This window comes from Takifugu flavidus, chromosome 5 (assembly GCF_003711565.1).
Source record: "Takifugu flavidus isolate HTHZ2018 chromosome 5, ASM371156v2, whole genome shotgun sequence".
NCBI classification, from domain to species: domain Eukaryota; kingdom Metazoa; phylum Chordata; class Actinopteri; order Tetraodontiformes; family Tetraodontidae; genus Takifugu; species Takifugu flavidus.
In genome coordinates, this window is record NC_079524.1 from 2,033,585 (window position 1) to 2,105,673 (window position 72,089).

Below are 72,089 nucleotides of genomic sequence, written 5' to 3' on the forward strand. Positions count from 1 at the left end.
GACCTGTCTGTTGCTGAAAAAGCAGTCATCCTCTCGAAACAAAAACACAGCTAACCTACAACATTTTACATACACGATACATTTGCATCTCGGCACTCTGCAGTGGTCTGAAGGGAGAAACCAATTTTGGGTCTCTGCAGCTTGAATGTTAAAAGATGCTTCAATAAACACGGGATGCATGCTGAGCCACTGAGATGCAGAACACAATATTCATTTCCAATTTTCCATCTGACTTGAGACAGCGAACGATAATGTCGTAATGTACTCTGTAGATCAGCATGCTGAGATAAAGTGTCTACAAAGAGAGAATGTTTGGGACAGATGTGGGATGTTTATTCCCATGGAGTACAGCACAGGTGGAATATTAAGAATACTTCTATGTTGGTGCTACACAAAGCCTTTTTCCACCACAACATAAAATCCAGGACAGACTTTAAAATAATTCCCCTGACCTACAGGTTCCTGAGAGGTCAAACTCCAACATATCAAGAGAGGCTGATAGCACCATACCATCCAAATAGAGCGCTCCGCTCCCAGAGTGCTGGTGTACTTGTGGTTCTAAGAATTTCTTTGAAAGCCGATTGGTTCAGTTGTACTACCACAGGGTTACTGTTTGGTCTGCAACTCAGATTTGGAAGATGAGACTGGATTGGAAGGTGTTTATTTCCAATAGGTCTCTAATTTCTTAGCAGCTAGAGGCCAATCTGCCAACCACACTAGATTATGGCAAAGTGGGAGTGGGGAGATGATATTAAATTTTGTTAGTGACCTGGGGAGTTTGGACCATGAAGCAGTATTTTGTGCTCTTCTGTGTACAGTTTATATGATAGGAGACAGTATTCAGAACTTTAGAAATTCAGCTCCCTTTAACAATTTAAATTTGAAAGGGTCCGATTTCACCAGCCCACATCATATTGGTGGACGGGCTCGGGCTGCAGCCCAAAACCTAAAGGGAGGAGAACAAATAAATAGCAGCCATAATACTGCAGACAACCACCACATGAAGATCCAGCCTCCAGGGACTGGGCTGCCGCCTTGGTCCTACCGCGCCTGTCAGTGCCAGACAGTGAAAAAGACGATTTGGGCCTCAAAACAAGACCAGTCTCCACCCACCCACGCACACACACACACACACACAACTGCACACACAATAAAAACAAAGATGGAAAATAAGCAAAGAAAATCAATTCTACTAAAAGTAAAACAAAATAATACAAAAGGCGTCCAATCATCAATCTGATACGCTCACGCCACAGAATGGGGCACCACGCCGTGACCTCCTCCAGCACTCCAGGCTACAGCCACGATGGAGAACCAGTGGAACCACAGGAGAGGAGAGAAAGGACGCCCGGCGTGACAGGACATATAGATAGAAGGTAAACAGCAATAAACGTGGCCACACACGTATGATATGCGTTAGCTTCTCCTCCCGCCAACAACAAGATGGTCCTCCCATCCTAGCATGGCACCCACCGTTGCTTGGCTGTTGCTTGGTTTCTGTGAAGAACAACCCTGACTAACAGAATATAAATGAACTGAAGTAGGTCAATGTCAGCAATATCTGCTAATTTTATTACAAGAGCCTGGAAAAGAAGACAAAAAATGTAATTCATTTCTGAGGATTTATTTTAGTCTGGTATTGTTTTATCTTGGTTTTGATCTCCAAAGACAATCCACCTGCTCCTGAGGATCTGGCTGTTTTAACTCTCTTTCTTTATTGTCTTTTCGCTTTGATGTGCTGATGTGCCCAAGTCAGGGTTCTTTTTGGTGTCCTATAGGCTCATGAGGGTTGGCCATACATTTACACGTAGTGTGCATGACAAAAAATAAAATTTCCTTTTTTCGTTCCTTCATCTCAGCTAAGTTGAAATGACAGAAGGCTACAGATAAAGTAACAGCATCTATAAGTTGGATACATAAAAGTTCTTTTTGGGCTTTGATTGCTTTAACCATGAGGAAAAAGTGAACCCAACTCGGTCCCAAATACATTTACTGCAGACAGAAAGGGAGGCTCAGTTTCTTTCATTTTATCATTTTATTATAAACATTATATCAGACCTTCATGTAGTGGGTGGCAGCTGCACAGCAGCACAGCACGGTTGATTCATGGCAAGAAGGGTCTTGGTGTAGGTTTGACCTGCATTGAAACTGTCCAGGACGTATTCCTGCCTCTGAACCGCCAAACTTTGGGACTTTGGGATCCAGCAAAATAAATCGAAATGAAGAAATAAGCCATCGGATGATAGATGGGGTTGGGCACTGGGGCAACAGGCAAGGGGGTGAGACATTTTCTTTTATCTTGTAGAACCTTTCCTAAATGTAATGCTTTCGAGACCCCTTTTATATTCTCTGACCTCTTATTCACTGTTCCGTGTGTAGTGGGGGTGAAAGCCAGTCAAAAACTGATGAAGCAAAAGGTGGCTTGGCTTAATGCGTCTTATGGGGTTAAGGTGAAGCATTTTCTTCAGCATATCCACAAAAACAATTCGCTCCATTCTTTCCTTTTCCTTAAATGAAGAGATCTGGAAACGACAACAAATTTGAAATGACAACAAGAACTGGGACTGTACTGTCGGTGTGTCAGCAAATGGTCAAATATGTCGTAAAATCAAATGAAAACACAAACATGGCAGATGTCATCTAGAGACTTCAGCACTAAGTTCATCCTCTTGGTGTCCATCCGGAGCTGCCCGGCCTCTTTGCTGTATTCTCCTGGAGTCTAACCAACAGCAGGAAGGAAATCAACATGAGCAAAAGACATCTCTGTCCTCTACATTCAGCAGAGACAACTTTAGACTAACAAATCAGCAGGGGCACCTTTAGTTTCCAGGAAGTACCGTGGCATTTCTTAAAGAAAAGGTGAGTTCTGAGTCCTGCTCTCAGCATTGTGGTGGGAGGCTGACCTTGTGTCATCACGATGGACTTCATCTGTGGGCAAAACAAAATATCAGGTCACGCCGCGGCTCCAGCTTTGGTTTTAACGATGTCCTTTCTCTGTTGCGTATTCTAAGGAACCTACAGTACAATGTAAGATCAGTAGCTCTTTACACGCAGACACAAAACAAAGCCACGCTGCGTAAAGAAATAGTGGAAAAGAAAGGAAAAGCAATACTTTCCATTTCATACTCATTTTTCCCATAGTAGAGCCGAACCCCGAGGTATAATCTTGCACACAAACAGCCCAGCGACCACATGTCAATGGCCTCTGTCAGAGGAAGACCCAAAAAGACCTCTGGAGACCTGCAACGAGTACAGCAGAACTGCCATTTTCAAGCCGGGACGATTTATTTTCCTTCTGTGTTCAGTTATTCAATCCTATGTAGATTTGTAAGACCTGAAATGTTGGTCAAACCTTACCTGCAACACAGGGGCTGAATGGTGACCCCCTTCACTACCGCTGACACGCTCCTTGCCAGGCCAAAGTCGATGAGCTTGACTTTGAATGGCTGCAATCTATGGTTGACCAACATCACATTATCCATCTTGATGTCAGTGTGCATGAGGCCGATGCTCCTCAACGTCTGAAGGGCTGTTGCAAGCTGAGACATCGTTGAAATGTTGGTAAATTCTCAACATCGGACCGCGTTTATGGCTTTAACTGCACGGAATAGCATCATAGCTACCTGCTGGACAATCAATCTGATTGACTTCAGAGGCAAAGGTTGATATGATCGAGCTATCATGAAGGCAGAAAGAGTTTGTTCCAGGTACTCAAAGACCAGGCAGTAAAATCCCTTGTGCACAAAGGAAGAGTAATTCTGGACGAGGCTGCATTTATCTAGATCCAAATCTTTGATCTTGAGCAGGGCATTGAGCTGAGGAGATGTAGATTTGTAACTGATCAAACCACAGACACAAACCTGATGCACACACACATACACACACACACACAAAGATGTCCACACTTACTTCCGACTTTGCTTGATCGTGGTACCGCCCTTCTTTCTTTAATACTTTGACTGCTACAGTTTTGTCGTCCTTTGATCTGACACACTTGACAACTTTGCCAAATGAACCCTCTCCTAGAAAGGACTGAACCTCGTAGGTGTGGCACTTTGTAACGATGATGTCGCCAGGCACCAAGTTATCTTCTGCTGTCCTTATTTGTGATGACATACTGAAAAACTTCTTGCTAACTTATAGATGTGGAGAAAACATCAAAGAAATGCAGTTATTCACAAAATGGGAATTAAAAGCTACAGATGTGGTCACATTTGTCTCGTCAATTTTTGTGTTCTAGTAGCCCTAGTTTGGGAGTCTTACAGGTAGAGCTTCTCACCTGGCATCCAAGTACTATGATTGGTCAATCATATGGAGTGGGCGGAGTTAAAGTGGAGAAGCAGAAACGTCTTTTCTGCTGGCACATAAGATTTAAGAGAACAATGTTTACTGGTGTTTATTACTCTACCTTTGACAAAGGTACACAAAACACAGATTTTAAAACACTGCATTATTCTCTCATTTGGTTTGTTTTATTTTTCAATGTTCTAAAGATCAGTGCAACAAGATTTGCACTTCATGGACTTTTTTTTTGCTTTTTTAATGGTCTGTCTTCTCCGTCGCTGAGTTGTTCCCCTCTAATTTTCTCTCCTCTCCCTGGGTTATTTAACGCCACCGTCTTTACCCTTTGAGGCCAGATCATCTCATTATAAAGCATCTGACATTTGTATTCCTTGTATTTATGAGCATTTTCTCAACCTGTCTAGACGGCTTATTAAATGAGTTTCTATTGGTTGGACTGACAACCCATGATTGATCTTCAGGCCTAACAAAGCTTACCTGGGGACTCAAGGTCTTCGGGGATTAAATGAAATATTAGTTATAGGTATAGGAAGAAAATAAAAACATAATAGTCTTTTTGTCTTTGCTGTCAGGCTTATAAATTAATCAAAGCTAATGTTTGATCTTTGATCTTTAAACCAATTCAACTGTCTGTATAACTGGTATGGAAAACATGTGACCAGCTATCTTGACATCTTTCTCAACAAGAGATAAACTATTGTCAAGTATTGTAAAAAAAAAATTACAAGAGGTATTTTCCCCACTGCTAAAGGTTGTAGCCAGATGAATGAGGTCACGTTACACCGATATTATTGGCATTAAACAGCAATGTTCAGTGACTCAATAACGCTTTAAATAAAAAGCTTGTAGAATATTTTCTGATAAACAACTACAGACAATGTTCCTTCGACTGAAAGACTTCTAAAACAGCTTGACCGTGCACACAGCTATAAAGAAATGAATGCCACAGAGGAAAGGCTGTGCAAAAACCTTTATGAAAGGCAAAGGACAGGATTACTTAAGGCTTTAAAGGCTGCGACTTTTGTTGTGCCGCACAGCATCAACTCGGTCCCGGTCCAGTGAGATGGGCTGGATCGATGTGAACCGTTCTCGTCGTGTGCTGGAAAACATCAACACAAATAATGGCCGCTGCAACACTCCCGCTATCAATGAATCTCCATATTGGTAAATGGAGCATAGAGAAAGTGTGTTAGAGAGGAGATTCACTTGTCCAACCACCCAGGCGCTGCTCAGATGCTCGTCTGTGGGATGTGGATCATCGGTCCCGTTTCTATTCAGCCAGAATGAGGCAGGTGCGAGCTGATTCGGTATTGTTGCAGTTACCACAACTGCCATCCTTTGATGGTTCAGAAAATGATGTCAACATGATGGGCTCTATCTTTTATATGTATATTCTAAACAGAGATCAGGGAAACTTGTGCGCGCAGGTGAGCGCTCTACACACAGTGGGGTGAGCGATAATTAGCACTTTAGCAACAGACAGCAAGATTTGTCCATCGTCTTTGGCATCACGGCTTCAAATACAAATGTCCAAAGCTGTCGCCTCATGTTGGATTTGTGAAAGTGTCACGTGTGTGAACACAGTCGTGACGTGTGGTGAAAGGCTGGCCAGCAGCAGCAGAGCCCCCCTGGTCCTGCTCAAGGTTTCGTCCTGTTAAAGGGGAGTTTTTTTCTCGCCACTTTTTCCTTTTTGCGATCAGGCCCTGGATTTTTAGGGACAATTTGGATCCAAACAGAAGCTAAACAAATAAAGATTAATTGAATTGAATTGAATTGAATTGAATTGAATTGAATTGAATTGAATTGAATTGAATTGAATTGAATTGAATTGAATTGAATTGAATTGAATTGAATTGAAAGGCCATCTGCTCACAGCTTGGCTGTCTTTTAAAGAAGTTCTTTTAAAGTTTTTTTAAGCCAATTGGCTTTAACAAACCTCGTTTGGGCATGTTGGGTCCATGGATATTCACTGTTGCTATGGAAATATATATTTTTGAAAAGTACATAAATGGTTTCTTGTTTCTAAGCAGCCTAACTTGGTCTGCCAGGCAGTAAGTTACATGAAACAATAAGTGTCCATGAAAGAATATAATAATGTAACATTTCTTTATAACTATTTTAAAAGTTATATATATATATATATATATATATATTATATATATATATATATATATATATATATATATACAGGTACAGGTTACCTTTACATCACCTTCAAGAAGAAAAATGGAGAAAACGTAAACGGAACAAAGTTAAATTGAACAAAAACTTGTTAAAAAACCTGAAAGCGGCTGCTTTGCTTTTCCCGCATCGAATGGAATGCAAATTGAGTCCTACTGAGCGCACCGATCTGAGCAGCTTTCATCATTGAATAAAGGGCCGTTGTCGATTTATCATGACAAAATGCGTCTTTCCAAACCCGCCATTATTGTAGGGGTACATTATGTTCACCAGTCTTCCCCACAATGACAAGATTGTGACATTGGGCCTCAATCACAACTCTCAAAGCTACACAATCCACATCGTCCATCAACCACTTGTGAATACAAGAATGATCATTTCATTTTCCACCTTCTATTGTGAACGTCCTTTTCCAGTTCATGTACACAGTGACTGTACTGGTTGTATTGCATGTGTTTGTATTGCAGATATTAATGTTAACCAATTATGTTTTGTATGATCATGAGTAAACATCTCAGCTGAACTGGCAGAGTGAACATTAGCCTCTCAGAGATGCATCTCCTGGTTTCAATAAATACAGAATGTCGTGTTTTTAACCTGGAACTGACATCAAAGGAAAAAGTAAAAGCATATAATTGATGAGAGCCATGTTTTTGTTTGTTTCTGAGGAGTTTCTGGTTTTGCCCAGAAATGAATTCCCCACCACTGCCATCAAGGTAACGATGATACAAAATGATAATAATTATCTGGCACTCAGAAACCTTCATAATACTTGATTAAAGGTTGTATCAGAAAGCAAAAACATAACATTCAAATGCATCTCGCACCTTCCATCGCCAGCTTGAACAGTGGAAAACTCCAATCCTGTCTTCTGATTGGTTGGAACATTTTGCTGTTCTTAGAGAGCAGTTTGTGAAAATGACCAGTGGGTGGAGCGTTCTTCTCTCCAGCACTCGTGCACTATGATAAAGGCCTGTACACCCTTAACCACACCTACAACTTTTACCTGTAGGAGGGCTGGTTAACCGCTATTTTTTACTTTTAAAAGGGTAGATACCTCACATTTTCTAGATGACACGAGTGCTTAAGCTAAGCTTCCCTTCAGGTAGCACATGAGCATGTATAATGTATTGTCATTAGACCCCAAAATACATTTTTGTTGTCAGAGATTTAATGAAAAGCCATAAACATAAACCCTGTGGATTCTTGTACCATGTGCAGACAAGCTAAAACTGCATTACATCTTTGCTCCTCATTCTGCTCTGCTGCTTTCTACGCTAATTAAAGGCTGCTTAGATTCACAAGTGGACAAAACAGAGAGCCCAAAACAGCACGAAAGGGAAAAGCCCCAAGTGTGCACAGCTAAAGCGACATTGAACTTTTTACACTGAATCCATGCTTCAAATGCCCATTTGATGTGAGAGAGCTTGTCTGTGATGCTCCTTTGATTGCCCTTCAATCTTTCTGTAAACTTCAGGCTGTGTTTGGAGCAAAAAAAACCCCAAAAGATTAAAGAAATGATAAAATAAAATGGGAAAAGTGCAGAATGTGAATGAAATTAATTAGAAATTTCTTTTGTGTAGTCAAACATTGTGTCAAGACCTGATTTATGTGCACCATTCAAATATTCTCTCACCCATTTTGTAAGTGCACCCATTGAGATCCATCCAGGTGTCCAGTCCACCTAATGTGCATGTTTTCAATCACAACCCCACCAGGTGACCCCAAAAGGACTGGGAAATGCAAGGAAATGGAAGAGGAATACTTATAAGCCCCATAATTTGTTCAGCATGAGGATGCAGAGAAACATATGTATCTGGACTATCTGTAATTATTTCAGTCACTTGTAGCTGAGAAATGATTATGATACACTATCTCACAACAGGTTTAGCTATTGTGTGCACTCCTCCTGGATGAGCATCGGGAGGGAAGCGAGAGGGCAAAGATAAGAGGTCCATTAATCATCCTTCCTCACGGCTGATTAGTTTATCTGCTCCTATAAAATAAAACAAACAGAGGTGACAACAGAGAAATGAACCTGCAACATGAAACAGCCGTGGTCGACCTTCAGCGCAGGCAAACATTTGTCAGTACCTTTGGTACCCACAATCCTCTAAAGTCATTTTTGATTTTGTCTGGCTTTATTGTCTTCCGGCGCTTTTCCGAAATCCTCGCCATACACGTCATTTCCGACACGGGACCTCACCACAGAAGCGTGGAGTTTAATGTCACCTAAACGGAAAACTGACATTAATTTAAACACAGACACAATATTGAAAAATACATAAATCAGGTAGCAATAAAATGTCCAACCAATGAACCAAATGGGATGTAGAAAAGGGGTCAACGGCACTGAGTTTGTGGATTCTCTCCATGTCTGCTCCAGGCTCCCTCCACAGTCCAAAGACACCCATTTGGCAGGGGAGGGTGTGTGTGTGTGTGTGTGAATTGGCTCCTCTAAATTGGCAACACTGTACTGGGCAGGAGAGTTTGAGTGAAAGCAATGTGGTTTTTTGAGGCCAAGAGCAGAAAGAGAGGCTTTAGCTGTATACAGGACAGATGCCGAACGCTGCAGCAGAGTGAGCGAATGAGTGTTTGACGAGGAAACAATGTTTTGAAGCGAAGGTGCAGCGTGAACTGTTCAAATCCTGCACGGGGACGACGAGCCAACCATGCAGCACGCTGCCAATAACCCTCCCTGAACACGTAGCAGGAGGACGCTTTAATCAGTCACCTGACAGTGGAGCAGAAATGTGTGCGAGAGAAGCCACGAGTCCGTGTTTCTGATGCAGGCCTTATTTTTCATTATTTTCCTCAGTGGGTGAAGCCGTTGGCCAGGGGTATATGGGGTATTTGCACTTGTCCTGAGTGCTACTGGTGTGGAAAGGAAGCGGCCCCATCAGCCACGCTTGCATCACTCTGGCGGCAAAAGCATGAAATAGACCCACCAAATCTGTGCGACACTTCAGCTTCACCAGTCGGTACTGACACAGAAAAGTTCCCCCCTGACCCTGCAGCTACTGTAAAGACTGTATGGACAGAGCAAGTTTTGCTCTGAACTCTGGTCGTTTCAGCGGATTTTCCAGTCTGGCGACAAAGGAGAAAAAAAACCCATTTGAAACTCTTGGTGCGCCTGATAGAGCCAACTTACTGCATTAGTGCTGTAATATTCACTGCTGTTGTAACCGATTCAGAAATACCCATGGAAGTTAGATGTTCTCATAAATTATGCAGAAAAGCACACGAGGACTCAAGTCAGAGTGGGTAGAACTTCAAACCATCATGGCAGGACAGAAAACCTGAGCAACGGCCACTTACAGCGGCGCCGGACCTTTGAGAAGGAGAGCCCAGCGTCAGACGCTGTAGAGGACCACAAATGGAAGCGTGGTAAAGCCTAAAAGGTCTCATGTTCTTTTCAAAGTAAACTTCACACCCTCCCAAAGTTCAGCTTTTACTGGGCAAGAAAGTCTTTGTGATATTTAAGCCCTTTTGTGAAATGACCTACATGGAGTGTTTGAACCTCTGAAACTGCTGCTGCGCCTTAGTCAAGGTAAGATAACCTCGTGGGAGTCTCTCTTAATGCGAGCTCTTCTTTTTCTCCAGTGAGGCTCCTGAATCACATGCCGTCCCCTGAGCCCCTCCCCCAGTGACTGGATTACCGGTCAGTAGGAGCTGCTCTGAAAGTTGGACGTCTCTGTGGGTCGGTTGGGGATTTCCAACATTTATTTTGGGTTTGTGCAGGTTTTAGTTACGCACAGGGAGACAGTGACGACAGTAGCTCACTCCCTCGTGTTCTCCCCGCGCGTCTGGAACAGAAGAAAGCCGCCGCGGCATTGACACCACCCACGTCACCGCGCCAGCCTTTGGTTTGACTCAATATGTGGTTCTTTTCAAGCAGCTTTAAATTCCACAACATTGGTACTCAGCTAATAATGAAACACTCCATTAAAGTCTAAGCTCATCAGTAATCACTCCTCTATGCATCTATTATACCTTAAGCATGTCGTATAATTGGAAATCTTACTTTAACTTCAGTTGCAAAGGTCCATTATGCTACATGTATTGAAATTGAAGTGCTTTATTAATGAGTAACTAATTGAATAAATGAAAGGACTTTCACTGGGAAGATTGGGTCTTTAATTGTGAAAAGAAGTGATTTCGCAAGGCTCAGTCCTTTTGTCTGCAACCTGCAAAGGGCAGATGAATTATTTCCTCCCAAGGGACACATACCTGAAAAACTTAACTGTCTTCTTGGCATTTCCTCGGAGTGCTCGAGGCCCCCCCACCACCCACATGCAAAGACATGTTGGGTTGCCCCACCGTGACTCACCATTGTCCCTTCATCTGGCCTCGGTTACTTCAGTGCACAATGATACAACGACAATACAGCCTACCTACCTACCTACCTACCTACTTACCTAGCTACCTAGCTAGCTAGCTAGCTACCAACCTACCTACCTACCCACCCACCCACCCAGAGCTGATAATTTGAAGCACGTGGGGCTCACTGCTGTATGATGCTGATGATATGAAAGTGGGAAATCTTTTCTCGTTAATGGTCTAAAACATTCTCACATTGGACTATTTTGTTTCAAACCATAAAAGTGATTTTGATGCGCCGATGCACAAGGGAGCGAGGACCTTCCGGAAGGATGAAGCTAATGTGGGCTGCGGACTTGTGAAACAAACGACCTGTGATATTTCAGAAGCTGACATCATTTTCCGTCAAGGGTGGATCATTTGGGGACTCTGGGGGACGAGCGTGTAGACAGAAAAGGATTTTCCCCAACCGACCGTAAATGATGTGACGCAGCACGTCCTCACGAAACCGTTGAGCTGCAAAATGTGTGCAGTAGGAATCTGTTGTGGCTTGTCATGATCTGTCATGCTTTACAATGAACTTTTACACTTTTTAACTTGTATTTTCAGAATATTACCGTGATGGTAATAACATAACAGCAAGAGTAGCTGCACCATGTTGTAATAATCCAAGCGAACAAGACGAGTGAAACAGTATCGTAGCTTGTTACCTGCTCCGAATCTGACCCAAATGTAGAGCAGAGGCTAAATCAAACTGTCAGAGCAGGACTCCATAAGATGCAGGTGGTATAGGGATGCAGTGCTAGGTCACTGTGAACATGCACGCTTCTACACATACTTGTTTGTGATATTGCTGATTGACTTTACTGTTTTTAGTTATTAATTCAAGTGTTTCTGTTAGTGTAAGGATATAAATTCTCTCTCACATCCTGCTCCTGTTCAGCTCCGGGTAATCCTCAAACATCACCCAGGAGTCGTTTCTGATCCTGATCGGTTAATCCTCGTTAAAGTTCCTGTTCCAGGTCCCTATGGGAGGTTCCTGCAGTGGAGGCATGCATCAATAGCCCCGGTCGGTAAAATTACCCCAAAGTTGGTGCAGTTTTTTCCTTTTGATAAAGGTGCATCAACATATACAGTATCTATGCTGCTGCTCCAGGTGAAACAAGCATTCTTAACAAAAACCCTTATTTACACCCTTGGCCAAGTGTAACTACTGCAAAAGTTACTCTGTAAAATATAACTTTGGGCTAAGTTTAAGCAAGTTAAGCTGATGAGCGATGCACAACTGTCATCATTTTAATTTTCATGGTGCTCCGAGCTCCTTAAAAAGCCGTGTTTAGGTAGCAACCATCCAGTAGGCTCTGCTTTCTTACTGTCAACAAGCACAATTACCAGTGAGTTTTATTGCTCCATAGGTTCGATCTAGAATCCATAGTTCTGCTTTTCAGTGGCTCATTACATTTTTGTGCGTATGGGCACAACTTTTCTTTTGAGTTTGCATCCATCTCCTCTCAGTATGCAGGTTTGAAGGTACCAATCCTGTGACGTAAATAATAAAGATCATTCAATAGAAGAAACGAGTCAAATAAATCTCAAAACTAAAGTGACTTCTCCATTTCCTCAATAAAAGTAAAAAGGTGTAAACACAACCGTCTTCTACAGTGAAATGCCAGAACATTCATTTCTGCAGGATAGTGGTTCACTGAGTGCTTCAGGCTGCCTGAGATTGTGCTGCCAACTGAGTCTTACTGGGAGAAAAATAAATATGGTAATTAGCCACTCTTCTTGAGATATGCCCCTGTATCTGTTTTCCCAGTTTAATTGGTTTTCATGGGCTAATTAATAATCATTAAGGGATATTCAAATAGGCATTCATGACCTGTCATGTTTGGCTGTAGTAGGTGCCCGGGTATTAACTGATACATGGTTGAGCAGAACTTCCCAGAGCTGCTGATGCACGAATCAGCTGCTGACGTTACTGTGATGAAATCCAACCTGTTGGGGTCAGCTAGTCGAATGTGAGTCACTGGAAACCTGTGAAACTCTGAGAGAAGCTTTGGGCATAAATCCTCGTCCAGAGAAGAGATAACGATGAAGCGACGCAGGAGGTTTTCATCCAGGTTTAATTCACTGGTGTTGGGAATTGTTGTGATGGGGCTCATGGAGCTGTTTGTGTGGTTTTCACCCTCTCTTTCCTCCTCCTTCACTGTAGGGGAGGAATGAGAGTAGCAATCAGCTGTGTGTGTATATGTGTGTGTGTGTGTGTGCACGCGTGTGAGATTAGCTGCGGGTACCTGATAAATGATGTGAGCGACTTGCTGCCTGCTGATTGGCCGACTTCTCAGTTTAAATCCCAGCTGATGCCAGCCATCAGCCCCATTCCCACCTGACATCAGCCTGTGTGTGATTTATCGGAAATTTGGGATGTGTGTGTCTGTTTTCCAGTAGCTGGAGTCGCTGTTTACAGAAGCTGTTCTGTTTAGCTTAGGTTTGTGGGTCACAGTGACTTTGGTTAAGTGAATACTGCTGATTGTTTCTTTAATCCAGTAGAAGCATTACGTAGGGGGAGCGATGGGATCTTGGTTCAGTAGTTTATTTTATTTTACTGCTCTCCAGTTATCTAAAATAAAACTGCACCGTGAACATCTGTATTGGACGTTGGCTTGTGAGTGGGAAGATTGGGTGATTATAATGAGTCATTTAAATAAGACTTTGTGTTAGTGCGACATGTTTATATTCTATTTTTCAATATATGTTTCTGAAGTGTCGCAAACTGGTGCTTTGAATTGATTTCATATTTGGCTTTGATCTCCCACCATTATTTAAGTTGCGCAACTGCAGAGGAGATAATGGTTAAAAATGATTCATACATTGCATGGATACTTTCAACATGACCTCGTTGACCAACGAGAGCGTTAGTTATGTTCCTGTGTCACTGTTGCTATGAGAGCAGCTCTCTTAACCAATGGGAAGTGCTCTTCAGTGTTGATCAGACACACCTGTGACGCTACTTTCAGTGACGTGGCTGACAAACGACACTACCCAGAAAAGTGAGGCGGAAAAAAGGGAAAGCGATTGCAGGAATGCAGAAGAAGAGAAAAATAAACGAATGGCAGGAAAATGCAAGAGATGATTCATAAAAAGCCACATCACCCGATGAAATCGGTCCCATTAATTACAAGATTTTAAGGTTAAACAGCCTGAGAGACAACCTCAAAGGAATGAGAGGCTTTGGAGGAGTCCATCCATCCAATAATATTCAGCCAGGCGGAGTTCTTTCACAGTTTGATATCCACTAGCTCTCTTCAGAGGCTAACGCATTTATTAATAATCATATTGATTTTTTTAAACTCAAATCTGGTGTGGGGAGACAAGCTTGACCTACACCCTCCGGCTCCTTAATCAGGTAGGAACAAAAGTACTTTGTGTCATCAGCCTTGTAATGTTGCCTGTACTTTTTTCATTCACCACATTAGAGATGTGGACAGTAAAGTACTCAGTCACATAAACCGTGCATTCCTAACGCTGCGCACAGTTCCACAAAGAACCAACGTAAGCGTAAAAGGCAGCGATAACCATACGAGCAATTCATGGGAATGCATCTGGGATATGTAGTCCTCAACACTGTAAAAGGTTGCACAAAAGACTGCAGGACATGAAAAAAGAACCAAATTAAAACAGTAACTGGTTGCTAAGGAAATCAACCTTTTATTTTTAAATAATGTCTGTGTGTCTTAAATTGCTCCCTGACTACCAGCGTTGGGTTCACCCCAATGGCTCTCTTTTACAAAGCATTAAAAGCCAAGAACACATTGTAATTTTTAGGCAACAGTCTCATCTTGCAATGCTTTCGGTAAATGTTTTGCAGTGGGCCGTTAATGTGCCGTGGCCATCTAGGTATTAATTTGCAAAGTTCATAATAAGATCACTCAGTGAGTTCCAAGCTGGCATCATTGGCAGGAATGTGTCCCACGCAGGGTCTGAAATGTGCCGCCGAATCTCTTCTTTTTTGTGGAAGCTGCTGATGTGCTCAATAATAAAGGTGTGCTATGTTGCTACACAAGCAGTAGGTATATTCAGCGTGCCGCTATTCTCCAGGGTCAGGCTCTGACAGTGCTGAAGACCTGCGTCGACCTGGGACAATGATTTTCATGGCGTGTGAAAGGGGCTTAAGAAGGCTACTAACAGTTTCTCTTAAAGTCACAGACTGCTGTTGGATCATTTAATTGTGCGTGACAGTCCCTTCAGCTTTATGATTCTACGAATTGCAGGGAAGAGACCAAATGTTACAGCCAGGAAGGAATGAAGACTTTGCTTATCTGCCCCCAAATTCTGCTCTTTTCTTAGCAACAAAAGACATAATCTAGGAAAATGATGATACTCTTTCTGGTGTAAGGTGGAGAAGATTAAACTCCCTGCAGGATCAGGCTCTAGGTGTGAAAGAGGTGTACAACAAGGGACCACGTTGGGCATCCATTTTTTAGGTCTCTTGCTGGGTTCAAAGGTCCTGATCCAGCATGGGCCTGTCCTCAGGTCCTGGAGCATTTATGCAACAAAGTGGGATGAGAACCCTCTAGGCCCTCAGAGACACCCACCACGCCAATATTAGTCCTTCTGTATCTGCTGCTGAGGTCTTTGCATTTTTATTTTAGGCATTTCACTACTGACAGCATGCTAATTGTGGGTTACAGCTCACTGATCATTGACACCCCACAGAGGTGTCTCAGGCCCACACACAGCGTGGCCATGTGCTTCCACCATGTGTTGAAAAAGTTCAATGGAACTTCAGTTCCTGTCTCGCTGCTGCCATTTTGGAATAAAGATTTGTGGCCAGGCCATCATTTTTATGAAGATATTGTCTTTAGAGAATCCATAAAGGATTGTAGTCGTGTTGTTAACAGCAGCAGAACCCCCTGATCTACAAGGTTCAGGACACGGAGAAGCATTGCAGGTAACCTTTCTGGTATCTTGTTTTTGCTGAGTATGAGGTGTATCAGCCAGAGGTGTCAAAAATAACTCCACAATGAAAAAGTAAAAATAAGTCAGATTGTCTCGGAGCCATGGGTCACCGTGCCCACTCACTGCGACGCTCCATAGCAACAATTCCTAATACCCCCCCTTATCTAAAGTTTTCCGCTAGGTATTCGGGGCCCTGATACAAATGTGTTTATTGTCTAATGTTAAGCTTAGATGGCTTTGATGTGTTGAAACAAAAAAGCTTTTATGTGACCAGGCTTTGATCATCTTTTTTCATTACATAGTTTCTCAACTGATGAGAGGCAATAATATTCATAGCAACTCACTGAATGTTGGGGAAAATTTTCAAAACAGCTTCAATGAATAATTTGGAAGAACAAAAAGTCTCTAATGAGACCAAGGGGACAAATCGATCACAAAATCTGAGCAGAGACCAATTCCTGGTCCACAGTCGTGAAACTGTACCTTGTGAGGACCAGGAGGGTGACGATAGCAAAAACAGAGATTCACTATCGGAGCCTCTTTCAGCCACTTCGGAGTCAAGCAGCAAGGAATCTCCTCAAGCAGAACTCTTCCTTGGATCTCCTGTCTTACATACGGGGAAAAGAACAGACCTACAAGAACTTGTGGAGTTTTGTAGGGGTGGAAACTATTTAGGATTCTTGGATAATATTATAAAATGTCATAATCCAAATAATGCTAGGTCACCTTCGCCTGGACTACAGTCTGTGTCTGCTGACCACTCTGAAAAAGAAAACACAGGCAATCTGGAAAGTGACTTAGATGGCATTCTATTCTCAACTACTGAAGGATCCCTGTCCTCTGGATGTCAGTCTCTGCATTCTGACTACTCTGAAAAAGAGGAGGAACACACTGATGACTTGGTGAATGCAGGACATAGTTCCTGTGTTCTTTTCTCTCCAAAACCTGGAATATTGGAAATGGAGGCCAAATATGAAATGGAAGAGTTTTGTCTGAGCAGTCATGATGATAATGCCAGTGATGAAGCTGGATGGGAAAACTTAAAACAAAAACCCTCCATTGATGGTGGATCCCCTTCACCCGAGCTTGAGTCAGACGAGTACAGCCTCTCTGAAAAAGAGCAGGAACACACTGATGACTTGGTGGCTGCAGGACATAGTTCCCGTGTTCTTTCCTCTCCAAAATCTGAAATATTGGAAATGGAGGCCAAATATGAAATGGAAGAGTTTTGTCTGAGCAGTCATGATGATAATTCCAGTGATGAAGCTGCATGGGAAAACTTAAAACAAAAACTCTCCATTGGCGGTGGATCCCCTTCACCCGAGCTTGAGTCAGACAAGTACAGCCTCTCTGAAAAAGAGCAGAAAGAGATAAATGAGCACTTGGCAGCAGCTTTGCAAAAACATCACTGCAATGTTCCCTTGGTTGCATCTTCTGAAGCAGCAAACTGTTCAGAATCCCAACTATTGGGGATGATAGAACAACTTAAACTAGAAAATAAAGTAGAGGAGGAGTTTGATCTGAGTGATAGTGACAACAATGATGATGGTGTAGACCGACCACATATTTTGGACAGTGCTTCTAACAGCAAAACCTCAACCCCTAATAGATCAGCTTCAGTTGGACTTGGGCCGGTATGTTTCAACCCCTCTGAGCAAGAGCAGGAACACAAGGACGATTTGACATCAGCCCCTGTAAATGATGACCGTAATGTTTCTTTTGTTGCCCCGTCTCAATCAGCATGCAGGACAGCGCCGTTCCGCCATCGGCCTGAGAAAACAGACAGCATCGCAAAAGTGGAGAGCTGGAAAGATCTGGACGCCTCACTGGAGAAAAATGATGAAGCGTCTCAGAGAACAACTGGAGACTATCTTTTACTGGCGGATTCCCCCAGTACATGTAATGAGTCAGCCTTAGAGGGAAGATTGTCTGTAACTACAAAGATAAAAAAAAAGAATCTGCAAGGGTCTGAGATCACAGATGAGTCTTCAGAGTTCTATGAGTCCTCCGAGTTTTCTGAGTTCTCGGAAAGCTCCACTAGTGCCACAGAGTTTTCCATTTACAAAGGTCAGCAGTCGGCCCTCTTCAAGAAGCTTAGTTCGATTTTGGACAGTGCAACTTTTCAGGAGCTGCTGCGTGTCATCAAAGCATACGTCATCTCCCTTCAGAAGAAAAAAGATCACTGTCAAAAACTGACAGCCAAATTTAGACAAGCAGAAAAGGAAAATGAAAAGATTAACAGACTTTTGAAGGACAGTAATTATGAATCCAGCTACCTCAAACAAATTATAAGAAATTTGGAAGTGCAGTACAATGTCAAAGTTAATAAGACTATTAATGATGAGTCAACTTACCAATCAATAAAGTTGGAAAACAATAAGCTAATCTTTAACTCCAGAAATCAGCAGAATTTGTTTCGGGAGCAGGTCTGTATCCAAAAAGAGATCAATGAAGAGAAGAACAGCTCCATGAAAGACTTGCAGAGGCAGTTGGCTGGCCTGAGGGAAGAACTGAAGCTGCCCCATGTGTACTGCAATGAAGAGAAAGCTCAGCAGCAGAATATTGAAATTTTGAAGGAGAAGCTTGAAGATACACACCACGATCTCATACTGAATGCCATGATCATGAAAGATGTCTGCAGCTATGATAACAAGACGCCCACCCTGAAATCTGATTTGGCTGCCATGGCTGCCTGTCTGGAAAATGAGCGGAAATCCCATGAGATGATTAAGAAAGAACTTGAGTCCACCCATCTTTGCCTGAGTGAAGCCAAAAAGGAGGCTGATCTCCTTCAAGACAAACACAGGCTGGAGACCCAGCGTCTCAAAGAGGAACTTAAGGAGAGCAAGGACCTCTTAAAGGAACTATCAGGAGCGGTGTCGCTTGGGAAAGACAAGGAAAATAATGTGAGCAGAATTTCAAAGGAGCTGAAGGAGACAACCTTGCAACTAGAGAAACTACAGTGTGAGAAAGATCAGGCAGTTGCCCGAAGCCAAGAACTACAGGCAAGTCTGCAGCAATGCAGGGAGCGGCTTAACCAAAAAAGTACTTATAACAAAACCAGTGAGCAGAAGATTCAAGACTTACAAGCAGAGAACAATAAATTAAAGACTAACTTCACGAAGGTGGAGCAAGAATTACAACAGGCACGCCAAAGCATTTCAGTGAACAAAGGCACTCTGAAGAACACCATCCGTCTCCAAAAAGCCATGATACAAGAAAAGGCTGAGCTGATCAAAAAATTAGACAAGCTGAAAAGAGAGCTTGATTCAGAAACTAAGAGAGCCAACCAAAACAAAGAAGAGAACGACTGGCTGGGTTTCCAGTTGAAGGAGGAACTGTTGAAAAACACCAGATATCAAAAGAAAACCTGGAAGTTGCACAGTCTAACAAAATCAACAAGTAAAATGTTGCAGGATCAGAGGATAAACGAAGCTGAAATGACAGAAATGAAAGAAATGGTGAGCAAGCTGCAAACTCAACTCACGAAGGAAAAGGCGCTGTACAGTCAGCTGGAAACACAGAGCAACCATCTTCAAGACGAACTGGACCGGCAGCTGAGGAGGAACAAAATGCTGAAGGATGAGCTTTATCTCCAGAGAACACGAAATGAGGCAGAGTTACAGACATTCCAACAGCAGCTGCAGGTGGAAAAACGACGCCTCCCGTCCCAAAGCGAAGCATTTGAGGAGAAACAAGCTTTCGAGGAGACAAAGGTGCAGCACGAGCAGGATCTGCAGAAAATGAAGAAGGAGCTGCTGATGTTGACTAAGTCCTACAAATCCTCGTGTGCCGATGCACAGCGATATCAAAAGCTCTACAATGACGAGACTCGCCACTCTATGGCGTTAGCAAGCCAATTACGGATGGCGCAGCTTCAGCTCCAGATGTCCAGCTATCCTTGAGTATGCTACCCAAGGCTACAAAGAGACAAAGAGATTTTATCCTCAGTATGTTTATATGTATTAAAATTTGCATGTTGGAGCTACTTTCAGTCTAGTTCTGTTCGGTTGCTTTTGTAATTGTTATCTTTATCATCTGGCTTCATCTTCATCTTCCATATTACCTTTACTGTTAGAGAAAAATGTGCTTATTATTCTAGCAGGAGTCCTAATAACATTTTTGTCTCTTGTATGGTCATTTAGTCAGCATAAAAACCTCCCCAACACCAACCAGAAGGTTTGACCCCTGTAGCCCGCAGGGAAGAAGAAACTTGAAGCCATTCAATTAAAACGAAACTGATAATTCACCCAATACACTGCAGCTGAAATGCAAGCCCAGCAGGAGCCGTCTGATTCTGGCAGCTCTCCTGAGGTCACTGAGACCTTGGCAGATGATGCTTTTGACGAGAATAAAGCCCGATGGGGGAAAGGGGGCATGGTGAGAGTGTTGGGTGCTGGAAAGAAGGATTGGCAAGAAACATGGCTGTTGTTTCAACATCTCTAAGATTGAGTATCGTGGCCACCCCTGTGCACTTTGAAAGCCACGGAAATTAAAGTTGAGCTGAAGAATTTATACTTTATACTTTTGGGAAAACGTGAAACTTATGACATTTGAAGTCATAAGATAACGTCCCAATAAAACAGACAAATTTCTGTGAAACCCCACAAAGGCATCCAGCAAATAAATGTAAGAAATGATTGAAAGTGGTCGTTCTGTTTATCTGGCTGTTATTTGGGTTGGTGAGACAATTGTCTTGTGGGTCAGCATGGGAGCCTGGCAAATGCCTTTAAACAGGAAGAAACCTAGAGCAGGACCAGGGAGACTGGGTACAGAGGAAGACAGAAGGAGAATGAAATTAGCTATGGTAATGACTAACTATAGAATTACTTACTATACACACTTTAAAAAGTAAGGATTTCAGCTTTATCAGTTTAAGTAGAGAGGGAGGTAGCCTTCCATCCCTGGACAGGGATCTGATAATATAGTTGGAGGAGGAGGGGGGGGGGGGGGGGGGGGGGGGGGGGGGGGTGATAGCTAAATGCTCAACCACCATAGCTACCTTGGGAATTACAAGCATAGCAGACTTTTGTGAGAACCATCTATTGAGATGATATGGTGCTATCAGCTTCTCCAGGTATGAGGGAGCTTGATTTTTGAGGGCCCAAGAGGAAGGACTTTCTTCCCAAACTGGTTTATGGCACTTGAGAATGAACTGACTGGTTTCCAGTGGCCTTCACACTCGCATCATAAATGTGTAGCGCACAAATTTGCAGCAACCGCGTGTCAAAGAGGACCAAAATCTGTGAGGAATGTTTCAAAAACCTTGATGAATTAAAGCCTTTCTGAGGGTCCAAACCAAAAGTGTTACAGTCGGTCATTTTGTCCATGGTTCTTAATACTTCATGAGAACCTCGGGTGCTGAGCCCTTGCAGTAGGGCCCTCCTATGGCTGCGCACACAGCGTCCAATCCGAACTTCTGACCAGTCACAAAGTAGATCAAGGACACCACATGACAAGAAAGTTCTGCTGGGATGATGTGTTAAGGACTCGAGAACAAACTTTGAGAACTATGAAACCAGGGCTGTGAAAACAAAAGAGCATAGATTTTTCTGGAAACCCCGGGAGCAAAAAACATTTGTCACCTTTTGAGCGAGGGTTGATGAAGGCATGGGTGAGGGTTGCTGTAATTGATGAGCAGCGTCTGGAGAGTTACAAGAAGGCAGATTTGGTGAAATATTTGATGCGAGACCAGACCATTAATCTAGGAATGATGACAACGTTTTAACACGTCTCTGTATACGTGACTTATACAATAAAAACATGGTCCAATAGTGAGATTTCTTAAACAGGGGAAACACGAATCTTTCGTTTCCTTTTCCAGTAACTTAAAAATGTGCAGTGATTCGTGAATTAATGCCTCCATCGATAACTGACCAACCCCATACGGATCCCACACAGCTGAAATCATGGATTTGCTGCCAGACTATAAATGAGCACTTGCCCTTTGACACTGCTGAAGCAAGTGCTCAGAAGCAGCAGCATCATTGACGCGATGGAGAGAAATCCTAGAAGTTTGCTGGTTGTTCGTTGTGGAGATGGCGACAGCACGAGCACAAGAAATCAGTTTAATTCAATACAGGGTGGCGACTGGACTGTTTTTCATCTGACTCCTATGAGAAGGATCTTTACAGAGAGAAACACAGTTCACTTAATTGAAACACTTGTAAACTGAGGAGGGAAGGAAACAGAAAATAGGAGGTAAGAGGAAATAAGACCTTTCTCTTCCTAAATGTCATTTCATGGAGCCCACACTGAGTCTGTCAAAGTCTGGAAAATCAATATGACTCTCCCACTCTCATTCCCTTTCTCACTCTTTTGGGAAAAGGGTAATCTGAACCATTAAATCAACGTTGACAGAGCAAGTGTAACAGAGTCACGCTGAATGTTACAGTCCACCGAAGGCCCATTAGAGCCACATCATATATGCCGGAGGGGGCGTAACCTTCGTACAACCAATAACCTGGAAAGGATTCTTTGTCACTGCTTATTTAGAACACCTGAGTCCAGATGTTTTAAATAGTACATACACTGTGAAGGCAGTAATAGTAAAAGGTTACATAGAAAGTTGCTTCATGATTAAAGACTATTGGCCTTGATCCTTTAGACGTCCCTCCGGAATCTACTCATCTGTCTCATGTCCCATTATAAACACTTCCTGAAATTTTCATTGAAATCCATTTATAACCTCTCGACAGAGAAATACAGACTAATAAACGCTATCCCATGACCTCCAAATTGGGAAGAGTAGGAAAATGTACAGTTTTCACCAGGAAGAGTTGAATGAAACATATTTACAGATATAGAATATTTGATCATAAACAGTTAAAGATGATTAATATCTAACTGTTGGCACATGCACACATATTATCGATATTTTATTATATCAGTATGATACAAACACCAATTGTACATCTAATTTACTGATCACACATTTCTACATAGGTGTTATTTGTCAAACACATTTTAAATGTAAATTGCCATATGTATCAATTTTCTACCCTAAACGTTGATCATCATCCCGTTACCCCATCAGCTATTTCTACGGAGCAGTGGGCAGGCTCTGAAAAAAACATGGTGATATGAGAGCAGACATTGCAGGAAAGTCGAAGAGATGAGAAAATATTGAGTGCTTTAAAAATCTTTTGATATGTCATTTTTCTTACATTTGCATCCATCGCTTGGGCCTTTCAGCACGGATGTTGATGGAGTCACACTCTCAGACTGCTGAAATGTGGCCCACAGGCTAAAGGTGGATTGTCTAGCTGAAAAGTGAATATAAGCGGTAAGGAGGAGGATGGGAGAGAGTCTAAAGACTAGTCAGATCAATGACTGGCAGGGTCTCCTTCCCTAGAGGATGGAGGAAGCAGTAAAATGATGGGTCTACCAGAGAGGTTATTGGTAATCTGTTAGCAAGGCTGCCAGGAGGACGGAAATAGCAGGCATACTAAAAAAGAGGCTTCAGAGACAAGAAAAAAAATCTACATATCCCAGGATATCTGATAATGAGAAGGATGTGTGAAGTGGGTGGTGGAGATGATGAGGAGTCAACAATCGACAAAAAGACCAGAGAGAGGCAGCAACATGGGCCGGAATATCAGGTAGTTTACGGATTCAAGGAAGTCCAGGTACGAATGCTCCAAAACTGGGAATTGGGAATAAAACCTTGAAATAAGAGAGGGTGCTTTCATTGATTACTGAAGTCGCACAGCTAAATCAATATGGTCCTCCTCTAACAGAGGAGAGCACTTTTCACCTCGTCTCAGTGAAACAGCCTTGCCATATTCTCAGCTCTCCGTTAGCGACAAGTGCAGCTAACCGTTGTGCTTTAAGGGTTTCGGGCAATGACAAAGTTCCCCTGAAAACAACTCAACAACAAAACAACCAGAGCTGCATGTTTCCTGTAATTGTTGGTCTGCTGGTTTGCTCTGGAGGAAGTTAAGAGCAGTGACACATCCAAGTTCCTTCTCCTGTTTGGGCATTGGGAGTGCATACTAGCATGCCTTTCATTTTCTCTGTTTGATACACAGGCAGATGTGAAACAATTCTGAATTTCACCTCGTCCTACAGCTGCAGTAATCCCCACCCCCGGAAATTCAAGATAAGACCATCAGAAATAGGGTGGGTAAGCTTTCACATGAACTGCTGTGATCATGTCATGTTATGCCAACCTTTACTCTTTCACAGATGGTTGGGCTCCCTGAGTTTTCTCGAAAAATGGTTTCCTAGACAAAGTATTGATCCCGTCATGTTTTCCAATTTTTCCAAAGGCCTTGCTAAACAGAGAACAGATTAAAAAAAATGCAGAGAAAATGTCGTCTCGCACTCCCAACAAGGAATCATTTTCTCTCTAACTGATGAGGAGGCAGCATATTTCACTTCCACATGGCCTTGGAGTTATTATTTTTAACGGAGGGTATTCTATCACTGTCACCAACACAGTGTGAATTAACTGTTGAAATGGTGCCATGCGAGCCAATCTATGGGCTGCAAATGACATTTTCTTAACCCAAGGACCTTAATCAAAAGCAACAACGTGGCGCTCCCCTTCCAACAGTATTTAAGCAGTGCCAACAGGTGCAGGCCGACGCCAGTTTGGAACGTCAGCGGCTGCGGCTGCTCAACTAGGATGAGAGTCGACAGGAAGCAGTTGTGATTTTCTTTTTCCGCCCTCTGACAATGCAAATTAAATACCCTTCAAAAAGAGGTGCATTCACTGCCGTGCTCGCTCTCCTCTTAGGAACTTTTCCAACAATTTTGTTAAAAATACCATTACTTTTTCTAAACTCTGGCATGTTTACAGACAAGTGTTGCAGCGGTTAACTCTGTCTCCTCAGTCTCACAGCAGGAAGGTTCTCAGCTCGTATCAAATGGGGGCCAGAGTCACTTTCATCTGGAATTTGCATGTTCTGCCTATGTCTCCAAGGCTTCCTCCCACAGTCACATGGCATACATTTGGTGAAAGACAACCTAAAAAGGACCTTGAGGGTAAGTAGATGTTTGCACTTATATATATGCTTGTACTGCAAAGTGCTGGGGGCGTTTCTGGGGTGCACCGCACCTCTCACCAGTAACAGCAGCGATAGGCCCGAGCCCCTTCGATATCCAGCTAAAGGATATAGTGGGAGGAGATGGATTGGGTGAACGGAGCTTTTACTCTTAGGTGGGTAGAACATTGAGCATTGATCTTCTATTCCCAGCAAGTAACTTGAAATGTAATTATGTGCATAATTAACTACGGTAAACACTTAATTGACAACATTCCGTCTAAGCCTCTAAATGAACAACTTTCACACCAGACAAATTCTTGTGTCAAATATGATAAGTTGTGTTAAGTGGAATTAGGGGGAAAAAAATGTTGCTCATGAATAAAATCTAATTACCCCTTCTTAAAGCTTTTTATATTTACAGCAGGCGGGAAATGACATGACTGAAGACCTTGGGAAATAATAGAAAGGCAAAGCAGATGTGGAAGTCAGCAACCCGTGCACACAGCTATAATTTGATTCTTGAATGTTTGAAAGAATGCTGTAATTAAGGCAAAACCAAGAATTAATTATGGGTTTACATATGTACACTGATGCACCATTACCTTTAAATAAAGTATATGTTGAATTAACGATAGCAAGAAGGAAATCTTACTATTAACTTGCTGTCCAGTAGCTGATATTGGGAGTGTTTCTGAATAGAAACAAAGCTCCCAGGGAGCACTCCTTTTTCCACATTGTGACACATGTAATATAGCGTATATGCAGTAGAAATACAAGGTTACGTAACACAATAGGTTATGATAAAAACCATTTATGATCAAAGCACCTCTGCTCTTTTTGGAAGATCAAGGATTCAAGTCCCCCTGGAATCCAGAATATCATTAAATTTAACCATGACCACGACCAGTTTCTGAACGTTTCATTAATCTGTATATTAGATGGACGGATGCAGGCTGTCAGTCTTGACCTGTAGGCTCCCTACCGAGCAACGTCTGAGCAAAAGACTGAACCTTGTTACACTTCAGCTGCTGCACTGGGATCCCACCTGCCCAGTTCCTGCTGTTTCTTCCTAATCAAGGTCATGATGTGTGATGAGGTCCATCCCTGAGATCAGGCAGGAATAGAGTCTGGACAGGCCGCTGCTCCACTGCTATACACACATCAGTCTCACCTTGGTGTCTAATCAACCTAATGTGGGCTGTGGCCGGAGACCAGAGGACCTGGGGAAAGGCCTCGCAGGCGTAAGTAGAACATGCAAACGAAAAATGGTACTTTTAGCAGTGTTTGTCACTTCCAAGTGTATATTAAGGCTGCAGGAGAGCAGGTATGGCCAGCTCATCTGGGTCACTACTGCAGTTATGCTTGGAACATTAGGAGCTGCACCTTCATGAGCTTCTCAACAACTGAAGCTGTTTTTTTTCCCTTTGCCCTGATATCTGTTTCTGTGTCTGTAGCAACGAATTTCACTTCAAATTTCAAGCACTCCAAATTTGATGCCACATTTCTTCTACAGGGTACTAAATTGACCCATCTCAGGTTTTTGTCCTCTGAAAAGAGCAATGGGACGTTCAGAATCATAGTTGCTGTGACTCACAAACACACTGACGTGCAGTAAAAGAGGACATGAAGCTTTTAAAAAATGTTTATATGGGTTTTTCGTCACGGCAAGGATACATTGTTTGGAAGCCTTGGGGCAGCCAGTGCGAAGGCTCCGTCTCCTATTTGCTTTAGCCTCAAACGAGGAACTGCAAAAAAGGATTTATGTGCAGATTTTACTGGCAATATTTTGAGAAATTCACGGAGGTAGGAAGGAGCTTTACAAGTAAACAATCAAACTTCAAAATACAATAGAAAACTGTATGTGGGACAGAATATCAGGAACTGAACACTTTTTACCAAAAATATCCAATATATGATGGTACACAGTGCAAGTGGATACAGAGAAATGGCCTGAAGGCTAAAGCCTTGGAGTAATCCATGTGGAAGGGTAGAGGAAGATAACATACTTGACATATTTATGCATTTCATTGGTCGATATGTATTTCAAAAAGACCCAACAGAAATATGTAGGAGGAACTATAGCCACAGGGTGGTGCAGATCATTTCACAGCATAGGGTCTTGCCTAGGGTCCAGAGCACCACAGTACCTACGATATCGATCAGGCACACAGCTATAACTCCACCCTAATACTCTGTCTCAGCAAGAGATGAGGTGAGGTACACTCAAACGGCATCTGCAGCTGTGGCGGTCGTCACTTTTCCGGCTTGTTAGTACACTTCATTTTTGTGGTAACCACAACATGCCCTTTTACTTTTCTCATACCTTAAACTGAACTCTGAGGTGACCCTTCACTGAATATTCCTTCTCAGTGGTACAAATTGAGCCCTTGTAGTACTAAGCATTGCTCTCTCTCTTCCTCTCTCTCGCTTTGGCCTTGACTGAGGGGGTAAATAATTGATGCCCCTCTCCTTGCACTGTAAGAAATTTATGAATACACGGAGCAGAGGGGTGGCTGTATATTTCTCCCAAACTTTTCAGTATTCCTCCTCAGACTTATCCGTCTATCCACACCAAGGTCAAAATAGGTGTATATTTTATAAAGATGAATCACTTCGGCAAGAGCCGGCTCGCGCTACCACGCTAGGATGCTGGCTGGTTACACCCAGGCCTGGGGCACCCGTTCCTCGGTGTGTATTCTCCTGTGTTTATGAGTGTGCAGACATTCTGTTGAGCACAAAATATGAAACGTCACTACCTGATTTATTCTCCAAAACATCAAAACCTTTTACCAGGTGGAGCGCACGCCAATATAAATAAATCATTGATTTTTTTACCAAGGATCTCGGTGGAAGTCTCCACAGGAAGCACTGGTGACTTTCAAGAGGGAAAATTTTGGTTTTGGTAGTTTGGTTCACGGTGGATGAATATTCCATCCAATTAATATGACGTTTGGGGGAAAAATTCTGATTCCATCTTCTAAATTATATCTCTAAAGCATGGCCGCATGGTTTTCAATCCCAACTGGTGAAAGGCAGGGAATTATGGATCTTCCCATGGTGCTATCTGCTCACATCTGTCAGCAAGTGGGGGGATTTTAAGCAAAATATTGCCCATGAGGATAAAGAAACTCCGGGCTACTCTTAGTGTCAGTTGTGCGTGATTAGTTTTTCCTGTCCGTGTGTGAGGAGAGTGTGAGTGTGAGAGAGCCTCAAGAAAGAGCTGAGATACTTGGTCAAGTATAAATTCTAAAGCACAATAAGTCAATGACCTGCAGTTGCAGAGGTCAAAAGTTGATTTGTTGATTGGAAGGCTGACTGAATAGCTTTTAGGTAAATCAAATGATTTAAGTCTCAGGGAGAAGTAAAATACATCTTACATGCAAACTTAAAGCTGCTGTCCAGCATTTATTCTCTGTGTGTTGAATTTCCCAGACATGGTAAAGGACTTCAGGATGAGCTTTTTATGCCGTTACCACAGCAGACTGAAATTATTCCAACTTTGTGCCGAGTCACCACTGGCCTAATGATGGCCTGATGATGTGATGGTGATGATGACGATGATGGTGATGATGATGATCCATCAAAATAAAGAAGTAAAGAAAAAAGCAGAAGCTGTCAAGTAAATAAAGGTGCTTTTCTTAAAGTATTGTGGTTCAAATAAACATTTTAAGAATGAATTTTCGGGGTAATTTGTGTGGTTGAATATGTCACAGTAGAGGTGCAGCTGGGCTACAGCGAATTTCTTAAAACTTCAACATTTCCAGAACTTTTTGGCGTGTCCCCTACATTTAGCTTCAGGAGCTTTTTCAGCCTATTGATTTGAGCGTTTCCAATAGTTGTGCTGAATGACTTGTACTGCACAAATTCCACCCGGTCCTCTTCTTCCACTCCCTTCTCGTAGCTTCTCTTTTTGTTCGTTCCATTTTCCAAATGATCAAAACAAAGCAAAGCTTGCAGAAATCTTACATTTATCAGGAAACCTCTGGACCTGAACTGCACATGAGAGCTTGGTGAATCATGATGCAATCTATATTTGATAGCCTCCAAATTCTTACGTCTCATTTGTTGGGTTGCTTTTTATTACCGTCATTTAGTCCAAGGTGGCAGACGTTCGGCTGCTAGCATGATATCGGTGCTATATCGTCACGGCTTCCACGATCAATCGTGCGCAACACTTGTGTGTAATTTGACTGCATCTAACAATTTTCTGGCAGTTCAATTTTAGGTTTAGCTTTTCCAACCTCCGTTTATGTACTTTCCAGATGATCAATTGTTCAGTCTGTCCTGTTTGGGAAAGCCAGTTAATTCATCACGTTTCAGGTGATGTCGGGTGAAATTATCACAGGGATCGCTTGTATTTCTGTGGTGTTTTACCTTGGCATTGCAAATCTTGCAATTGGATTTGGGTTTATCCAGCGTCTTTGTCTCCTCATTCTGTTTGAATCCAAGATAAGGCCTTACATCAGCCTTCAGACCTGACGGCGAGTTGATTATCTGCTCCTGTCATCTTGTTTGTTGTTATTTTGATCGACCGTCTCATGTTGACAAGTCTCTTCTTCTATTTATAATGGACAGTTGATTTTTTTTTTTTAAACCCAGCCCTTACTGTTTATAAAATCCATAAAATGTAGGCTTTGTACCCTTAGGCTGGTAGATATATGGGCTGTTTTGGGGCTGTTTTTTCACCCTTCCTTATCTTATGTCTTATTAAATTATCCTATAAGATTAACTTGAGGTCTTGAGTTCTGAAAACATTCGGGGTCAACAATTGTAAATATTAAACTGGTCCAGTCTGACCAAAAATCTTTGTGTGTAGGGAAAGTCGACGACTCCCGAGTCACAACTCTATGAATCATGACAGACCAGAATGTGGCCGACCAGGAAGCAGGTGACTGAGCAACTAGGAAGCGGGAGCACATAAAGGAAGCATGGCTGACCTGAAGAAGCCTCGTGAAAGGTTTAAGTTCGGGATTATTCTCTTAAATATAGGCCACCGTCGCTGCCTCTGTTCAACGTCCTCTTCCATGTTGCGTTTTCCAATTGTTGTTATGTTTCTTCTTTATTTTTGTGTGATCGCGTGTGATCACAGCAGATTCCTGGCTCGGAGGACGGGATTCTGGATCGACGGTGAGACAGAATCTCAGAATCTTGGTGTGTGGTGGGCTGTGTTGAGATTATGGTAGCGCACCACCCACAGCAGCATCAGAACTGCTCAGGGTCTGATTATTTACCTTCATATGTCTTCTAACGCATAAAAAATCTCTTAAGATTGAGAAAATCCTCATGTGTGAACTGTGCTTTACAAACCTGCGCAAACAAGGAGAACCCCCAAATTTTCTGCCTCGTGCACAGAGCAGCACCACTTTAGCAGTGAATCAAACCACTGTGAGACAATTGAAGGTGGGATTTGGAGGGGATTTAGAGGGGTACAGGGATTACGGACCCCCGGGAATATTTACCTTATTTGCTGAGGATCTAACATTTGTATTCATTGGTATTGGTAGGATAAAAAGATGAAAAACACATATTTTGCACCCAATTCCATGTCTGTGTGTCTCTGTTTGTGTGTGTGAGTGTACAAAATGCTTGATTTAACAGGATCATGCAAATACAGTAGACGCTGAAAAACGTCCAAGCTTTTAAATTACCATTCTTTGTGTCATACTAAGGCTGTGTTGTTAGTAAGTCAGGGGTTACTTGCACTGTTTATGTCGAGCTGATTAACCTGTCAAACACCAGCGCATTTTAATTCAGTTAATCCTGGGAAAATTCACTGCAAACAAGTGGATTTTTCACACACACACACACACACACTCACACACACACACACTCAGATACAACAGAATGAGTAACTGGTAATTATCTTACAACAGAAACAACACTCTTTTCTCATTAGCTCCCTCTGAGCACCGTTGTTGTGCCCACGTGTCCAAAATACCCACGGAGACGTCACATTATGCCACACGTAGAGCACCCTCAGCCCATTATGCTTCTCTTCACACACAAAACGCCTCCAACAGCTCAGCTCCTCACCTCTGCAGTCCAAGGCCAGAATTGCCGAGGCTAATCAGAGATTGAGAAGGTTCTTTTAATAAATGTCAAACTGTCTTCAGATAGAATCAGATGTCCAAACACTCTAAAGTGTCCAAATCTGGTGTTCTGCTCCCCTACTAATAAGCCTTTGATTAAATATTTGCCTGTTTTCTGAAGTGTAAACAAAACGGACCCCTGGGGTTAATCCGTGCCTCTGAGCGGGTCTGCTGAGCTCGCTCAAGCTGCCCGACAGCGCCGCTCCTCCATTTGGTTCTGGCCCTGAAAAAGAAACGGTTGTTGTTTGGATTCTTTTTGAACATTTGGAGTCAAAGTAAGGCCTGGTCTTGTCATTAAAGCCCGGCTTACTCAACTATAACAGCATTCCATTAACTTTATCTTAATTACTTCCCTCCGTGTCCACTGTAACCTTGAGGTTTTGCACAGCAAATAGACGTTTACAAGAACCGCTGCTTTACAGCATTTATGTGGAGAAAAATCTGCTTTTTTTCATCTCACCCGCAAACTTTTTATCTGCTCCTTTGTTTCTTTCTTTAGTGTTTGTAAAATATATGAATTATTCATTTAGCAGAATTGCATTGCATGGCTGTTGAGTCATACGGAGTAAAAAAAAATAAAAAGACGGGTTCATATGAAGTATATCAGTCCGAATTAATATGAGAATAGCTGGAATCTTGTTTCAGCTGTGTGGAAGTGCTCTCTATTTCTCAATTCCCTGACTTTTGATTGCTGTTTTGAAGAAGTTTATATCATCAATTATTCATCCCATCATTCCTTTTCTATCGCTCCGTTTCTGCCTGCCTCCCCCACCCTACTTTTCATGCGTGAATATCCTTCCACCTGACTAAGCGTGCTGTCAGTCAGCTCACACCCTGTCTGGGTGGAGATAAATACATAAACTGTGCGCACTTATGCCTGGCTTCATGTGCCAGTCCCATTTCAGTATCCATCACTTACCTGCCCTTTTTTGTACTTTTATTCAATTAAGCCCAGTTATCTGCTGGAACTTCTGCACGTTTGAGGTGGATTTTCTTCCACTACTGGCTGGAAATGAAATGCAGATTAATCCACAATCAGTGTCATGAGGACAGGGTGGAGGACAGGCTCGGCTTTATTTTCCTCTGATGAAGATAATTTTTTCAGAGCACCGGTTATATCTGCAAATGGATTTTCAGTGTGAGGTGATGACATTTACATTAGGGAAAATTATAAGGCTGATGCTAATTTAGAGGTTTAGTAGAGAAGGAGTTAAAGGAAGGATGTTTATATTTAATTTAAGCAATTCTCTCCTCTCCTCTCCTCTTCTATCCTCCCTCCCTCTCCCCTCCCCTCCGCTCCCCCTCCCCTCCCCTCCCCTCCCCCCTCCCCTCCCCTCCCCTCCTCTCCTCTCCTCTCCTCTCCTCTCTCTCCTCTCCTCTCCTCTCCTCTCCTCTCCTCCTCCTCTCCTCCCCTCCCCTCTCCTCTCCTCTTCCTCTCCTCTCCTCTCCTCTCCTCTCCTCCCCTCCCCTCCCCTCCCTCTCCCTCTCCTCCCCTCCCCTCCCCTCTCCCTCCCTCTCCTCTCCTCTCTCCTCCTCTCTCCTCTCCTCTCCTCTCCTCTCCTCTCCTCTCCTCTCCTCTCCTCCCCTCCCCTCCTCCTCCCCTCTCCTCTCCTCTCCTCTCCTCTCCTCTCCTCTCCTCTCCTCTCCTCCTGCTGGTGTGGTTCTGTGAACCCGCTGCTCTCAGAGACGGCCCGGGTCTATTACCAACACGATCTCTGGGAACATTGCAGCAGATTGTAAATAATTTCTTTCTCTTTTTTATAATCCCTTCCCCAGTTCTCTGTGTGAGTATTGCTTTTTTGTGGCATCACCAACAGCTTCAAGCCAAATGTGAATAAATTATGGAACACACCTCAGGACACATGTTGATTGAGAAGCTCAGAGACAACAACAGAAACGGAATGTGTTGCATATTCCAAATGAAGACTGGGAATGATTGAGTACTTGGGAACGGGATGACGCTCGCTGATGCTAACAGTGCACTAAGTGAGAGTGTGTGTGTGTGTGTGTGTGTGTGTGTGTGTGTGGGGGGGGGGGGGGGGGTGAAAAGGACAAAGTGGAAAACATAAGGAGGCAGTTAGTCTGCCAACATTCAGCTGTTAAAGAGAAGGGAGACTTTCTGGGATGCGTACTCCTTTCTCCATCCAACCCTACACCACAACGCACCTCACATGTGTGTTAAGTGCTCGCACAAATTATAGTCTCTGAAAAAACACACACCTTTGAATGAGATTTGTAGATGCTTGTAGATCTCTGGAGATGCTAATTTCCCTGGTGGACACCCCCTAAAGGGATCAATAAAGTACTCTTGAATTTTGAATCTTGAATCTTGAGTGAGGGTGAGGTAGGTGAGCAGGGTGAGGACGGTTGGGTTGGGTTGTCAGGTAGCACGGCACCCAAAACGCCAATTTCATATTCACTTTCAATAAAAGGGGGGAAATTGTCATTAGATATGTAGATACATCTGTTGTTTGCATTATTGAGCAGCACACCGACACATTGGTGCATGGCTAAAAATGTCCACCATGCACAGGAGCTGCAGCATATTTGTGGGAACACCAAAAACCGGACCCAGAATACACACACGGACACGTTGGGAGGTTTAAGGAGTTTCTTAGCAAAACTAACGCAAAAGCACAACAATGGCTGGAGGCTGTGGTTGAAACAGACTGGAGCTGAAGGAGGCTGGACCAGGGGGTGGCCGAGGCTGGGGGGGGGGCTGGGTGTGGTCAGCCCTGCCCGTCCGGGATCAACAGGAAAAACACAGACTGCATCATCCCAACATCAGGCACATGACCACGGGTCAGCAACACAGATGCCAATTTAGCATATTCACACATGCTCAGTTATTTACCCTGTAAGGCCTAAACCATGAAAGCAAATATCAGTTGTCACGTACGAATATAATATGTATCATTTTGTGCAATTTATTGCTCGCGTCAAAGGAGACAAAAACACATCCCACGGGTGATTTCGATTAAGAACGGAAAATAGACCCTGCTATCACACTTAAACCTATATCAGGGTTTACTTAAAGGACCAAAGGAATATATATCTGCCGCTCTCTGGAGACTAGCAGCATTTTCAAACAGGAAGGCGCCTTGAACACCAAACACTGTTTCACTGATTTATCATCAAACCGTCACGCATTTGCCTTCCCAGCTTTAAAAGGGAGAAGCATTCATTTCAAGCATTGCAGGTAATTGGGATTCAACCCCCCCCCCCCCATACCTATGCCTTACACTCCTCATACTGTATCTCAGCACCGTTGGCGGGGAAAAGAGAATGTGTTATCGCTTACACACAGGATTTCAGGCCTTTAGAGTTATCAGTTTGGCTGCACAAAGTGTTTTGGCGAACTACCCTCTCTAAGCCCCTCTGATCCCATTTAAATTGCTAAATAGATTTCCAGACTCGCTGCGTAGACACGTACAAACTGCTGCGGAAAGGTCCTTATCAGCATTACGAGATGAAATTCACTGAAGTTACCGGAGAAACAAACAAAATCTGCCGCCTTGCTAATGTCAGTGTAGTGAACAAATGGCTGGAAGCGTCTCCATAGATCCACATTTATGAATAAACATTCTCACGGTCGTTCATTGAGGTAAGATGTCCAAACATCCCATTCCGAGGCAAACCAACAGGTTTAAGGGGGAACGATTCCACGGCGAGCTGTGAAGGAGACACATCGTCAGGCTACGGATGGATTAGGTATGAGAGGAGGGAAGGAGATGAACAAGACAGAGCTGAGGGGTGGTAGAGTGTCGGGGGGGCTGGGCGGATTTCAAGTCTGTGCACGAGGATCAGCTTTGGTTAGGGAACTAATACCTCATCTCGGCACCTGTAGGCTGGTGAGGCACTCACTCCGTTTTCAGACATGTACCAAGCCTGGAGGGGTGAGAGAGGGAGCGCTGCTCAGATTTATTTCCGTCCTCCTGAGGCTCCAAAGGATTTGTAGTGAGGAGGAACTTGGTTTTTTTGACAGCTTCCAGAAGTTCTAAATCTGTATTTGTGTAAAGTCCTGGCGTTATCTGTTCCTGATGCTTCCTGCGGGAGCGCCAGCCTGAACGGCGGCAGCCAGCACCCGGAATTATGGTCTGGAAAAAGGCTTGTGATGCTCCACCGTGTAGTTAATTCTGTCTGAAGATTTCAACTTACCATTTAGTTACCCCGGTACATCAAAGTCTGTTTTTCATTCATTTATTTCATCTGCTGGATAGAACCAGATAATTAGCATCTCTGAGGATTCCATGCTAGTATTTCCACCTTTCCAGCACAATAGCATTAAATGGGATTTAAAAAAAACGGACTTGGACCCTCTCAGCTACCATAGAATCTGATTCTTGTCTCACTTAAATAATCCAGTCCCATTGTTCGGTGGATTACTCTACAGCTGTTGCTGTCTTGTGCTAAATGTGGGTGCAATCTGTTTGATCGGCTACACGGGTTCAAGTCATCCTCACTGGAAATCTCTGTAGGTTTTCCGACCCACTTCCAGGCCACATTTGCATCCCACCCCCGTAAGCAGACAGATCTCAGTGCAGATTCATTTCATATAGTTTTCTGAAAAGGCCCGAATAAACAAAAACAGGCTGTAAGCGTTTCAGATGAGTCAGTTCTGCTGATCCAGTCTCTGCTTCCCAGTATTCCCAGCCTCTCTCTACAACCTCCGGTGTGTCTAATACAGTCTGACTGTGTTGTTCCTCGGCACTCTAGGACATGCATAATATATTGACTAAATACGCACTCTCGCGGCTCCACATACATCACGTATGAAAGGACAGCGCAGTCAGGCAGGCGGCTGTGGTGGATATGTGCTATATAAATGCTAATGGGAGGCAGAGGAACGTGGAACCAGTTTTGCTGATTCTGCAACTAGTTTGTCTTGATCATTTAGGAGGAAATTTCGGGCGATTACGCCAGATGTGACACGGTTTTATCTGGGTTTGAAAGGTCACTGTCAGACGGAGCGGCGCCACGTTGTGGACCTCAACTTTAATGGTTAGATGGATAAAATCAATGTTTGTAAGCGGTCAGACTTTTCTGTGGTGGATAGTGTCCAGTTTGTGTTCTTATTTATTCCTGAGAAAACCTTTGAGACCTTTGAACTTTGCTGATACTTCTTACTGATTATCTCTTGTAAAAAACTGTTATGTAAACGGGAATAAAAAAAAGTGTGATCGACATCGAATGCATCATTCATTGCTGTTTTTAATGAGCTTTCGTCAGAAGAAACGTCAGTAGAAGAAACCAGGAATGGTTCTTGGACATCATTAAGACATCCAGATGTGCTGTCTTCAGCTGTTTGCACACGTAGGACCTGTTGTCATTAGAAGAGGACAGGACCGAGTGTGCTGAGCGTCTGTATTTGAGCTCACTCACGTTCATCAAAGGCTGATTTGCTCTGTAGTTTCTGTCTTCGGCTCACCACAGAAGGACTAAACACACTCTGAAGAGCCGTGAGGAAACCTCGCAGCTAAGCTGCGTGCAAGGGAATCAGAACACAAGTCTCGCCTGCACGTCTGCATCGAAAACACGAGGGAGGGGGCACGTCTGGGGGAACCTCAAAGAAACCCTGCTTCCTTCCTCTCTCGGTCACGGTCATCCAGCTTGTTCGGGTTTGGATTCAAACTTCGGTGTGATTGGGAGGCAGAAAGAGGCAGATTTTACTGGTCTGTCCTGTTCGTTAGTCCAGTTTCCCCAATTAATCTGCATGAATTGCTGCAGTCGCGCTCGTCTGAGCGGGAACAGGAAGCTCTCTGAAGACGCAGCCAAATGGCGGCTTTCAGTTTCCTCTTTAAAATTCCACCCAAATCCATCAGTTAGCGGGTTGCTAGCGCAGCGGCAGCGGCGAGGCCTCTCTCGCTCTCACTTAAGCGCAATCGTGTCCTCATTTGCACATCAGTTGCCGTTTGATCCTGATCAGCCGTGCAAGTTGAACGTGGCAGCCCGACATTAGAGGAAGGGATGAAGAGACCCGGGTGTTTAAAACACACACAGACACGCATCATTATCGTTTCCCATCTTCCCTAATTAGTTAATTGGAAAGACATCTGTGTAACATATACACCACTTTAATGTTTCCCCTCGGATTTGCACCCGGCATGAGAACCGCGTTGGTCATTAAAGCATCTTTTGAACATTTATTCGCAGTGTCGTTTTATCGCTTATTAATTTGGTGGATCAGGTTGAGGACTTTTAATCAGGACACATTGATTAAAGACAATATTCTGAGAGCACGTGTGCTGTAAGATGTGTGTTGGGTAAAACACAAAGATACTTAATAAGTTCATTAGTGTGCAAACGAGCCTCGATTTTTTTATTTTTTTATTACATTTACATTTAGCGCTGCTACTGTATGTGACCATCACAAAGTGGGAACAGCTGATGAGTAATTTAGATCACATGTTGTTCATGTGTTTGTCTTTTATTTAATAACCTCTTAGTTATTTTGGGCCATAGTGGCAAAGATTGCGTATCCCTTAATAATAAATAGGCAAACATGAGCATTTAATCTCCTTAATAACTGACATGTCTTTTGTATATATTTATTTATGTTATATTTGTATATAGTTTTAATATGTTATTAAAGTTCTGGAACTATTGTAAACTACTGTTAAAAACTACACGTTTTGTAGAGAGTCGAGCTTTTTGAAGATGTTCCTTCCTTCACTGTTGAATACAGGTGACACCATTACTTTGAAGAAGCCACTTCCTGTCCAGTCACTTCCTGTCCAGTCACTTCCTGTCATTGTCACACCAGGATGTTGAGTAGATGCTTCTGGACTTACTGAGGTAAGATCAAACAGAAAGCTGGATGTGGTGGAATTTAAGCCATTTATTGTTGCACTGCTGGCGCCACTGGTTCTGATGGGCTAAAGAAAACCTTCATTTTGATTATTTGTAGCAATGTTGGATCATACGAAGGCCTTCGTCTTTCATCATGGTCAAGTTCAAATCATAAAACAAAAGGAAGTTGATTCTTTTGGTAGATACCTGCTGGTTTGCAGATCCTGCAGGATGGAGTTCTCAGAAGCCACCTTTGGTACCATCTCAGCAATCCGCATGTTCTTTAGCCACGGCAGGCTAAACGTAGCTATCTGCCCTTTGATGTTGAGCTTCCTGAACACACAACAACCAAAGGAGAAAATGAGCGTCTATCGGGGACGTGTTTGAACTGCGATTGTTCCGATTAATCCGCAGCTGCCCTGAGATTAATCTGATGGAACAGTCTGACAGCCCTGAGTTATGGAAAGTTGTGGCAACCGTGACTTCCTGTGATGGAGGAGCAAAAGTCTGTGAATGCAGACCCCCCCCCCCCCCCCCCACACACACACACCTAAACACACATTAGGGCTGTGAACATAAACCTCTAATTATATGAACCCATCACTCATCGGGTGTGAAAATGTTATGGGAATTATTTAATCAGAAACCAGAGACGTGCTCACATATCTGTGTCCATTTCATCCTCTTTATTCCTTTTCCCTCACGTGCACACGTCTCTGTTCTCTCTTTAGGGATTTTACTGTACCTGACAGTCCGAGCTATCAGAAAAGGCATTCTGGGACGCAAAGACAAGCCAATTATCAGACAGCTAATGCTGTGTTAGCTTCCGGCTGTGTCCTTGGGTTAAGACTTTGTCCCCTCCCACATCCTTTTCAGACTTCCCGGAAGTAGCCGGTGCGCTCTTCATAAATACACCTCCTCTGGATCACTGAGGCCGCCGGCTCTGGACAGCTAAGGAAAACGAGGATGGCTTCATCCTGCAGATGCGGCGCCGTAGATCAAGGTCCCAAATGGCCCCCAGGACCGGGCTATCAATCTGTGTTATTGCCTGACACGAACGCCGGCGTGAAGACACCCAGTGTCCTGCCGTCTAATGAGAACGGTGCAGGACACACAGAGGAGCTCGGGGAAGGAGCCTGCTGTGATTCCCTGCTGTAGATTATGCAGAGACATGAAAACATCATCAGGGATCAGTGCTGAATATTCTTCTGGGTTTGGAGGCTCATCAGCTCGAGCCTTTGGCCCAAATTAGAGGACATCAGTCTGGCAAGATAGCCGTTTAAAATCCAAACTACCTGGAAAGCCTCTGCGAAGGAACACATCACGTTTGATATTTCATTACAGCAGAGTTGTCAAATGTTGGCAGAGGGTTTAAAACTGCTGAATGCACATTATCACATTTGTTTTTCTGTTAGGAACATTTCCAGCTCAGTGTCTTTGTCAGGCTCTCCTGAGGTTATGGAACATTATGGAACATTAAAAGGCACCTGTTTTATTTAACTTTCTTGCTAATGTGTTTGCTTTTGCTGATGGTGAAAACTTTAAATATGAAATTTTCAGCAGAAATGTGAAATGTGTATTTTATAAACTTTGGGATCAGTGAGGACAACACATTTGAAAAGTAGGGCACATCCGAAGGACAGAAGGGCACATCTGAAGAACAAAAGGACACATCCGAGGAACAGAAGGACACATCCGAAGGACAGAAGGACATATCCAAAGGGGGGAAGGGCACATCCGAAGGACAGAAGGACACATGCGAAGGACACATCCGAAGAACAGAAGGATACATCCTAAGGACATAAGGACATATCTGAAGGACAAAAGGACATATCTGAAGGGGAGAAGGACACATCTGAAGGGTAGAAGCACACATCCGAAGGGGAGAAGGACACATCTCAAGGGTAGAAGGACACATCCGAAGGACAGAAGGACATATCCGAAGGGGAGAATGACACATCTGAAGGGGAGAAGGACACATCTGAAGGGTAGATGGACACATCTGAAGGGTAGAAGGACACATCTGGAGGGTAGAAGGACACATCTGGAGGGTAGAAGGACACATCTCGAGGGTAGAAGGACACATCTCTGATTAGGAGTACGGTCCAGTTGTTTTTCAGGCTTTATTAGCTCGTCTTCGGCTCCTCGGCGTCGTTGCGATCGAGGAAACTCTGGCTTGTGGAGCATAACGTGTTTTAACCTGAGCTCCACGCGGTTCTCGTCTTTTTTTTCGAGCCTTTTTTTCTCCTCTCACTTTTCGCCGGCGCCGTTAATCTTAATGTCATTGTGAAAAATTGCTTCGACATTTCAGATTCAACGAGAGCCAGAGCTCATCAAGTCGAACGTCTCGTGTTCTGGTTCCGCTTTGACCGGGGCGCAGAGGTCGTATCCCACCATTAGGGGCTATTCTTCACTATGGAGGTTAAAAGGTTTTGGGTTTTCCTCTGAAGACGCCACAGCAATGATGACGGAGGGCAGCAAATGTGCTGGTGGAAACAGCTGCGTGGTTCCAGTGTGGCGCTCTGACATTAGCATAAATGCTATGCTAGCTCCAGACCGCTGCGCCCACTGTCGCTCATTCCCTCAACTTTTGCTCCTCTGAGGCGTCAAATGAATGGACGCAGATTCAAGGTTGTTTACAGCGGATCAGCAGCTCGAGCCAAGTTTTAAAATCCTCCGCTTTTTGAGCAGCGCTTCCCGAACGGTTCCGACAACGGAAAAGTTGTCATTCTATTTGAAGAGGTGAGCAGTACTGGGCACAGCTGTCCAGACAGGAAGTGTCTTGTTCTTATGAAAATTCAACTCTCGTTTTGGAGAATATTCAGCCGAGCTTCTGTCAATGACACAGGATATTCGACTGAATCATCACGAGAATTATTAACAACTTGTAAAATAGGTTCTCTCGTCCTGTCCCATGCAGGACATGCTAGCGGCCGGCTGCTCATCCCAAGGATTCACGCTCCAGGAATAGAGATGAGAGCAGCAGCACCGGAGTTTCACTGCGGCTCATCGATGTCAAACCAGGTGGGAAACTTACATCTTAATATATTATATAATAATATTATGTTTTAGCTGCTTCTTTAGATTGAACTAAAAAAACAGCATTAACGTTGTTTGCGGGTACAGTGGGTGGAGCCTAAATGTCAGACATTGTTTCAAATGTGTGTGTGTTGTGTTGGTGTGTGTTGGTGTGTGAGCAAAGTCGCGTTTAAAGTCGGAACCCAAAGGATAAAAATGTGCCTCACAATCCGCCTCTTTGCAGAGGTGAACCAGTTAGAACCATATCAGGATTTTTGCGTTGGAGCTTTCCAACCATAGCAGCAGCAAAGCTAAACCGAGATCAACCAGCACGCCGTCACACGGACCTGGTTGTTTAGCATCAAGCAACCAAGCAGCACGGGTGGATTCAGATTCAGATTCAGAACATTAACAAACCAGAGCCACACGTGGAGCGATGGCGTGATGAATCTTTCGTTAGCTTTTAGCTAATCATCGCTTCAGAGCCGGTCTGAAACTGGGATGTCTCGCTGTTCTCGTGGCTCATCAGGCAACAAGACGTAAAGACGCGCCGTAATTAATCATGTTTTACTTGCACGAGCTGGTTTTCTTACACCAACTTTAGTATTTAAGAACATCTGGAAGCGTGTTTGGCTCCCCGAGGGACCAGCGATGGGTCACCTTTAATGGCCTTTGGTCAACACGGGCGCTTCCGGTCTTCAGGTTTGGACTTCAAAGCCTTTTTTCCTTTCGCACGTCACATGACTTAAAGCTGCCGAAGAGAAAAAAGAGCAGGCAGATCAGGGGAGTGATGGTTGGGCCGGGGCCTTACTGGGGTCAAACTGGTGACCAGCAGGGCAGCATCAACGTTTTAATGAGGTTCCTCCCTCGTTTTAATTACGTTACAGAAGGAATGGGCAGTACGAGACACGGCCAACAGGTGGCAGCAGCACCTGATTAGACCCGAGGAGTCCGGCTACACGTCGGGGTGCGTTGGATCAGTAAAGATGGAGCACATATCCGGCCGGAGACGGTTGTAAACCGCTGAGCTTGTTAAAGTTCTGACAGCTCAGCTGGTGGGAGCCAGAGGGCCCGGATCCGTTCAATAAAGCACGGATGCATCCTGTCTGCTGTCTTTCCCTCAGAATCCATTGGAAAGTTCCCTCTCGCCTGCTTTACCGTCCATCCCACTCCTCAGGAATCACCTCTGCCCACTTTATGGCCCAAAATGCGTTTGGGTCGTCCGAGCTGTGTTCCATTCCACATCTGTCAGTCCGTTCGCCCCGGAGGTACGGGCGCTGCCGGAGGACAGGGCAGCCGCTCACATCTGGACGTATAAAGAGATGAGAGCTGACGATCTGAGGGGCTGTGGCTGAGCCCCCGTGCCCTAAATAAACACTTCATCTCTCTTCGGCTCGAGCGCTTAAGCCTGAATCGGCCAAGTCGTGACACGCTCGGCACATTTGAGGGGGTCTAAACGCTGTTTGGCGAGCGTCCGCCGCCGGATTACCGGGCGCCGGTATTAATGTGGAGGATTTACTGGAATGAAACATTAATGTTGGAAGGTGGCTCCCAAAGCAACGTGGTTTTAATTGAAGTAGCACAATTATAATCTCGCCCCGGCTCCAGTGAGAATACTAATTTAGAGCCTCGGGAGAGGATGAGGGCGTTCCTGGCGGAGATTCCAGCAGGCTGATACTGTGTCTGACATGAAATCCTCAACAAACCGCCGTAAAGCTGCCGCACGATTCTACCCGGGAACCTTTTTTCTTCCGCCCTCGTGTTTGACTGTCAAGAGCAAAGACAGCCAGTCAAAGGGAGGAGGGATGGAGCCTCACCCCGACTCAATCCAGACATCCTGATGAGGACATTTTGATGAGTCAGGATCTAATTCCCAGGCTTCCAACCATCCAGCATCACCCTGGTCACGGAGGCTTCAGCTCGCTGCCTCACACGCTTCCCGCCCGCTGGCCAGAGATTATCTGTGGTCTTATTGGTCATCCGTCACCTTAAAGGAAGTCGGAATGTCCCCGGGTCTCTCCGGACCGAGGCGAATGAAATTACAATGACATGAGAGACTGGCGGCAGGTGAGCCGGCGATGTGTCCCGGAGGATCCCCGAGCGGTTCTGTTGGATCGGGCCGCTTTTGTTTTCTCCGCAGTGCGCCCCCTACAGGTGCGTTGGGTTCGCCCTCTGCGCCTCTTCCCTCATCTGCCCCGTTAATTCTGTCATAAATCACCCTTCGACGGCGATAGAACTGCTTCTGACTGCGACCCTGCACCCTCCCAGGTGCTGGTTCCTTGATTTAGCCGCTTTAACGGAAAGCAGGGGAAGATCCCGCCTAGCAACGCTGAGTAAGGGTTTTGGAAGAAGGTCGATGGGACAGGCATCATCTCACAAATACCTGCTTTTATTCCCTGTCCTCTTCCGAGTTCCTTTCTAATTTACCTAAAGGTGTGTGAAGGTGCTGTGGGGAGCAGCGGTAAGCTGATTCATTAGGAATCTAGCCGGGGCTTCCTCAGGGAAGGCTGGGATCGTGTGACTGGGAAGGTCAGTGGGAAGACGAGGGCAGCAGAACACAAGTCTTAAAATCCCGATGATGAATGTGGGTGGTAATTCCACAACGCTCCCTCAAGGACCAAGAGCTCGGCCTGAGCTCGTGAATGCGCCGCCCCTAATGAGGCGGACGCATCGGGTCGCCAACACTGGGCGGCGGCAGCAAAGCTGGGGGGCGTCTTATTTTCCTCCGAGGCCGAGCACGTGCCATTTTACACACCCGCAGCAGGGACTTTCACGCGTTCAGACAATGTGAGCCCCCCCTCCTGGCACACAAAGGAGTTGGGATGTATTTCCCCTCCATATTTGTTTTAGAGATGAGAAGAGGAAAAGTCTGTTACATCTGAAAAACTCTGAAATATCCCGATTAGCTTTTATATTAATGCACTGTGCCGTGACAAGTTCTTGCTAGCAGAAAGTTGGCTCATTTTCCATTTAATTAGCATGATCCTTGTGCTGAAGGTCCTGGAATGTGACATCATCTTCCTTGTGCCTGTTCTGCAGCTTCGAGCAGAGAATCGAAATTGTTCTGGACGGACCCGTTAAGCCCCGAAAGGCTCGTTCTGCAAAACATTTCAAAGAACATGATTTGTTTGGAAGAAAAAGTAGCGAACGGCGCCCCGGCACAGGAGGTAGCTGAGTTTGCACATCGGAAAGAGGCAGCACGTGGATAATTAGTCATTGCTCTGACACGCAAAGATGAACCGGAGTTGGAAAAGGCGAAGCTGATGAAAGGGACTAAACTGTAATCAGCACTTCTTCGGCGTTTATTGTGGATCGTTGTGAACCGCAAAAACACCTTCAGCGTTTTCATCCTCGTTGGCTTTATGGAAATGGGAAGTGTCGCTGGCGATCCATCTGCTGTAAAAGCATTGAGGAAAAAGGACTTCGTCTGGTCCTGGGGCTTGGGGATCCAAGCTAGCACCCTTCTAACATTAATCCCCTCTTGACATTAATCTATCCCAGGTTGGATTTCTGTAACAGAAGTTAACAGAAATCCTGAACCTGCTTGTTTGCGTAGCAACGCCACGACCCCCCCTGCCCCCCCCCCCCCCCGCCTGAACAATTCCCTCCAATTACCCCTGATTGCATTGAACGGCCGCGCTTTGTTTACTCCAATGAATCATTGTAGTTTAATTGGAACTTCGCCGAGTGCGTCGCGTCGATGATTTTAATGATTTTCTTTTCTTTAATACATTTGGAAACACGTAGAAGTAAAAGCAGCTTTCTGCTCCACTGATGGAACAACCAAATGGCTCTTTTCTGGCATTCTTGGATATTTTTGGGGGGGACAGTCGGTGATCGTGGCAGCAGGAGAAACGGACGCTGGCCCGATGTGCCTTTAGCTCTGGTTATAGCGGCTAATTGCTCTCTGACAGCAGCGACGCCAGAGTGTCTCTGGTTCATCGTGACCTTATTAGGGCCCTTGTTTTGCTGTCTGGAAATGAGACGCGACAGCAACGAGGTTATTACGGCAGAAGCAGAACACATTAGCGGCCGGACCGGCATTTGCACGATTTTAATGGAAAACAAAGTATCTGATCGGATCGAGGATCGGTCGTTCTTCCGTGAGCGTCCTGTGCCGAAACTCCAAATGCAGATCTCCTCCTACGTTCTCTCTTCAAACACACACACACACACACACACACACACACACACACACACACACACCACACACACACACACAACACACACACACACACAGCTCTCTGGCTGCCACGTGCTCGTGAACACACTGGGGACGCAGCTTCAGGGGCTATTTTGGGTTCAGTATTTTCCTCAAGCACCCTTCAACATACACACACTGCAGGGCCTGGGATTGAACCAACAACCTGTAAATCACGAGGGCCACCAGCCTCTTACCTGTTTCGGTCTAGGTCTGGTGAAGAGGTCGATGTGGATATAGTCACATTATTTATTTCAATACTTTACTTTTTTAAATAAATGAGTTTGTGCCTGTTTGTTCTTGTACTCGAAACTACTAAAATATGCATTTAGCTGGCAAAGGTCACAAATACGAAGGCTGTTTCAAGGTTGAGCTGAGTCTTTTAAGATTAGAGTTAGAATTTTAAGATACCAAAATACTTGTTTTACTAGCAAAGTGAGGACATTTTTCAACCGTGTGAAGGTTAAAACAGGTTTAATATTGCAGTTGGAATTGGGATTAGATTAGGGGTTAGTCGGAATGTTTAGGGTTCGGTTAAAGGGCTGGGGAATTTCTTATGCTTATGAAAGTCCTCACAGAGATAAAAAAGGCAGGCGTGTGTGTCAGCGTGCAGCAGGTTCAAACCAGTTCAGACCATTTCTGCCAAACTGGGACTGAGGGGCTTTATTGGAACAGCAGCAGAGATGAATATTTCACCCACAACTGTAAATAGATATCGCTGTGTCATGAGCACTTCACCATATTAGAAATAGACAAATAAAAAAGCCACCGTGTTATTATCATCCACTCCGAAATAAATATTAAAAATCTGAAAAAGAAGTTTATTTGCTTCCATAATGCCACAACAGCCATCATTCTATATCTACTGGTATTTTTCTGATGAAACAATCATTCAGATTTCTTTTCAGGAAAAAGACGGCAGCAACAACGGAGGTGGAATGATGGTGCGTTCAAGAGTCATTATTTTGTTCCGGGGTCTCACTTTCAGAGAGGAAAGTATCTATAATAGCTTGGTACAAATGAAACGCACATCATTGGGCAAATGTCTGGAACCAGTGGCTGTAAAATTATCCTGGCTAATTTTCCTCCGCAGAAAACACTCAAACGAGCTTTTTGAAGAGTCATTTTCAGTCTCCGTGCTCGTCTGGTTAATTCCCCCCAAATCTCAGTGAAGTGAGCAGGTCTGTGGGTGTTTTGAGGCTTCCTGTCGTCCTCTGCTCTCCAACCCCCGAGCAGGAGAGCGGGGGGTCACGTCTCCACGTAACGTCCTTGTGTGTCGGTTATTGGTTTAACTTTAATCTCGTTGGGGTGAATCAGAAATAAAGAGTCTGATTTGTTGTGAGTTGTCGTAGGTTCATTTTTCCAATGTAAAGAACCCGAGTCGTCCAGACTAACTAAACTTAACCCAGATATTAACTTCTTTGGGGGGGGGGGGTGTTGATGGGAGACCCCAATATTCCCGTTGCACCTGCCGGCATCACTCTAACTTTGATGAAATCCCTCTTTTCTATAGAAAGGTCCTGTATCTGGGTCCAGGCACAGATATCAGTGGTAGAACAGGTTTCCACTCTGTTGCTCGTTCTGTTGGATGCCCATCGGTTTCCTCTCATTTCCCCCCATTTTCCATTTGTTTTGCTCTTCCGGGGGGACGCTTCCGCCGTTCCTTCATTCCACGGTTATCTGGCGTGAGCAGCGAGGGAAAACGACGCTAGCTATTCTTTATGGCTCCTTAATGGCTCCTCTTCTCCATTATGAACGTGGAAGGTGCAAGAAAAAACAACCCACCGGTGATCGAATGATTCCGGGCCTACGCATGCGCTGGGATCCTCCCGTGACCGTAATCCCTCCCTCCGCTGCTTATTTTAAAGACAAAAACCAGTTCTGGGCCCAGACTGACGTCTGCCTGCCACATGTCTCATCCCTCCTCTGTGTATCCGCAACAGAACAACAAGCTTCCCATTCTAGCCGGATTCTAGCGGGACCTTTACGTCCCCTGAGGTGTCTTTGTTTTTCTGCCCCCCCCGTGAAGCCTTGCGTGCTCTTATATTACTCTTCTGATGTAAATATCTCCATGATTCCGTTCCTATCTGTGAAACGCACGGTGGGATTGATTCCAGAGCGGCTTTAAAGAGATCGTATCTGCTCTCTTCTGCATTCTGCATGCGGTTATTGCAGTAATTTGCGGAGGACTTATCCCTGGAATGATCTGCCGGCCCCGCCAGCGTCTTTATAGATTATGGGCTTTGCCTTATCTGGAGGTTGGACCACCTCGAGCGGCGTTCTTTAACTGCAGCTGGAGCCGTGTGGGCGGAGAAAGGCTGCTCAGCCGAGGGCTCGAACCAGACAGACCCGGCGGGAGCAGCATGCTCAGCTTCCCAATCACGTGTGTGCACGTGTCTTCAGACGCTGGGACGTGCACTCAGGGCCCCGTCACCGTTGGTCTTTCCGTGCTTTTATTCGCAGCGGGAATGTAAATGCAGCGGCGGCGTTCGGTCGCCGGCGAGACGGTTATCGTTTCCGGCAAGCTGTCGCAGGAAACTATCTGCTCCGGCGGACTAAAAGCTGGAGGGGGGGGGGGGGTTTGCGGCGTCCTCGGCGGCGGGCCGACAAACTCAACGCGTGCAAAAGGTGAAGCCAAAGGTGAACGTCTGAGTCGGCTGTGCTCCCCCGCCGCCGCCATTGAATATTTGACTCGGCCCAAACTCACACGGAGTCCGGTGGGGGCTGCACGGGGCAGGACCCCCAGGCCGGGACTTGAGCGATGACTGACGCTCCCGAGCTGTCTGCGGCGGCGCGTCCCACCTGCCCCCAGCAGATTGATTACAGCTTCAGGACCTGCGCGGCTTCTCTTTCTTTTCTCTCCTTTTTTAACAGCCTCCAGTCAAGACGGATGGATATTTTCTCCATGTTTTCTCGTTGGTGATGGATTGTTTCCCGACAGTGTTGCTTCTCCGGATTTATTTAAATGTATCGCTACAGCTGAACACCTGTAGTGAGGAGGAGGTAAAAAAAAAAAACAGCCGACATACAGGATAATGTGCACAAAGCCGTAAACACATTTGAGTAATGACGGCTCAGATAAATTTTCCTGAACATTTTCAAAATGATGTTGGGTTCAGCATTAAGGCCATGATGACACCCGCCCCAAATCCACCACAGAGGCCTCAAAGGCGACTATCTTCTCCGCTCAATCGCAACATTCAGGGACTTTGTATCGGTTCTTGTCTCGGTAGCAACAATTTGCACCACTTTCCCGTGGTAAAAACCTGAAGCTGAGTCACTCTGACTCCCGTGTGTGTGTTTGTCATCGTTTGAGAATTCGGCAGAGCCGCCGGCCTGACCGGGCTTCAGAAACATCCGTCAACAGTATCGATGTCAGAACAGGACGGCACGAACATTAAAACTAAGAAGAAAAAGTCACAAGAACACATCATATGATTGCTTTACCACACGTTTACTTCATTTTTAAAGCGATTTTGCAGTTACACTAAGGCAACATTATGCTGCGTCTCTTTAAAATAACACACAATTTCTACGTTATTTCCAAGTTATTAACAAATAAAGAAGCAACTGATGTGTTAGAACATGCCAGTCGGGTTATTCTGTGGGAGAAATGGATGAAGTGATAGAAAGTAGCAAACATTTGCATTTTATTCTAATTTGCACCATTTTGCCCCTTTTTTCCAGGTGTGTCGAGCGTTTTCTCTTCTTTTGCTTTCAGTTATTGGGTGGGAAAGTTTGAGAGTTCATTTTAATGTTTTTTAATGATGGTCTCTGCTGCCGCCGGTTCAAACCTGCAGTCGGTGCAGATTTTTGTGATTTTCCCACACCGAGGAAGCAGAAATGGCTCTTAAAGCGCTGCACATCAGCCCGGCGCCTACATTACTGCAGCGGGAGTTTCTGAGTTTGTTCCAGGGAGCCAAAGTTCCCACCGAAGGATGAGGCATCAGTTCAGATTATCCCCGATGGAAAACATCTGATGGGATTTTCCAGTGGGCTCCGCTGGGAAAGGCGCGCGCAGCCTAAATGGTCGTTAGAAACATCTGTTGTTATCAACGAAGTCGCCTCCCTGTTTGCACGTGTTCTGATTCATCTGCAGCCGTGACGTCAGAGGAGAGAGCGCAGCCGTTCGGTCCCCACCCGCAGCTCCTAAGGTCAAAGGTCGGAAGTGTCTTGAAATTATCCCGGCATTCATGGGAAGACGCCTCCAGTCCAGAGCGGAACAGTTATGAATCTGCTTTGCAGTTTTTCATTGATTCTCTGGAACAATTTTAAATGACCGTCCAGATTGTTTACGTATTGGGGGAAATGAGCGCGGTGCACCAGGGGTCCAACATGAAGGGAATATAGCAACTCCATCATATCAAAGTTTACAGTTTCTCAAATATTCACCAAAGGGAAGAGAAACAAAGAGGCTGCAGCCTTGGGCAACAAGTCTCAGCATAGAGAAGGGCGCAGGAAACGAGGTGCTGTTGGTGAATAATGAACACGGGGCGGGGGGGGGGGGCACAGGAGAACAGTTTCAAAATGCTAATCGCTTGGGAAAAAGGCCAGAAATCCCAGTCAGCCTCCATCTTTAAACTGGCAGTTATTCCCAATGTATTTAGATATTTACTCACTGTATTTTAATGATGAGTTCACGGAAACACTTGTATTTCTTCAAGGTCACCACATCGAAACACATCTCGTGCACCTTTTCTGTCACTGCACGCTAACATGCTAGGTCAAGCTATGAGCGCAGTCTCCCGATCGGACCCATCCGGGCAGAAACAATGAATCTCCGATAGTTGGGGTGGAGTTATTCCAGCTGTGTGACAGCTGTGCTGATGCTGTTCAGACAGGTTACAAAAAGTGTAGAGAGGAGGTTGCAGCTGCAGCCGGGGTTCAGGCAAATGCCTGCTTCCAAAAGCTGCACGTGTTCGACAAATTGATATTCACACGCAGGCTTTACGGAATTATGCAGATTGAAAAGATATGAATTTTAATTAGTTTCCTGATGAAATACACTGAAAAGATAGAAGCGAATGGAAATAAAGACACGGGCAAAACGAGGTTATTTAATTGACTTGGTTATTTTCTGAGATTTACAGAATCTGCCTGATTTCCGACTGCAGTCGAGTGAGAAAAGAAAATGTTGCAGGTTGCACAGTGTTTACAGATTAATCCACCTTTTATCTCTTTTTGTCTAAATCCAATTCACCTCATGTCGTCGCCACCGCGGGTCTCTGATTGAAGGCGCCGAGGATTACTGAGTTATGTTGTCCCTCAAAGCTACAATTTGTATGTGGCGGCTGTAAACGACTAATCTTCAACACCGTGCTGATCTGAGACGATCTTTGTTTTGAAGGAAGTCATCGGACACGAAGATAAGCTCCCGAGTGTGTACGCACGTGTGTGTGTGCACGCTACATAGTGAGTTCAAGAGCGAGCATTTCACCTGCAAAGTGAGGACAGTCGAGGTTTATAAGATCATGCTAATGTCCTGTATCGCCGCCTTCAGATTTGGGTGGCGCGCACATTTGTCGTGAGAAATCTTTATTTCCATCCAGAGTTGAACAGTCAAACTCTCCACCAGCGTATCCTAGATTATCGTGGGGGCTGAATTCCCACGCTCCCTGAACCCCTATTCTGGGAAGACGACCTCCACGGATGGAAAGATCTGCTCGGTCACGTTTGTCAGGTGATCAGCTGACCTCATAACGTGGGTGAGCCTTTTCCTGTCCGACTGCAGCCGTCCTGCATCCCAACACTGCCCCCACAGGCCTGTAGGTAGATGCTTCACGCACCTCGTCTCTTACTCGGCACCCTGGGGCATGAGAAATCTGGATTCTCCGGATCACATGACCTCCCACTATTGCTCCAGAGTCCAATCTTAATGAAGCCTTTTGTCTGATTAGCCTCACTGATAGTGTGGTTTTTCTTTCAGGGCTCCACAGCTGTTCAACCCCCTTGAGTGGAAGTTCTCTTTCTTTCGCTAGTAACCATGGCTACATTAGTTCTACTGTTGAGTTACCGCAGCTCAAGATCAGTCAAGGGTTTATGCTGATCACTTTCCTTCCTCAAAGATGGTGGTCCAGCAGAATCCTTCCAGGTTTTAATCGGACGGTTCTTAACCCGACTTCAGGGGTTTCATCAATCTCCTCGGTTGTTTTTGGTCCTGATGAAGGCCGGTAATTGGACCCGTCTTAAACAGATTATGGTTCTGTTCCACAGGACCACAGGATATGTGTTCCCAGAAGAAAAGAGAAGCTTCTCTCCACATCAGCTAAGATTAAATAAGTCGCTGTTAGCTGAAAGATAATCAAGCACAGCAGCAATTATCCAATGAAATTATCCATTTGGTTGAATCCCGACAGGAAATGTATATTCATACACGCTTGATACTATAGTGACTAAATAGACAATAAAAGAGTGACTTCAGTGTGACTGGAACAACAACAGCTCCGATCCTTTGCAGCATGAACCCTAAATTTAAAATTGATTTTTTAATAAATCTAAATGTATGAAACAGCCGATGTAAACATCTATCTTAAAGATCAGTCATCATAAAAATGTCTTATACTCTGGGAGCTGTTGCTGACATTAAAATCTAAATATATTTCTACGTAATAGACATCACACACATATATATATAATACAAATTTCTTTTTAATAAAACCTTATAATATATTCTTTGAACCGTGCATAGGTGGAGACAGCTGCATTTGTCCTATAAATGCTTCTCAGCCTCGCCGATCTTGTGCTTTTCAGGCGCTCAATCGCAACAATGCAAACACGCAGACAGAACCTGGCGGGCTTGTGTCTGATACCGGCTGTGACAGGTCATTCTGTGTTCAGGACCTGGACTGGAAACGTCCATGCGCCGGGCCACCTCTCTCACCCCGCCAGCCCGAGCCTCGTACATCAGTCTGAATCGGCCTCGTTTCGCTCCCGTTTCTGAGCCTCTCGGGAAATGATGCATGTGAGTCTGAGGAATTCCACTTGGGGACTGATTACCCAGCAGGTAGATTCAGACGAGTGATGAACGGGTCTCTCCGTGGCGCTGTGATAAGCTCCATCAGTTGTTGCTGCTTGACTTGAAAATGCCACTCAAAGGACTGATGGATCTCAGGGATCCGTCGGAGCTGCGGTCATATCTTGTGGCCACGTGGAGGGAGCACATCCATCATAGGCCCACGATGCGTTTGCTCCCATCCGGACGGATTATGGATTGAGGGAGAATTCCATTTAGTGTCTGTTATAGTGGTTTGTGAGGTAAAACAGTCAATAAATGGATCAATTATGGTTTGAGATGCGAAATGGTTTAATCTAACGTGATGTACAGTGGTTTCCATGTTATTGTCAGGTGTCCCGTGCATAAAGATGCCGGAGAGAGGAAGGGCGCCTGCGTGTGGTCCGCAGAGGCGTATTGATCGCAGGCAGATGCATTTATCATTGGTATTCATGCCCATAATATTGATGAAGTTTCCCCTCCACTGTGGAGGTGATTTACATTTAAAATCTCATTTTTATGAAGGTCAGGGTAATTTATTTTTAGAGGGATAGACGCTCTTTACGTATTTGTTAAATGGAATATGAATCATTTCACACCTGAGAAATGAACGGACGCGGCGGTGACATTTTGGAGATCTGTTTTGGTGGTAATAACATCATTTGGACTTGATAAATGGCGCCGACTTTTAATGGAGTGGAAAAAGCTTGGAAGCAACCTGAGCATCATTAAGTATTTTGGCCGTTTAATTGTCACATATGGTTTTTATGAATGACTAATGAGTACGTGTCGCTAATTTGCATCGCTGCCGTTGTATAGGAACAAAATAGCCCTAATTGTTTGTGTGGTTTGACTAATTCCAACGTTGTGGGATAAAGACTGCGCCTTGGGTGATTTATGTTCCAGGCAAAAGCCAGCAGGTGTCACGTTTTCATTCCCCACCACGCGTCAGCCGCAACGGGCCAGTCGGGAAGTCCCACACTTGTTCACTAATCCCTGCTCCCTGTGTAGGGAGGATGATGAGTGCACTACTTAGTGACCTCCCTGATAAGCACCTGCTGGCTTTAACTAGCGTCGCATGTCCTTTTTATTTTGATTGACTGATGGGTGCAACACACTCCACGGTGGTTTGTCTGTTGTTGACAACTGTACCCTTGATAATTACTCACTAATTAAAAGCACGTCTAACTTCTGGTGTGTGACTGCAGAGGATGATGGGACTCAGCTGTCGTCTGTGTCCACCCGCTCCAATAATCAGCACTCGGCGCTCCACGTCAGGGGTCTGCAATTAAATTCACAAGGATCTACCCTCCCTCCCCAGCGAAGGTCTGAAGGTTGGAGTGATGCAATACAGGTTGATTTATTTACATATGTTGTTATCTTCTTCTTCTATAATGTATGAGGGAAAATAATTTGTCATCCTTCCTTAAGGCAAATTGAAAGAGAAATTAGAAGTTGGCTGCCCTCAGAAGACACCATTTAAACCAGAGAGACCTGCCCCCCCCACCCCCCACCGAGGCTCACACACAGATTTCGGCTGTTTCAGGAAATGTTTTATTGTTGATCACGTAAAAGGAAGCAGCTGCTGTGTAGCCTTGGTCGGGAGCTTTCTGGCAAACACTGAATAGTGGATTAAATTGGATCCAAATGCTCAAATAAATGCAGTTTAAGTGGGTATTTTAGTGAGAAACGGCCTTTTCAGCAACAGCCGAGGAAGATTTCGCTGCACATTCAGGACGTTTGTGGTTGAAACAAAGGAGCCTCACTCCTAAAGCGACCAGCGTTTGTTCTGGAGGATAACAGAACGTTTGTTCAAAGGTCTCGCCACAGCGCTCCGTCGGAGATAAAGATGGTGGATAAGTTCAAATATTTTCTGTCTCTCAGACAGACTCCCTGTATCAGGATAACACGGCGCCCATATACAACATGAAGATACAGATATGAGCCATATGACAGTCACCCTATAAGAAGGGAAAGGAAAGGGCGGTATAGTGACAGGGAGTTTAATTTCAGACAGTCCCATCAATCCTGACGGTGAACACACACACTTTCCTTTTCATCAGAGGGGAAAAAATCATTTCATCGGGAAAACAAAGAAAAGAGGAGCGGATATTGCGAGTGAAACAATAACGGTGTCGGTTTTCCAGGAGGGGGGGTCGGACTTCATCAAAAGGGCACGAAACAGAAGATAAAACTGACAATTCCTTCATGGAACACTGAGACTAAATTAAAGATCCGAAAGAGCCGATGGATTAAAAATAATTACCAGCACTTGTCAGATAGAACGAATTGCTGTCGCTCGTTTTGTTTCTGTGCGTGCAACAAGAACAAGACAATTAGATTTCATTAAAAAGAAAAAAAGAATGATCTGTAGGCCAATTAAATTAAATGGGATTGTACTGGATTACACAGGAAATAAAGGCTGGACTAAAATGCATTATGTGCAGATTATGGTAAAGCCCATAATCTGTTTGTCTAAAATGGGCTTTGTTCATTGGAAGCAATAATCCATCTGTACCCCCCCGGGGGACAGTGATGCCATCTCCAGCTGTTTAGGCACATGTCTGATTGTGTCTTGCTCGCTGCAGCTCTGACGACTCCCGATTATTGTTCTGCACCCTCTAAATCTGCTGCTGCATATTCGCAACCGCCCGTGTTAGCATTGTTAGCGCTGCAGATCGGGCGACATTATCCTACCGGCTGTCTCGGAGCGAGATGCCGGCCAGCACAGGTTTTCTTCCGGGGAGGGGGCGGGGTTAACGGCCCAGGAGCACAGCGGGAACAGGTCCTGGTGGCGCTGGGACACCGGGGACTGGTGGTAGTGATGCACTGTACCTGATGACTTACCTAACTACCGTGATCTTTTACTTTGTTGCTACAGATAGAGTTTATTTTCAGAACCAAGCCTCCAGCTGTTCCACCTCTGGCCATACTGGTACCAGTCCCTACTCTTTTTTTTCCACAGAGGCTCGGTACTGGGGGTGAGCTGTTCTGGGTCCCCGATGGGAGTGATGGGAAGGATGTGATGGGATGTTTCTGACATTCCCTTTGTTAAAATGTTCAGCATCCAGCTGTTTAGCACTGAACTCCAGAACGGCCCCGTCTTTTACTCACCACTGGTGTTGGTACAGACCAGTTCACACTCCCAAACCAGTTTGCTGCTGACGCTTTCAATACTGGATAGACATCGGATGGAGGGAGGGAGGGAGGGATGTGAGGGAGGGAGGGTAGGGAGGGAGGGAGAGAGAGAGAGGGGTGGTGAGGTAGGGAGGGATGTGAGGGAGGGAGGAGGGAGGGAGGGAGGGAGAGAGGGGTGTGAGGGAGGGAGGGAGAGAGGGGGTGTTGAGGGAGGGAGTGAGGGAGGGAGGGATTGAGGGAGGGAGGGAAGAGGTGAGGGGAGGAAGGGAGGGAGGAGGGATGTGAGGGAGGGAAGAGAGGGGTGTGAGGGAGGGAAAAAGGGGAGGAGGGAGGGATGTGAGGGAGGGGGGTGAGGGAGGGAGGGAGAGAGGGGTGTGAGGGAGGGAGGATTTGAGGGAGGGATGTGAGGGAAGGGAGAGAGGGGTTGAGGAGGAGGGTGTGAGGGAGGGAGGTGGGGGGGGAGGGAGGGAGAGGGGGATGTGAGGGAGGGAGGGAGGAGAGGGAGGGACAAAGAGAGGGGTGTGAGGGAGGGAGGGAGGGATGTGAGGGAGGGAGAGAGTGAGGAGGAGGGAGGGAGGGAGAGGGATGTGAGGGATGGAACCAATGTTAATTGTATTCCACTCATGTCTGAGTGGGAACTGGATCTTATGCTTCATCCTGTTTGTCTTTATAAACAATTAGATTCTTCATATTCCACAGCACATTATTTTAAACTACCCCCCCCCCCCCCACACACACACACACACACACACACTAGTTGTATAATTATATCCAACCTTCCTTTGAAGCCCTCATTTATGGTCATCATTGGAAGCGAAGTGCTCTTGAGCCAAGCATGGCTGTGGGTGCAGTAGCTCTCAGGTCACAGCGCACGTTTACATCTGGTAAACACGGTTTAACACGTGGACGAGCAGCAACAGCCAGATCCGCGGCAGAGTAGACGGATTTCTGGAGTCATCCGGAGTCAGAAGTGAGCTCCGGCTGCTCCGCAGGCCCTCGCTGGAGAACATTAGCATCGGGCGGCTTTTCCAAGGGTTTGTGGGTTCAAGGGGACGTGAGACACCGGCAACAGGTGGACGGGTAATCTAACATGACAATGTTATCGCGTAGGAGGGCGCAGTCGGCAATTTCCCCGCTCGACTCGGCTCCATTACCGCAGACGACTCGGGATTGTTCTCCTTTGTGAATGTTCCCATCAAGGAGGCAGAGATGGAGAACAGCTCATGGGGGGGGGGGGCAGCAGGAGGACGGCTTGCTGTAATGGACTTTCCTCGCTCCATTTTGTGCACCCTTAAGTTTGCACGACTTAACGGGAGACAGATTCCTGAATTTCCTTTGTTGCGTCCTGCGAACAAGCTTCAAAGGCGACCAGTCGGAACATTTGAGAAGGAGTGAGTGGGTAAGAATGAATCGTGTTGGGAAAAACCCCTCGTTCTGTCAGTGTTTACGGAATGGCTCTCTGAATGGGGCAGCAATTAGAACAGGGAACGACACACACACACACACACACACGGGTGCAACTGAGATGTCACATAAAGCCAAGGAAAAGGCTAAAAATAGATCAAACATCCTGTCATATTTTAAGATGAATCCAATGATACACGAAGACGAAGAATCACTCATCGAAATAACCTTGCCTGAAATAGTCGAGAGGTTCATTAATCTTCATGTCACTTTCCGAAGGATGAATGGGAGATGTAATTAAAGCTAATAGGGATTTCACCCCCCCTTTTTTGGGCCGTATTTCACTTTCCCCTCTAATATGGGAGGAGAGAAACGTTACGCGGCGCAGAGAAAGTGCTTCGGCGGATGAATTGACGGGTTAAATGAGAGATGGGGGGAGGTGGGATCCAGGTCAAGTGTCTGAAAACTGAAGTAATTAGCGAACTGTTGCAGTTGTCGCGCCGGCGTTCCCACAACACATCAGAACAGGCTTGTGCTTTAAATGTCGACGTCGTTCATTGGGATATAAATATTATGCCTTAATTGCTTTTACAGTGGATAAAAAGACAATTAGACGGTGGAACTCTCGACAGCAGCGTTGACAGCCCACAAATGCTGGGAGGTGAAGTCGGGATCTCTCCCGGATGAGCACGGAAGCTCGGGTGAGCTCCGGTTCCAGTGGCTGACTGCACTCACAGCACTGGTGTAATCGCTGCTGTCGCGCTATACGTTGCTACGTTGTTAGCAGGTTTTGTCACTTTCCCTGATAAAACCTTTAAATGGAGAAACAGGAGACGGTTAAAGTGTTAATTAGTGAAGCGGTTCGGTGCAGCGGGAGACTGAGGAAGACTTCAGGAACCAGTGCAGACCTCGGCCTCATTCTGGTTTTTATTTATTTTATTTTTGGAGCTAATTAAGATTCCCCCTCTGTTTTCTAATGGATCCCTCGCCCAGATCTCTGTGATGGGGACGGGTTCAGCAAAGTTGTGAAATGTTAATGAGGCGGGATAATGAGAAGGAAGTGCTCGACCCCTCGGAATTACCAGGGAAGAGGAGGGATTCCCAAAATAGAAGCGTCCTGTCTGCGGTCTCATTGTCTCTGCTGCTTGGATGTATTTGTGGAAAAAAAGATATTCTGGGGATTTATGTGGGAGGGGGAAACAAACACATCTGAGCAGGTGGGGGGGGGGGGGGGGGGGGTGTTTGTGTGTGGGGGGACATTAACTCCCACATTAACTGCTTTGATATCACATTTAACAACACGCAGCAATGGCCAGACCATCATAATTTAAGTTGGGGTGGGGGAACTATCCCCATCCATCACCAGGAGCGATGATTTAAAGGGAACGCAAGACCTCCCAGAAGTCTGCTGGTGATAAATTGAGTGGAAAAAGAACATTTTTTCCCCTTTACTGTCAGGGATCTTAAGATTCCACTTGGTCTTGTGCTGCATAAGTTAACTGCGCATCACTGTTCACTATGTGTGTTGTCCATATGTTAGAATGTACATGTATGTTGGGATGAGCAGTGGATTCCTCGCTGAAGCAGAGGCAGCTGTTGCCGTGGTCAACTCTTGCTGGCCACATTGGTCCCAATCTTCCTCCTCTTTTTACAACTTTCAAGCTCTCTAAATTTGCAGCCATCCGGCAGCCTTGATTGCGCAATCAAGCCTTTTTCCACAGCAAGGAAGGTTGAATCCAAGCGACATCGGTCCGTCTACCTCACGCCTGGTGCGCCCTTATCTGATGATCAGAACAGATGTCTCCTCTGACCTCAGCCGTACCGAGGGAACCAGAATTGGAGAAATGGAGAAATCGCACTACGGGTGCCCCTGTGGCCAAAATTCAACAGACGTGGGCGTAATCACAGTAAGAGCCTCTCACAAAAGAACCTCCAGGTGTCTTTTAACATCAGGCTTTTCTGACAAGAGCTTCATTATTTTGGGGGTGAGAGTGGGCTCCCTCCCGTACCCGCAGAGACATATTCTCCACTTGATTCAACACAAAAATGAATCTGTAGTCGAGGATTTCACAACCTCGGCTTTTATCCCGCACGCACACACGGACGCCGCAGCCACGTGTTGAAAGCTATAAAAAGCAGCAGAACAAATGGGGGGTTGGTTTTTGGATTACTGCTGAGGTTCTTAATGTCGATACCAACCAGTGTTCAGATCATACGCTTTCACTTCCACACACAAGCTTTTATTTATTTATTTACTTATTTATTTATTTTGCTCTCCTCAAAGAGCCATAAGCTCCTTTTAGCTGTCACTGCATCCATGCTGCTGCACTGACAAATCATGTCCTGTCACCACATCTAAGCCACTTTGCTCACCTCGGGGGGGATGGAGAGGAAGGGGGAAAGAAGAAGGCGCTGTGGGATGATACACACTGTAAAGACAGAAAGAGATTAGACCACACAGGGATACAACTGAGGGTGGGAGAGACTTTTATTCACAAAGGCCGCGCGTGTGTGTGTGTGTCTGTGTGTATGTGTGTGTCTCTTGGTGTGTGTCTCTTGGTGTGTGTCTCTTGGTGTGTGTCTGTGTGTGTGTGCACACACACATATGTTCTTGCCTTTTCTACATATCGAGTACCAAAATACTCATTCTATTATTCTATTAGCACAGTGAGGACATTTTGGACAATTTGAAAGAACTGTTTAAGGATTAAAACTTGGTTTTAAGGTTGCGGTTAGAAATGGATGTAGGTTCGGGTTAGGGGGTGAGATTTTAGGGGGTGAGATGTTAGGGGGTGAGATGTTAGGGTTGGGGGTGAGATGTTAGGGGGTGAGATGTTAGGGGGTGAGATGTTAGGGGGGATATGTTAGGGGGTGAAATGTTAGGGTTAGGGGTGAGATGTTAGGGTTAGGGGGTGATATGTTGGGGGGTGATATGTTGGGGGGTGATATGTTAGGGGGGTGAGATGTTAGGGTTAGGGGTGAGATGTTAGGGGGTGATATGTTAGGGGGTGAGATGTTAGGGTTAGGGGTGAGATGTTAGGGGGTGAGATGTTAGGGGGTGAGATGTTAGGGGGTGAGATGTTGGGGGTGAGATGTTAGGGTTAAGGGTGAGATGTAGGGGGTGAGATGTTGGGGGTGAGATGTTAGGGGGTGAGATGTTTGGGGGTGAGATGTTAGGGGGTGAGATGTTAGGGGGTGAGATGTAGGGGGTGAGATGTTAGGGTTAGGGGGTGAGATGTTAGGGGGTGAGATGTTAGGGGGTGATATGTTAGGGGGTGAGACGTTAGGGGGTGAGATATTAGGGGGTGAGACGTTAGGGTTAGGGGGAAAGAGGATAGAATTAGGTGTAGCATCGAGGTTAGAAACCTAGATCAGGGCAGAGAGTTGGGTAATTTATGGTCCATTAAAGTTAAAGTCCCCACAAAGAACAATATGAGGATACATATGTGTGTATACACACATGCACAGCATATATACAGGTATATATACAGTGTATATATATATATATATATATATATATATAATATATAATATATATATATATATATATATACAGTATATATATATATATATAGAGAGAGAGAGAGAGAGAGAGAGAGCACTGTTAGCACTATTGCAAAGAGAGATCAAGAAAGCTGTTATTCACTGCCAGGAATTCATGAGGTAAATGGATGATTTTAGACTTTATATGCTTTAAAAAGACCTAAAGTGCCGGCTGGGGGTGGGTGGGGGGGGTGAGCCTCAGTTAAAGAGGTAAATCTGTAGTGAAAATTGTCCGAGTAGCTGTTTAATCCAGCAGAAAATGCACTGCGTAGGTTAAAGTCGGCCATTATCAGAGGGCGTGAATCAGGAGTGCTGTTATTCAGACGCTGTTTTGTTTCAGACTTTTTTCAAAGCGGCAGAAATCGTCGCTTGATTTGATCTGATTACAGTCGCTGTGAACTCACTCCCCTGTTGCCATTACAGAAATAAGTCTTAAAACACTGTCAGAAAGCGCTCCTGATCGTTCCCAACTAGTCTGCCTGCCTCCATCCTTGCGACTCCCTCGTTTTACTCTATAATTTTCGCAGTAAAGTTCTAGTACAGAGTAAAATAATGAGTTCAGCCCCGCTCATCACCTCCACTTCGGGGCTTTTTTTGCACGTTCAGCAGTTTGTTGAAGCCCTCCCCCCCCCCCGCTTACTTCCACCATCCACAGAGTTTGTACAGCTGACTGTGGCGCCGTGAGGTTCTGCAGCACAGCGCTCAGCGTCGGCCCGGTCGGCCCGCTGACAGCCGAGCGATGAAGGCATTCATCACTGCATTGTTGTGATGTGAGTTATGAGCCGCTGAAGCGTCGCGATGGGCCTAAAGACGGAAAACCCCTCTGGTAGGACGGGATCTCGAGCATCGTCTCCGTGGGAGCCGTGGTGCATTAGCGCCGCCATGGTAATTCTGCTTTTGACTGACAGTGAGCCAGCAGGGCAGCACGTCTGCATTAAGGAAGCCCATCAAGCGGGATGAAACCCGCTGACTTCCACTTCCATTTTCCAAATGTCCTGAATGTAGCGTAATAACAGCCACTGAGGTTGTGTTTTGGTCCCGTTTTGCTTTTGTAAATATTAAAAACAACCCACTCCAAAGCACTGATGCCGACAGACACCTCGACTCCTACTGATGCCCCTGTGGTGTTTAAGTTCACCGCTGATGGCAAATGTGTGCACTTTTGTGGGGATATTTGTTGGCTGACTTTCAAAATAAAGCGCCGTGATCAGATGGATGTTAGAAGTTGTGTTTAGCCAACATTTTTGTGTCCCTTTCATCAAAATGTGTAATAAAGAAAAAAGAGGTTGGCAATCGATCAGTCATGAAAAGTCATGAAGGGAAGAAAATCCTTCCCTTTTCATTTTTAAAGAAAAGAGGATGTAAATCTTTTATTGTGGCGATCAAAACACTGGAGCCCCCACATTCCATCTGTTGCTGCCGTTTGAGTTTTAGTTTTCATCTTTGGAATTTAACTTCCAAGTCGGTTTGAAATTGAGTGTCAAGCAACATTGTATCTGCAACATCCCAGAATAGGTTTGAGCAACCAGCTGTAAAAGAGAAAGAAGCGTCGGGATGTTGGAATACGCGCTCGCAGCAATAAAAGCAGCGCCGGACTGAAAACGCCGGGTTGTTTCTGTTTAGCATTTATTCCATTTAAGGTTGCTAATTGGCTGTTAATCTAGGAGCCTCTTCACAATAACATTTATTTCATACTTTTAATGGAGTGCTAATGTGACTCGAGCAGTGAACGTAAAGCAACGTTGCAACGAACGTTAGCACAATGCTGCAATGAGGCTGTAGTAGTTCGATTCCATCGTGATGTCATGTGAGGATAGAAGACATCCTACGTCATCATCTCAGTCCTAAAGAAACAAACATGGATGGCGGGGGTAGCGGAGGGTTCCGGTCCAAGCGGACAAAACAAGGAACGTTGTTGCTTCACTTCTACTAGTAGGGGGACACCTTCGGTGATCTGCCGAGGTGCCCTTGAGCAAGGTAACAAACCCCCAAATGCTCTCACAGAGCCCTGCTATGAGCGGGCGACTCATTGAGAGGTGTAACCCGCCCATGCAGCTGGGACCGGCACCAGCACCCTCTGTGTGACCCCAAAAGGGAAAAAGCGGTCAAGAAAAGACAGGATTGAACAAGAAACGTTTAAATACACATTCAAAACATGAAATATGAAGCTGAATCAGGCCAATTCCTCATAATTTTCTCATTTTCATGCATGATCCGAGGCTCTCGGAGCAGCAGGGATGGAATGTCCATTTTCACACAACTGAAATGCGCCGTCGTCCGCGTCCAAATGTTGCAGAGAAGCCTCTCGTTACCTCGAGTCTCGATCTGCTCACACCTGCACCGACATCCGGGGCTGCTATGATGGATCACCTGCTTCCGTGCATAAGAACAATCAACCAATAAACCGTTCAATCACGGCTGAACACGCTGAGCTGCGGTTGCGGCGTGGACTGAACTCTCCGAGCTGCGGCGCCTCCGGGAAACTTGGGCCTCCAGAACCAAACGCATTTCACAGAGAAAGCCTGGTTCCTTTGTTCTAATTAATTGCAGGACGAATTCACCGAAAATAAACTCAAGGGCTGATTTGTTTTTGGCACGTGGACTCGTGAACAGAGAGAGAGATGTACAGAGAGTGTGTGTGGTGTGTGTGTGTGTGTGTGTGGTGTGGGGGGGGGGGCTGCATAAATTACTACACTAGATTGTGCGCACAAATCTCTGTATAACGTGACCTAATTCCTTATTCACGGGGGACCTCCGCAGCATCTTTAATTCCCTCTCTGTCTCATCCGTGGCACGGAAAAGCAGCGCGGCACGAGTGCAGAACACGATAACGGGGGCTTTAATAACGGGGGTAAAATACGAGTCAACACGGGTCAAACTCTCAGACGGCTCTTTTTTGTGGTTCAACATCAGATACAGAACATGTGCCGCGGGTCTGCAGTGTATCAGGGAAAAAAAGATGGCAGTGATTTATTTAATGCGTAAGTATGTCATTGAGATGGTTAATGATGATGAGGAAACGCCTTTGAGATGTGATAACAGCGGAAAAGGTGCCATTGAGCTAATGACCGAAGAAGTGATTGATATTAAAGAACAGATCACCTTGTTCCTGGAGCTCTTCACCTCCTTGGCTCCAGTTTGGGACATGTGAGAACTACTTTCAGGCATCATGTGAAATCCGCCGTCACGCGTTATCTTATCGCACTGTTGTCCTGCTAAAGGCCTCGTCTTCTGCGCGTCTGTCCACTCGTCCAGAATCGGGATGATGCGGCAGCCATTTTGGTAACCAAGGTGAAACATCCCGCATGACAACCAACCGTTTTCAGCCATCCAAGCAGCCGAAGGGCGAAAATTGAAAGCAATTTTTCTTTTTTTTATATTCTTACATCATTTTGAGCTTTGTAAGCGACATGTGATGCAATCAATTAGGGGTAAATTGGAGTTGGGCAGAAACGTCACGCTGAGAGCTGGGATGGTTCCGCTTAACGCGAGCCCGAAAAAAGACTTCAAACAAAGCAGGAGGAGGGCGTGCGGACCGAGGAGTTGATATGCAAACAGGCATGGCCGGCCGACAGCAAGCAATAAACATGCTAATTTAGGAGAGTGTAAAAGTCACTTATCTGCAGCCCAAAAAACGCCACCTCAGAAAGGGCTGGCGGCGTCCTCCACACCTCTGCAACGAACCGAGGCAGGCGGGAGCCAATCACCACGCAAGGTGGAACCTCAGAGCTGGTTTTTGTTTCTTTTTTCATCACCAATTTATATATTATTAAAGGGCTGTTTTGATGTGAATACCATAATCATCACTCCTGCATTTCCATATAAAGTGTCTGGTCTTAGTGGAGAAATGCCCTGGCTGCAGGACAGGAGATGGTATTCATGGGAAAAAAGTTCTGAGAACTTTTATTCCTGTGGGCTTTTACTTCTGCGAGTGTATGTGTGCTCTTCTGAAGTGGACGACTGGGTTGTCTACATGTATAAATACACGTGGGACACGTGCACGTCCTGCGAGCGTGCATTTCAGGGGCGTTCATGTGACCTGCTTTACGACACCTGGCAGTTCAAGCGGGCTCTCTTGGCCTCGTGCACGTGGCATCGCAGCGTCCGTGACGGACTTCGGTCCTGATGAGGACGACATGAGAAAGCGGCTCCAGGGTCCTCATCGACCAGCAGGAGTGATGCCCGGTGGACCGAGGGCCGGCCCCCATTAGAGATGATGGAGTGCAAACACAATCGTTCGCTGGGCTTTTGTGCAGCCGCAGCTGCATTTGGTTGGAGAAATACATAAAACATAATATCCATCTCGCTTTCCGTCCGTCCGTCCGTCCATGTGTGATAAAGTTCTCATGATTGATTGGCCTGTTATGCTTCATCCATCCGTTTACATGGAAACAACATTTTCATCTTCAGCTCCATTCCCAGACTAATTCCACGGGCAGAGTGTTTTGGGAGTCTCCCAGCCTCCGTTTGGGATGACGTTCTTGTTATACGCGTGCACGTGTAGATCGACAACAATAATGAGCGACGCCACCTCACCGTCAGTCCACACTAATGAGACAGTCTGATGATGCTGCTGATGGCGATGATGAGAATTATGATGATGATGATGAGAATTATGATGACGATGCTGCTGATGACGATGACGATGATGAGAATTATGATGACGATGATGCTGCTGCTGCTGATGACGATGATGAGAATTATGATGACGATGATGCTGCTGCTGCTGCTGATGACGGTGATGAGATTTATGATGATGTTGCTGCTGATGATGATGCTGCTGATGACGATGATACTGATGATGATGATGACGATTATGAGAATTATGATGATGATGCTGATGATGATGATGCTGCTGCTGCTGATGATGACGATGATGAGAATTATGATGATGATGCTGATGATGACGATGATGAGAATTATGATGATGATGCTGCTGATGATGATGCTGCTGCTGATGACGATGATGAGAATTATGATGATGCTGCTGCTGATGATGATGACGATGATGAGAATTATGATGATGATGATGATGCTGATGATGACGATGATGAGAATTATGATGATGATGCTGCTGATGATGATGCTGCTGATAATGACGATGATGAAAATGATGATGAGGATGATGATGAATATGCCGAGTGACATCACAGCCTGTTCTGAACCTCTGGACCCTTAACTCTTGTGATGTAGTTAGCGGTTGCCGTTAGCGACGGTAACACTGGTTTCTTCCTGTTTTCATCTCCATTAAATCTCGTACGTTTGCATTCGTGATCTTGGTGCTTCAAGAATTCCCGACACGAGCGCAGTTGGCTGGTTCTCATCCCATCTGCACATGTCATGTGATTACATGTGTCCTCCAGATACTTCATCTCTAACAGAATAGGCAACGATCCAACATCTTTATTGCATGACACCAAACACAAAGGAGATAAATGAATGAATGTTACTTTGTCTTCTGCAGCTTTTGCTCCTTTCACCCAGTTTCCTTTCTGTTTGCAACATTTCATCACTTTTTTTTTGGTTTAATCCCCCGCTTGCTTTTTACCTCCATATCATCGCCACTTCCTGTCCCCGTGCCCATCTGCCCACCAATCGTTACCTTCTTCCCCAGCCAAGTGCTGAGCCGCCAGAGTCCAGGAGGTCATCCTAAATCTGATTCCTGCAGCAGCTGCCAGCAGCAGCGTCAATTTGATGAGCACTTTGATTTCCTGCTCGGATCCTTTCATCAACGTTCTCCGGGGGAGACTTCAATTTCCATTCCAGGTGTTTGGCAATAAAGCCACCGGGCGCGGCCGTAATGTCGGGGTCTCTCTGCATGTGTCACATTTATGTTGATTGTTCCGTTTATGGTCACGTCTTAAAATGGCATAATGCTCATTTGGACCCCTGTGGGGAGAAGATTTGGAAGCGGGTGCGGAGAGGAGTGAACTTCCTGATGATTGTGTTCCCTCAGTGACGCACCGCACTTTCATAAAGGAAAATACATATTTGAGAAAGGAATAGAAATGTATTCTGAGTATATTTTGCGCACCCAAACGTGCACTATCAGCCAGTTTACAGATGTATGACACGATGAAGTGTGAGTTTAAAGTAACAGCGCAGCTTAATCACCTGACTGTGTGCTGTGTCCCAAAAAATACCAAGCAAGGCCCATTAGATGCTCAAGCGATGCAGCTTCCGCTCAGCGTTTAACAGCCATTTAATTTTGCAGAGCTGCAGGCTGAATGTGGCTGCTTTACTGCACGAGCGCTGCCATAAACGTGCACAGATAAACGTGCACGGTTGTGTGACACATGATGAATAGGTTGGTGTAAATGTGCAGCCCGATGTATGCAGGGCAGCTCTGAGCGGAGCGGCGCCTCCACCCCAGGGTCATCTGTCTGTCTGTCTGTCTGTCTGCCTGCCTGCCTGCCTGCCTGCCTGCCTGCCTGCCTGCCTGCCTGCCTGCCTGCCTGTCTGTCTGTCTGTCTGTCTGTCTGTCTGTCTGTCTGTCTGTCTGTCTGTCTGCCTGCCTGCCTGTCTCTCTGTCTGCCTGCCTGCCTGCCTATGCGTCCGTCCGTCCGTCTGTCTGTCCATCTACCCATCCATCCATCTTTATCTTTATCTTTATCTTTATCTTCAAAGATTCCCTATGAGAGGAGGTATTTGAAAGTGTCTTTGATGCAGGAGATGTTGACGAGTGTCAGTTACATTTAAATCATTTTGTCAGGCTTCTCCCTCTCGAGAAAAGTTAAGAACCAGAGAAACGCAGAGGAGCTAAAGAAAGGCAAAAGCCCAGGAACCAGCCCAGGAACCAGGCCAGGAACCAGCCCAGGAACCTCGATGAGTCCTAGAGAGCCTGACAATGAGAAATGATTAAAAACATGAAATAAAATCATTTAGTAAATACACAACCAAGAAGGATTTTGAATGAGATTCAAAGTTTTTGTCGTGTCATCGAAAACTGCAACAATAAATAAGTAGCACCTGGACGTGCAAACGCAACTTTCTGAAGGTCAAACGTTTGTGGGCGAAAACAAATTAGAAGTTTGAAAGAGCGTCGTGGCGGGTTTCAGTTCCCTCCTGACTTCTGTCACTTGCAGCTGCACATTTCCTTTAGAATCTGAACCCCCAAAATCCATCTTTTGGGCCGACGAGCACACGGTGGCAGGTGTTGGGTCTTAAGAAGCATCGCTGCAGCTGGAGTCAGTCACAATTCAATCAGCACTTAACTACTGCTCATTTGATTTTAGGCTTTATAGACCCAGACGGATGCGCACGAGCCCCCAACGCCTGGCTGCAGAACAGGAGCGTCAGACTGTGGCAACAGCAAAGAATAAATAACTTGGATGTGTGTGTGTGTGTGTGTGTGTGTGTGGTTGTTTTCACATTTGGACTGGTCCCATCAACTTCAAGCGTCTGATGGTTAAGACCTGTTTTATGCTTGAGGTTAGAATTGGGTTGAGGTCCGGCTCGGGATCAGGGGGCCGGTTCTGCTGGTTGGGCTGAGGGGGGGAAGTTTATGCCATGGAAAGTCCTCACAAGAATGTGTGCGCGCACCTCACAGAGGTCGATATTAAGGGAAGTGTGTTGAGTTCTCTGGGCCTCTCGGTATCTGACAGAAATCCTCTCATGCCCACTGACAGCACAAGCAAAAATGCCTTTGGCATGTTAAACCAGAGAAGCAAATGAATAAATCATAAAAAAGCAAAACATCCTCACATCTTCCATTTTTCAGTGTATCTGAGCCTCAGATGTTCCTCCAGTCCACTGGTGTGTGTTGAGGCACACGGGGCACCGAACGCCGAGCCCGGGATGAGTGGAGCCGACCCTGTTGGTGGTGGTCATGGCGAAGCTGTGATCTTCATGAGATGTGAGGACAAAAGTGTTGCCTGATCACTGAGAGGCTGCTGCAAACGTTCCGCGGTTTGACTCATCCGCTTCGCACATAGATGTCAGAGCTTGATGAATAAATAAAGGCGCCTTAGCAACAAATCCTGCGATGATTGGATGGAAAAATGTGCTCTCGAGTTGGAAAGAAGGGTCGGAATTCTTGTTGAATTTATGTTAAACACCCAAGATGCTGCAGATCTATGAACCAAAGAGAAACAGACCAGCAAAGAAAAGGGCCTGAGCTGCTTTTAGGGTTCAGGGTGGGAGTCGTTAATTAGTGTGGGCTGAAAGTATAATTTAGAAAACCGAGGCATTCTTATCTTATTGCAGAATTCTTTAAACTTGTTTCCATGGGACCAAATATTAACGACGTATAGTGAAGATCTTTCCAGACTCCTTGTTTGCTTTTATTTGACTATTGATGTCTCATTGTTATTCTCTTGGTCTCCTCAACAATGCTAAATTGTAAGAAATGACTCGGCTAATTTGCCTAATTTAGAATAAATGGAACTTTTTTCCCCCCGAATCCCTTTTCCTTGGATTTTATTGTGCTGTCAGAAAAAGAGATGATGTCCTTTTTCTGTGGGAAACGACCTAAATCTGTCCGAGCACTTGAACGCACCACGTGTGCCTGCTGCCACAACCCTGCTATAAACAACACTTTCTCATTAAGACAGTGCAGAACATATTAGATCTCCATTATGTTTCCCTGGGCGCTTATTTGCAGTCGCGCACGAGAATCCGAACTGTAAATGGAGAGAATTTATGGGAGGCCGAGGTGGACTCGTTTCAGCCTAACTGAACAACACAGTTAATCAGAGCGCTCACGCTGTCGGCTCGGCCCAGGACACATAAATTCAGTCTGCTCTCATATCCGGAGTAAACTGTGGGGTCTGACCGGGAATCAATAGTTCATGTGTCTGATGGTTAAAACTCCTCTGGCGTCCCTGGAGTCGGGGTGTTTTTGCTCCAAACCTCTGACGCCGCCTCTTTTCAGGTCAGGTGACACTCGGCCCAGTTGTTTTGGTTTACAATCGACACATAAATGCCAAGATAGCCCTCTAAAATCGGGAAAAAAAAACTAAAAATCTTCCATATCCATGTAAAAGCTAATGCGGAGCGGAAGAATGAATAGACTATTATGTGTGAAAGCCATGAGGTTCTAACCACAATCAATGATAAGATCAAATCATAGCGATATGGAAAATGTTATTATGAAAAGCTGTTTTCAGGCAGCCGTTGGGGCACAATTATCCCGCTCTTTCCTGCAGCCGTGCTCCTCAAGTAGGGAAAAAACAATCTGTTCTGCACAAGTAAAATAAATGTCATTGTTTCTAGTGTCAAGCTTGTGATTTGTTCACATATGTAGAACAGTTTTATCCTGCAGTCCCCTTTGAACTCTGCATCTTATAAGAGATCATTCCCGATGTTGTGATGTTACACAAGCACCCCAGCAAACACACGCCCCTTCAACATCAACCTCCTGTATCCAAGACGTGGAGAATCCTCCCACGTGATGCCAGACCGGGGACCAGGCGGCACACCAGACAACATTTCCATATCCCACATCTCCTGTTTACACCGCGCCCATTTATCATCAAAGACAACTTCACGGTTGAGCCTTTCAGCGGGAGAGAAATATTAATCAAATGTAGATTCAGACAGAAACTGAGAAATCTGGTGCCAAAGGGCCGGCGTCTTCTCGTCCGTGCAGTTAAGGCCCGTGTCTCCGGTAAATATCGCATGCAGATAAAATGTCGGAGTAAGCAGAAACGGCGTGGGGAGGGGAAGATGGCCCCAGACTGCGCCTTTCTCACGCTCAGCGTTTTATGCCGGATTAAAAAGTTGACTTCTGATTTTGAGAAATGCAGCCTTTGTTTTGGTTCCGGGCCTCGGTTCCGCCTCTAAAGAGGGGCGCTCGGCGTGGAGCGCGATGCTAACGTATTGTAAAACCCAGCGATGTATGCCTGAACGCGCACGGCAGCCTCGCTGGAAGTGTTTAAATGGATTGTGATGAAATATCCAGCAGGAAATCCATCCTCTCTTCGGCTTTATGGTTTATGGAAGCGTCTCTGTGTTGAGTCAGCTGAAGATAGAGTGCACCGCTCGCCCGACCTCCACGGGTTAGAGCCCCGTTTACACACACCACACACCATTACTTTACAGTAATCGCTTACTTTACACTCTGCTAACAAATAAATGGGACACGCAGCGGTAGGCCATTATTATTGTTAATTAAACTGTTATTAATTATTTAATGGCCTGGTCTGTAACACATTCTAGGCTGTATAATCAACAAATGCATCATGTGTAACATCTATGAAGACACACACATTCATTCTCGTATTTCTACCTTTGTGGGAGCTTTCATAGACATAATGAACTCTCCAGCTCCCTATCCTAACCTTAACCAGCCCACCCGTAACCTCAAAACAACGCCTTCACCCCAGTAATGTCCTCATTTTGGTGCTCATACACACAGAGAAATGATCCGTTGGAGATATGCCTCCATTCCAAAATAACCTTGTGTTACATTTCCTCTAAAATTCTGTCTTTGTTGACCCACGTACAAATCTGGCCTTTCCTGTCAGACCTTTTCCCCATTGGGAGGTGGGAGCAGGTGGTTTTACCCGTATGCAGACTTGGCTAACTGTCCGTTGGTCCCACATGACCTTTGTAGCGTCACAGCAGCCAAACGCTGTGGCACTATTTGTATTACGAGTACTCAGGGCACAGCTTTTGATCTGATCTAAACTAGACGCACAACCAGCAGCAGCAGAGGGACAAACGGGGACAAAAAAGAATAATAATAATTCCACATTTTTTTGTTCAAAGACTAACATGCAGCAACAGCCGTTTAGCATAGATGCACTTCATTTCTACGCATTAATCTGCTATTTTGCTAACAGCGGGCAGCCTGTCAAGGTCATTGACGGAACTGAAGATTTACACAGCTGCTTTCTGAGCGTCTGTGCTGCCCAATCCCTGAAAATAAAGGCTCAAATTAGAGTAAAGTGCTTTAGATTTTATGTACAAGGAGCTGCTAATCACAGTTTGCGTCCTTCTCGTTGTGTCTTGGCCCGCCGCCATGTGCTGCGTGAGGCTTTAGCAGCAGTACGTCTCACCTTCATGCTGTAATTTCATCTCCATTACATGGACACTTAAACTTTGAGAGTTTAATTCAGGGAGAAATCCCGCAGTAACCTTGGAAGGGACTGGACCATTTAATATGTAAAGCTATCGTTTAGTCCTGACTCTGCTCTGTCCACTGCCCGCGTCAGAAGCATTACCTCCACCTCACAGGAGGACATTAGTTTGACACGGGCTGAGCTGGTCAATGACGGGATCGACGGGTTTGTAGCGATTCAGCCGTCTGTTGGAGCCGAGAGAACCAGGAAGGTGATGCTTCCAAAAAAAGAAAATCTTTAGTCCAAAGAGCCGCACCAACAGGTGAATCAAGTCCGACTGCGGACTGAGCAACCAGCTAACATTAGCACCAGCTAACATGTGTACCAGGGGCTCATTTAGTTCCTACTTCAGAAGATGATATTGCTGACTCAAACGTAGCCCCGACCATCAAAGGAGCCACTCAAATTAGCGAGACGGGTCTGAAACAACCTGTTCTCTCTGGAAATGACGACTGCGCTCGGAGGGAAAATACACTGACGAGGATTTTGGTATCAAAACTAAAAATGATGTCCTTTAAAGAGGAAAAAAGTAGAAGCCTGTTTATTTGCAGAGGAAGTCTGTGACACCAATAAAGATTCTTCCCAGCTTATCTGCTCCTCCAAAGAAGCTGCGAGAACATGACTGGGAGTCTGAGAGTCTTGATCTGGGCCAAGAGAGCGTTTCCAATCCTGCCACCGCTGCAGCAATGAGCCCAGAATGACAAAACCAGCATCCGTGGAGGAAAAAATCAGACGTTAATAGGTCATTTATGTTGCCAAAGCTAAATATTCACCACAAATTTTTGTTTTTTTTTCGCCATTTGTCCCCCATTTTTTCATGTGAAGTGAAGAAGTGAAGCTGATGATTGATGTGAAATGAGGGCTGAATATTCCATCTTGCGGTGATGACCCACTCAGACTGGAGCTGCGCTGGGAAAGACCAGTTTCCTGGTTTCAGCATCACCAGAGTGCCACTTCGGTCCCAGCCAGGATCCATCTTTAGCAGCTCGGAGACAGCATGGCAGGCTTCAACTGAGCAAGCACGTTTGGCTTATTTACTCACCGTTAATGTGTTGGCATAATGAGTGACTTCCAGAGCTCTTGCTGCTTTTATGAAACAGC

The 72,089-nt window shown here is 45.2% G+C and overlaps 1 protein-coding gene and 3 long non-coding RNA genes across 4 annotated transcripts; 3 read left to right on the forward strand and 1 right to left on the reverse strand.

The window, feature by feature from the left end:
* Positions 1-5,274: 5,274 nt before the first annotated feature.
* Positions 5,275-6,969, reverse strand: LOC130526342 (uncharacterized). Its single transcript, XR_008950708.1, has 3 exons — positions 6,504-6,969; positions 5,509-5,638; positions 5,275-5,401 (listed from the first exon to the last, which is right to left on the reverse strand). It is a non-coding gene; the product is annotated as an uncharacterized LOC130526342 (long non-coding RNA).
* Positions 6,970-18,230: 11,261 nt separating this feature from the next.
* LOC130525947 (myosin-11-like) lies at positions 18,231-19,741 on the forward strand. The gene has a single exon (XM_057033263.1). The coding sequence runs from the start codon at positions 18,231-18,233 to the stop codon at positions 19,665-19,667; it is 1,437 nt and encodes a 478-aa protein (XP_056889243.1). The 3' UTR covers positions 19,668-19,741.
* A 3,865-nt stretch (positions 19,742-23,606) lies between these two features.
* Positions 23,607-25,491, forward strand: LOC130526175 (uncharacterized). The gene is made up of 3 exons (XR_008950668.1): positions 23,607-23,883; positions 24,600-24,925; positions 25,174-25,491. It is a non-coding gene; the product is annotated as an uncharacterized LOC130526175 (long non-coding RNA).
* A 12,092-nt stretch (positions 25,492-37,583) lies between these two features.
* On the forward strand, positions 37,584-39,130 carry LOC130526401 (uncharacterized). Its single transcript, XR_008950726.1, has 2 exons — positions 37,584-37,636; positions 38,362-39,130. It is a non-coding gene; the product is annotated as an uncharacterized LOC130526401 (long non-coding RNA).
* Positions 39,131-72,089: the final 32,959 nt, after the last annotated feature.

Bases quoted from the DNA above. Each gene is read 5' to 3' on its own strand.
- LOC130525947 (XM_057033263.1), top strand. From the start codon at position 18,231: ATGAAAGACTTGCAGAGGCAGTTGGCTGGCCTGAGGGAAGAACTGAAG.